This window comes from Polypterus senegalus, chromosome 4, assembly GCF_016835505.1.
Source record: "Polypterus senegalus isolate Bchr_013 chromosome 4, ASM1683550v1, whole genome shotgun sequence".
Lineage (NCBI taxonomy): Eukaryota > Metazoa > Chordata > Cladistia > Polypteriformes > Polypteridae > Polypterus > Polypterus senegalus.
The window spans coordinates 173,990,955-174,063,043 of record NC_053157.1 but is presented as its reverse complement, the minus strand read 5'-3'; the positions used below and the strand labels follow the sequence as shown (position 1 = coordinate 174,063,043).

The 72,089-nt window shown below is 36.6% G+C and overlaps 1 protein-coding gene and 1 pseudogene across 1 annotated transcript; both read left to right on the top strand.

The window, feature by feature from the left end:
• The first annotated feature begins 49,471 nt into the window (after nt 1–49,471).
• LOC120528771 lies at nt 49,472–51,880 on the top strand (annotated as a pseudogene).
• A 31-nt stretch (nt 51,881–51,911) lies between these two features.
• On the top strand, nt 51,912–52,751 carry LOC120528770 (ATP-dependent DNA helicase pif1-like). Its single transcript, XM_039752906.1, has one exon. It carries the CDS (start codon nt 51,912–51,914, stop codon nt 52,749–52,751), a length of 840 nt encoding a protein of 279 aa, XP_039608840.1.
• The last annotated feature ends 19,338 nt before the right edge of the window (nt 52,752–72,089 follow it).

Sequence of the window (72,089 nt, the reverse complement as noted above, 5' to 3'; positions counted from 1 at the left end):
CGCCCCTGGCATTCCTGACACTATCTATCTATCTATCTATCTATCTATCTATCTATCTATCTATCTATCTATCTATCTATCTATCTATCTTCTGCTAGATGCAGTATATACACAATGTGAACAATGGACTTTAATTCAGTATAAGACACTATTATATCAGTTAATGCCTTCTACTAACATTCCCAATGCTTTTCTATAAATCATCTAGGACACTAAAAAACTGTATGTGTATTATTAGTAGTTTTATATTTATGCGTTGTGCTTGAAGCACAATCAAAACAAGTTTTTTGAGGTTTTTTCCCTCTTGCTTTCTCTTTGAAAGGAGCTACATCATTTGGCTATGCCTTATGTAAATCTGTGTATATTATATGACATAAAAAATGTTGCTACAGCATGACCACAAGTATCATACTACCTTTTTTAAATGATATTTAATCTGACGAGTATCTCTGGCTTCTGCAAGTCAGCATAGACAATGCAACAGTGTTTAATGTTTGAGCTTGTTAAGTGTTTCCAAAGCACTCTTTATATAGATAATAGGGATGGTAGCTGCCTGAAATAGCTCACACAGTTTTCACAGGGCTCTGAACCAGGTCATAACAAAGAAAGCAGGTCAGGAAATTGGTTGGTGTTGGCACTCTTTAGATGAATTTACTTTATTTTGTTCTAGAAGAAATAATCTTAACTAGTGAAATTAGTCACACAGTTACTGCTTTCTGGTACAGGCAAAGTAGTGTTTAATTTTGATACTGGATAGTTTCATTTTCTAATAGAAATTCATATTTGTTTACTTATTTATTTCAAAGAAATGTCCATAAGTTAAGCTTGAAAATGCACAGTCTTCAAGTGACAGCTAAATAATGAAGCTTCTACAAAATCTAAGGTGGGCTGAAATAAGTACAGCTTGGTCACATACTGAAAACAACTTTTACTGAACAAAGTTATATTCACATAACTTTGGCGATGTGTATGCAGATGATAGCGGGCTCTAAGAACCACCCTTATTCAGTAAATAATTGGACCAGTGCTGCAGCAACCTCTGACCAGTACAACCTGACCATAGAAGCACCTTCATTTGAGCTTTGGATGTCAAAGATGTTGGATGGATGTAGAACCTAAATCTGTGATCATTTTGGTTGACACTAAATCCTCAGGCACATTGCCATATTTTTTGATGCCATTATTACAGCCTTCAAGCTTTCCTGTTATAATTTATGTGAAAATCTTTTCATTTTTGCCTTTGCCCACACCTACCTTCTAAAGTATGAAATAGGAGTAATGCATAGACATAACTGCACAAACATAAAGAAGAAACATTCTGCATTGTATGTGGAGTGCAATTTGCATACCCCAATAAAGAAAAAAATCACAAAAAAGAACCTGGACTTTAAAAATCACATATTCATCACATTAGTTTTTTTGAAGCCTCTTCAATCCTAGTGAAAAGTTCATTGTGCCCATCATGTAATGGGCACCTGTGTTACCTGATGTGTAACAATTGTGTCCTATTTAGTTATATTTTTAAACATGCAATGATGAGTACTAATGATTGTGAACTGCATGTTTTACTTATTTATATTTTTGAACAAAGTAGTTGATGCATTAAAGACAGAAACAATATTGCATATGGATAGCAGAAAAACAATTTAGTAAATATTAAGCAGCTGTTTCTTCTTCGGCTTGGATAGAGAATTGCTTCTTCATTTCAGAAGCTGTCTGATTTCCACTCACATTTCAAATAGCTTACTTTCAACATTTGATGACATTTCACAAAAAGATCTGGCTAATTTCATATGACATTGTCTGAGTATCTCATGCTTTATTCACTCACATGAAAGTCAGAACATCATAAGCACAGATGGCATGATATTTTGTGTGCTTTGTTAACACATACACTGAAACAGGAAATGTTTTGTGTCTGTTGGGTCAGCTTTGATGGGATTCTTGAGCTGGACTTTATCAACAGCATCTTTTGGCTTAGAATTGTACAGTGTATGATTGGGATATTGTGCATATGTGACAGGATCTTATAGAATTCATTATGAGGCATATACTGTAGATTTCATTAAAGATCAATTAAAATAAACTTTGCAATCAGTATAAGTAATACTACACAACCTTAATAAAGCAGGACTAGACTTAGGATATCCGTACCTATCTAATATACAACTATGCTTGGATTTCTTCAAAATGGAAAATTTTATAATTTGTATACATTATGCATGGTTGGGCAAACAGTGAATATAGTTTTCAAATAAATTTTATAGGTTTTAATAAACGTGTTCTCAAATACAAAATGTCCTGCTTCTTTACATTATTTCCTTCTCCTTAGGATTGAAATGATATGTTTTCAAATACATCCAAGCAGTGGTGTTTATTTCTCTTAGTGTTCTGTATAATCTGGGTGAAATACTCACATGAGAAAGAGAGACGAGGACTGAATGCAATAACACAGTAAAGAATAAAGATGACCAGGAAATTCCATATTGAAACAGGCAGAATTAATGTCTGAACAAGCCAAGTAATGATGCAGTTAGTTCAGCAGCATATTTAATATTCTTCCCTAACTAAATTGCAAACTAAGACTTTTTTTGAGTTATTATCCATAAACATGAACATTGGTTGTTCCTTTCCTTCATCCTATGCAGGTAAACCACGATGAAGAACTATGTCACATGTCCTCTGTGTTAGTAACAATAAACAATATAGCCATGACCATTAACATGGCCCTAAAATGGCAGTAAACTGCAGAGAAACAAATATACAAAATGGCATAGTGGTGACATTAAAATATGATTAAACTTAACCAATTTATATACAATACAAAAATAAACCAGAATAATCCCAAAACAAATTATATGTTAAAAACATGAGAATCATGACAGTGGGTGCCATCAGTCCATAGAGCCTTTAGGTGGGCACCATTTCTGCTTGTAGCAAATACAACTATGGGCCCATAAACATGCTGCATTTATAACATTAGAAACCCCTTAACCATCATTCTTACTTATAAAATAGTAAATTTGCAATGAATAACTTATTATTTATAGCTTGCTACCAAAACTAAACTTTAATGCTTAAGACATGTTGAAATCACATAATTTTTATTGTACCTACAAGCTCCACAAATATAGGAAACAAACTCCATTACTAAAGATGTTAAATGCAAGTCAGAGGAGCAGGAGCTACAGCCAGTCCTGGTAGTACTAGGCAAAATGTTGGACCTTCTCCAAGCAGGGTAAGAGTCCACTGAAAAACTAACTATTTAACTCTTTGATATTACTTGACTGAATATTGATAGATGTATCATATACGTACTAGGCTGGCAAGCATATTAAGAGGTCCATGGTGAAGCATGATTTTACATATACAGTATAATTCATGTCCCTGAGCATACAGGCTCCGAAGTTGTGTGGGTGTTTACACACCGGGGTTGCTCCAGGGTTGACTGGGATGCTTGGCTGATCACACATACACATACAAACATGAGCAGATCAGTCAGGTGCCTCATTCATACCTCAAAGTGGCAGAAGGATAGCACCTTCACCCAATCGGGCAGGGTAAAAAGGAGCATGCTTGGCAGAGAGGGGGATCAAGGAATAGAACAAGATCAACTGAGAAGAAAATGAGTGAGAAGTATCAGGTGCCTGAGCAGAGCCAACAAGCAAGAGAGGCAGAGTAGTCGCTAGCCTCGTGGACGAACCAAGGATCGGCACTCCAGTGTATACCTTCCCCAATGAGTTTTCAGAGGAATGGGTTTGATGGTTGTGGAGTCTACCTCAGGGATTTGAGAACGAAGATGGAAGAACAGCCATCTCCGAGCGGTCTGGAAGATTACAATGGATGCAGGCAATACGAGAGTCGGTAAGGAGGACTGTAGCTGCTGGAGTTTTCGCCGTCTGAGCAAGTTATGGGTGAGCTGGACAGACAGATAGGGAGTTGCACTGAGCTCAGTTTTAAAAGAATGGTGAAATATTAAGGACCTGATGACTGTTGTTTTATACTGATTTTATATCTGGATTTATTTGGATTTTAACTCACAGGACTATTCACTTTTTTATGGATTATTTACACTGTGTGCACAATTATTAGGCAAGTGAGTATTTTGACCATATCATCATTTTTAATGCGTATATTCCAACTCCAAGCTGTATTAACTTGAATGCTTATTGGTTTTAAGCATGTCAGGTGATGTGTATTTGTGTAATGAGGGAGGGTGTGGCCTAAGGAGATCAACACCCTATATCAAGGTGTGCAGAATTGTTAGGCAGCTAGTTTTCCTCGGGCAAAACGGGCCAAAAAAGAGATTTAACTGACTCTGAAAAGTCAAAAATTGTAAAAAGTCTTTCAGAGGGATGCAGCACTTTTGGAATTGCTAAGATATTGGTGTGTGATCACAGAACCATCAAACATTTTGTTGCAAATAGTCAACAGGGTCGCAAGAAACGTGTTGAGAACAAAAGATGCAAATTAGCTGCCAAAGATTTGAGAAGAATCAAACGTGAAGCTAACAGGAACCCATTATCCTCCAGTACTTTCATATTCCAGAGCTGCAACCTACCTGGAGTGCCCAGAAGTACAAGGTGTTCAGTGCTCAAAGACATGGCCAAGGTAAGGAGGGCTGAAACCCAACCACCACTGAACAAGAAACATAAGTTGAAACGTCAAAACTGGGCCAAGAAATATCTGAAGACAGATTTTTTTCAAAGGTTTTATGGACCGATGAGATGAGAGTGACTCTTGATGGACCAGATGGATGGACCTGTGGATCAGTAATGGGCACAGAGCTCCACTCCAACGTGGAGGTGGGGTACTGGTATGAGCTGGTATTTTTAAAGATGAGCTAGTTGGACCTTTTTGCATTGAAGATGAACTCAAAATCAACTCCCAAACCTACTGCCAGTTTTTTGAAGACACTTTCTTCAAACAGTGATACAGGAAAAAGACCATGATTTTTATGCAGGCCAATGCTCCATCACTTGCATCGAAGTTCTCCACTGCGTGGCCAGCCAGTAAAGGCCTTAAAGATGAAGGAATAATGACATGGCCCCCCTTCCTCATCTGACCTAAAGCCTATCGAGAACTTGTGGGCACTTCTTAAACGCTAGATTTACGGGGGAGAAAAACAATACACCTCTCTGAAGAGTGTCTGGGAGGCTGTAGTCACTGCTCCACAAAAAGCTGATCGTCAACAGATCAAGAAACTGACAGACTACATGAATGGAAAGGCTTATGACTGTTATTGGAAAGAAGGGTGGCTATATTGGTCATTGATTGATTGATTAATTTTTTTTTTAAATGTTTATTTGTAAATTTTGAGGTGTTTATTATTCTCACTATAACAGATGAAAATAAACAAGTGAGATGGGAAAATTTTCATTTTTCCTTTAGTTGCATAATAAATCTGCACACTAATAGTTGCCTAATAATTATGCACATATGTATTCCCCTGATGATGTTCACACTCACATTTCCGTTGTGAAACATTCAGGTTTCAGGTTTATTAACATTTTGGATTGACTGATAGCACAGTGTTTGTTCCATATTAAAATTAATCCTCAAAAATACAACTTGCCTAATAATTGTGCACACAGTGTATTTATGGAAGACTTTCATTTACAGCACAATAAGACACTCTGTGCTTGTGGATTTTAATAGAAGCACTTGGCATTTTTGAATTTATCCCTTTGCTGAATGCATTTGTCTTCATTTGCCCAGCTCAATTTGGTTAATGACTATCAATGGTTACAAGTTCAAGAGGCTCCAAGAAGCAACTAGGGAGTATAGAGCCAACCCAGACCTTCACAACACTATCTTCAAAATAAAACACATAAAAGTGTTAACAAATCAAAGCATCTTATTAAAGAGCAGAATACTTACTCAACAAAGAACAATTTTTTTTTTTTCGGTATGCTACAAAGAGAAGGTTGTCTCACCTGTTAATAGCTTTTGCCCACTTTTAATGAATACAGTCCAGATGCTGTCACACACATGCATTTAGACAACCTTAGGGCTCATGTAGCACTCTGAACCAGAGTGTGGTGCTATTACCCAACACATTTTTTCTTCCTTCCTCTGCAGAATGGATGATTGACACTCCTTCCACCTCTAATGTCAATTCCAGTTTATTGGCTCTTGAGCCCTCCCCTTCTGGTTCGCAACATTCTTTTGAAAACTTTGTTTTCTGGTCATCACAATATAAAGGGTTCACCTTGGTGCCCCAAACCTTTTGAAGTGTCTCTTTGTTTTCATTACAATGCAAAGGTAAATAAAATAGTTTACAAGGTTAAATACCAGTAGACAAACTGCTAAAGTTTAAAATTGACTTAGAAAAATAATTTTTAAAAGTAATTTATGTGAATTAGTCATTTTCTTGGCTACCTTTCACATAGCAATACGATACCAAGTATTAGTAGAAGTGGAATCAATGCCATGTACAGAGCACTGTGAAATTCTTTCTTGCATGTATGACCATGCAACATGACACCATTCTACAATAGCATGATAAACAAAAATGTATCAAGTGCACTCTTCAAAACATTTTTTTGATTTATGTAAACTATTTTCCATTTTTACATATATAACTTCTATCTGTTTACTGACCCAAAACTACAACCGTAAATGACTACTTAAAATGGCTCAGGAGAAATGGCAATCCTGCTATGCCAAAGACAAAATGAGCAGGGCATAGTAAATTATGTAAATTACATAATACATTTACAAAAAAAAAAAACAAAAAAACAAAACTGAGTAGCTCTGCAGAACTAAAAACAAACTCCATATTTAACCCATTCAAATTATAACAGTTGGAAGTGATTCATACCTTTGGTGAGATAAAGACTATAAAAACCCTTTTATAAATAATGCTAATAGAAATTAAATACATAATAGCTGGAGAAAACAGTAACCAATAATTGCAGACTAATAAGGGTAACCTTTGTCCAAAGAAATATTATAGAAACTGCACTTGTTAAAGTAGTAAATGACTTGTGGGTAAATGTAGACAGAGGCCGTTTATCTGTTCTCATCCTCTTAGATCTGAGTGCCGCATTTGATACCACTGATCACAGTATTGTTAGAAATCACCTTAGTCAATGGGTGGGACTATCTGGCAGTGTCTTAAATTGGTTTGTATTCTTTGTTAGTTGTGGTAATTATACTTCAAAGATACATGATATTCTATATGGTGTTCCACAAGGCTCTATTCTGGGTTTGCTGCTCTTTCCAATTTACATGCTTCCATTAGGTCAGATTATCTTGGGGCATAACGTGACCTAGCTATGCCAATGACACACAGCTGTATTTATCAATAGCACCTGACAACCCCAACACTCTTGATTCACTGACACAACGTCTCCATTGTGTTCCCGAATGGATGAGTAGTAATTTTCTCAAACTAAATAAAGAGAAATCAGAAATTTTAGTGTTTGGTAATAATGAATACAATGAGGTTATTAGAAATAAACTTAATGCATTAGGATTAAAAGTCAAGACAGAGGTAAAGAATTTAGGGGTAACTATTGACTCTGACCTGAATTTTAAATCACATATTAATCAGATTACTAGGACAGCATTTTTTCACTTAACAAATATAGCAAAAGTTAGACCTCTTATAACATTGCAAGATGCTGAAAAATTAATTCACGCTTTTGTTTTCAGTTCGCTAGATTACTGTAATGCACTCCTCTCAGTACTACCCAAAAAAGACATAAATTGATTGCAACTAGTGCAGAATGCAGCTGCTAGAATCTTAACTCGGAAACAAAAATCTGAGCACATCACTCCAGTTTTGATGTCACTACATTGGTTACCTGTGTCATTTAGAATTGACTTTAAAATACTGCTTATGGTTTACAAAGCCTTAAATAATCTCGCTCCATCTTATATTTTGGAATGTCTTACACTTCACACTCCAAATTGTAACCTTAGATCTTCAAATGAGTGTCTACTTAGAATTCCAAGAGCTAAACTTAAAAGAAGTAGTGAGGTGGCCTTCTGCTGTTATGGACCTAAAATCTGGAATGGCTTCATCTTAGGTAAATCCTGATGCTTTGTATGTTCAATTAATTATCATTATCATTCATGGTGGCTCCAAAATCCATACTAACCCCTACTTTCTCTTCTGTTCTTTTTCTGGTTTTCTGTAGTGGCAATCTGCACCACCACCACCTAATCAAAGCACCATGATGTCCTTATATTGATGGAGTAAACGTCAGAAGTCCACATGACCATCACCATTAAATTCTTCCATAAGAACCCTGAATACAATGAGGACTCATTGAGGTCATTTATGCTAGGTAGAATGACTAGAGGGGGCTGGACGGTCTCGTGGCCTGGAAACCCTGCAGATTTTATTTTTATCTCAAGCTGTCTGGAGTTTTTTTTTTTTCTGTCCATTGGACCTTACTTTTATTCTATGTTAATTAGTGTTCCCTAATTTTAATTATTTATTTTGTCTTTTCTGTTTCTTCATCATGTAAAGCACTTTGAGCTACATTGTTTGTATGAAAATATGCTATATAAATAAATGTTCTTGTTGTTGTCAGAAGTAAACCAAAGTGCCACATACATAAAAATATTATGCCAAATGACAGCCAAGATGGTTACAGATGAAGACATTTCCACGAAGACAGTTTGTAGACTACACATTTTGAAGTCTTTCAAAAAGATTTGATATTGTTCCACACTGGTTAAGTAAGTAAAGAGAGTGCTCCATATAGCATATATTAAGTTTGCAGATGACAATAAAACTGTTTAGGAGCAGAAAAACACTCCCAACAGGCCTGATCATAATTCAAAGCTAGGCAGTTACTTGAAAGATTTGCCTTCATATTGAAAAATGCAAGGCAACCCGGGCATCAAAAATGGATAGATTTCTAAGCGTACAGGTAACTGATTTTTGTATAAAGTCTGTCATATTTTTTAGTCTCTGTGATTGTTTAATCAGCAGAAGCTGGGCAACAATGTTTATATCTGAGCCCTAACCAAGTAAATAATTTTCAGTATCTCTTTACACCCTGACATAGTCTCTAGTTTGCCAAATGCTGAGAAATTATTAGACATAATCACTCACAAAACAAAATGATTGTATAATTTTACAACCTACAGTAGAAGATCTTTATAAATGGAGAATTCAAATAAAAATTGCTGATGGACAGTACAATAGATGTGCCCAAAGAACAGTTAAGGAAGTGTGAAGTAATTTGTATGTAAAAAAGAAGATGAAAAAGTTACTTTTTTCATTAATAAACATACATATATGATACATTACAAAACCTTTCTGTCATTTATATACTTAGTGGCAGAAATTTTAAGGAACAATGTCATGGTATGACATTTTTAGGAGCATATGCTTAATAATTTTGTAATTTTTTTGGTAGGTAAATTAAGTATGGATCAAAGAATTCAACCTCATGTTCCCACTTCATGTCCATTATTTAATTTATATTATAGTATTACAATGAGGTGCAGTACAATTCTGCCATGGATGGAACGGGAGGAAAACACGCCCATAGAGGTCGGCACAGGCCCTCTCTTCTTTTTGAAGTTCCAATTTAGAGAGATGCCGGCTTCTTTTAGAAGGTAGCAATGGAATGATGACTTCCTGACGTTTGCTAAAAATGCAGTGGTCCTTGTCAATGGCCAGCACACTAACTATTTAATGCCACAGGGCCCTCACCTTGTGTTAGACAATGACCTTCTATATTGAGTAGCAATGCATGATAGGCAGGAGACGGCTATTGCTACGCTCACCTCCAAGGGGGCCACTTGGGCACCGAGAAAACCCTGGAGCGGATCAAGCTCCATTTCTACTGGCCGGGGATAATTGAGGAGGTTCGTTGTTTTTGCACTTCCTGCCCGGAGTGTCAATTACGACAAATTCCTAGAAGGGACCATGCTCCTCTCGTTCCTATACCCCTAATTGATATTCCTTTCCACAGAAATTGACCTCTAGAGCCCTCAGCCCGAGGACACAAGTACATTTTAGTCCTCGTGGATTATGCTACCAAATACCCAGAAGCTGTTCTGTTGCGCTCAGCCACTTCTAAAGCCATCGCATGGGAATTACTAGGGGTCTTTGTGCGCGTTGGTATCCCCATGGAAGTCTTGACGGACCAGGGCACACCTTTCACCTCGGAGACGTTCAAGGAGACTGCCAAGTTACTGAAAATAAAGCATTTAAAAACCGTGGTGTATCATCCTCAAACCGACGGTTTAGTAGAGAGGTTTAATCAAACTCTCAAACAAATGCTGCGTAAGGTGGTCAGCGAGGATGGAAGGAACTGGGATCAGCTCCTTCCCCTCGTCCTTTTTGCCTATCGGGAAGTCCCACAAGCCTCCACGGGGTTCTCCCCTTGTGAATTGACGTAAGGGCCTGCTTTTCCTGTAGACCATTCACGGGAGATCCAACCTGGCTCTCTTGACGTCACTTCTGGGACCGAGCCTATGGAAGAAGACCTTGCCAGCCCCGGCCCCTGTGATGTCACGTCCGGACTCGAACCTATGGCTGAAGACCATGAGCCCGATCCTTATGATCTCACTTCCCGTCTTCCCCTTTAAAAACCTACACCTTTTCCCTAGTCCCTCAGTTCTGTTTTGGACTCGGTTTTGTGCACAGCAGTGCTATATTCATTTGATCGACTTTGCAGCCAAGAACTCAATTATACGGGTGGCTGCCCCAAACCTTTTTCATGGCTCATATGTCTCATTATTGTGACTATATATATATATATATATATATATATATATATATATATATATATATATATATACAGTATATATATATATATATATGTATATAGTGGTCTTTGGCCGGCTTATCATCCCGGCCAATACCCCCAGGCCACTAGATGGAGCCCTCCCTGCAGTATGGAGGTGCCCCGAAGACCAGTAGGGAGTCATGGTCTATGTAGTTTTTATACACGACCATGCTGGATACCACAGGGGCCGCAAGAGGGAGCTGCAGGGAGGACCGAAGACTCATTTGTGCCCTTTAACCTGGAAGTGCATCAAAGGAAGAGCGACATGCTTCCGGGGTGAGAAGAAGACTCGTACCTGATTGGGAACACTTCCGGGTCAGGAAGGATAAAAGGACTGTGGGAGCTCCCAGACAGCGAACTGAGCTGGGTGGTAGGAGGGCAACGCATCTGGGAGTGGAGGAATTGTTTATTATGATTATTGTTATTGTATTTAGGAGTATAATGGAGGAGAGGGTGCTTTGTGCACTGTGGCTTATGAATAAAGTCAACATTTGGTCTTTTATCTGGTGTCTGGCATATTGGACAAGGGTTCAAGGGAGAGATAGCGCCCCCTATCTGTCACTATATATATATATACATATATATATATATATATATATATATATAAACTCTATCCAATGATAAGTCAGGGCTGAGTTCTAAAAGGTCATTATAAATGGCATGTTTTTCTTCTATCAAAAGGTTCTTCAAACAAAAATGAATCTATTCCAAAGCTTACTGATGTAGAAAACAAATAGTGTTTTTTCCCTTTTAACCAACTGACCATTGTCAGTTCAACAATTCAACAACAGTCATAATGTGTGTGCTGTACTTAAGAAACTTCCATTTTCTCTAAGAAACGAATGGATGAGATATGCTTTCAAGCTTCGAGAAAATATAATGAGACCTGGCATATCTGAACTAATTGATATTTTGCTAAGCTGAAATGTTTTTAGACCCTGTAAATAGTGCCGTTTCACAAGACTACACTTGTATAGAGAAAAAAGAAAAAACTGAGAAAGCCAGGCCCCCTCAGAAGTATGGTCAGAGATCAGGACGTATTTTCACCACAGATATTCCTGATGCTACCGAAAAGGAGAATCAAGAAATCTTTGTCAAAAAGACTGTTAGTGATACCTGTGCATTCAAAAAGCCTTGTGAATTCTGCAATGGTCAGCATATTCTTGTAGAATGTAGTAAAATCACAGAACTGACACATAAAGAAAGAATTGACTTTTTAAAATCTAAAGGTTTATGTTTTTGCTGTCTCAAACAGGAACACCTTGGTAAGAACTGTAAAGAAAGAATGAAATGTCAGACATGTTCCTTATAGCACCCAGATATCCTGCACATTAAAAAAGACAGTGGAGCAGCATCTAAAGCTACAGCTAGTGCGGCAACATCTACTGAAAGGGAAACCGAAATTGGAACTTGTGCCTTTACTGGGGCCGGAAAAGAATGTGCACTACAAGTAGTTCCTGTTAAGGTAAAATCTAAGAAAAGTGAAAGGTATGTAGAAACATATGCCTTTATAGACCTCGGCAGTACAGTAACAATTTGCACTGAAAGGCTCCAGAGACAATTGAGCCTTCAAGGGAGAAGAACACAAGTATTCCTCAAAACTATGAGTAATTATGATGACAATTCAAAGATGCTAACCCAATGTTCTGATTTACAAGTCTGTGGTCTCAATGATGTTGAATATATTGATTTGTCAAAGGTCTTCACACAGGTCTCCATTCCAGGGAACAGAGAAAGTATTCTACTACAAGAAGATATCGATAAGTGGGCATATCATAAACAGGTACGTCTATCTCATATTGACTCTGAAGTTGAACTTTTAATAAGAATCAACTACCCAGAAATCTGCGAACATTCATGAATCATACCTAGCCAAGAAGGTGGACCTCATGCCATGAAGACTGCACTTGGATGGGTAGTTGGTGGACCATACAAAGAGATAGATGACCTCACAAAACAAAATGGTAAGATGCCTAAACATTCAATCAATTGTGAGTCAATAACAGAGATTGAAGATATGTTGCTGCAACGGTATAACACAAATTTTCCAGAGCGCAGCTGTGAAGAAAAAGAGGAAATGTCACAGGAAGACATCAAGTTCATTCGCATAGCTCCAGAATCTGCAAGACTGGTAGGTGGCCACTATTGTTTAAATTTGCCTTTGAAGGATGAAACACTTAAAATGCCAAATAACCGCTGTATTGGTGAACAACATGCTATTGGACTCAAAAAAAAATTGAGCAAAAATTCAGGTTTCCACAAAGACTATAAAGCCTTCATGAGAGACATTATAAACAATGGTTATGCTGTTAAGGTACCCAAAGAAAGCCTAAATTGCAATGAAGGCAGAGTGTGGTATATCCCACATCAGGGTGTGTATCATCCAAAGAAAAATAAGATTGGAGTGGTCTTTGACTGCACTGCCACCTACCAGGGGATTTCACTTAATGAACAATTACTAAAAGGCCCTGACCTAACTAACACACTCATTGGTGTCCTTACAAGATTCAGAAAGGAGCCAGTAGCCTTAATGGCAGACATTAAGTCAATGTTCTACCAAGTTAAAATACCAGACAAAGACACAGATCTTTTACATTTTCTATGGTGGCCTGAAGGTAATCTCAGTAAAGACCTCGAAGAATTCAAAATGACAGTACATCTTTTGGTGCTACTTCTTCACCCAGTTGTGCTTCTTATGCTTTACGTAGAACAGCCGAAGATGCCAGAGATACATTTCCTGAGGAAGCTGTTAACACCGTTCTCAACAACTTCTACGTGGATGACTGTTTAAGGTCAGTGACAACAGAAGAACAAGCAATAAAGCTGGCAAAGGACCTCCAAGCTCTATGCCTCAAAGGGGGATTCCATTTGACTAAGTGGGTGAGTAACAACAGAGCAGTTTTATTGTCCATACCTGAAGAAGACAGAGCTCATGAACAAAAGGACTTAGATTTGAGCCACAGTCTCCTTCCCACAGAGCGTGCCCTGGGCATCCAGTGGTGCACAGAAACTGACAGTTTCAAATTTCAGATTAAGTTACAAAACAAGCCGCTACAAGGCGTGGTATCCTGTCTGTTGTTAGCTCAGTTTATGATCCACTTGGTTTTCTAGCACCTGCCTTACTGCCAGCAAAGCTTATTCTAAGAGACTTATGCAAAGAGAAATTTGGGTGGGATGAAGAAGTAGAAGTCAAACACATTCAGAAATGGAAAAATAGATGGATGATTTGAAGTTACTTACAGACTATAAAGTGAACAGATGCTTCAAACCTACGGGTTTGGAACCATAAAGACAGCACAAATGCACCATTTTGCAGATGCTAGTGAAGATGGATATGGCACTGTCACTTACCTTGTCTTAACCAATGAAGAGGGCAAAAGCATTGTTCATTCCTGATGGGCAAGTCAAGAGTTGCACCATCGAAGCAGGTCACATTCCAAGAATGGAGCTGACAGCAGCGTTGTGGCAGTAAAATGGACAAAATGCTTAAAGGTGAGCTTCAAATGCCCTTACAAGAATCTACATTTTGGACTGACAGCACCACGGTGCTAAAATACATCTCAAATGAAAGCACTCGATTCAAGACCTTTGTTGCCAACAGAATCTCCGTGATCAGAGATCATTCACAACCTTCACAGTGGAGGTATGTCACATCTGTCCTTAATCCGCTGATCAAGCTTCTAGAGGGCTAAGCATAGAAAACTTTCTCAAGAGCACCACATGGTCACAAGATCCAAGTTTCTTATCGAAGTCAGAACGTGAGTGGCCAAAAAGACCAGATCAACTGAACGATTCACTTTTGAAGATGATCCAGAAGTTAAAATTTGTAGTTAACATGACAAAAATAGAAAAGGCAACTGAACCCATCAACAAACTAATCACTTACTTTTCAGATTGGCATCGCATGAAGAAAGCAGTGGCTTGGTTCCTCAAGATTAAAGACATAATGTTGCACTTAAGAAATGAAAGAAAAACATTTCAACTAGAAGCCAGTCAGACTAAAGGTAATCCAGAAGAACAAAAATCACTCATCACAAAGCAAATGAAAAAGTATAAACTGACTTTAAAACCAAGTCCAATTTCTCTAGATGACTTAGTTAAAGCTGAAACAGAGCTTATCCGTCTAAGTCAACAGCAAAATTTCCAGAAGAATTAAAAGCTCTAAAGAAAAGACTTGTGTTAAAAAACAGTCAAATCTATAAACTTGACCCGATCATACAAGATGGAATACTGAGAGTTGGAGGAAGACTCTGCAAAGCTGCAATGCCCGCAGAAGAAAAACATCCAGCAATTCTTCACAAGCATTCACATGTTGCTTCTCTCATATTGCAGCACATCCATAAACAAATCAGACATGTGCTCGCACAGTTATGCCAGAAATACTGGATACCTCAAGTGAATTCAGCTATCAGAAAAATAATTTCGAAGTGCACAACGTGCAGAAGATACAATGCGAAAGCAGGTGAGCAAAAATGGCTAGATTTGCCAGAAGATCGCTAGCATCAAACCAACCACCGTTCACTAATGTTGGAGTTGATTATTTTGGCCCCTTTCTAGTCAAAAGAGGAAGAAGTCTAGTCAAGAGGTGCGGAGTAATCTTCACATGTTTAACAACCAGAGCTCCGCACATAGAGATTGCACATAGCTTAGACACTGATTCTTGCATCCAAGCCATACTCCGATTTATGGATAGAAGAGGAAAAGTTAAAATCATGCACTCAGACAATAAAACAAATTTTGTTGGAGCAGAAAGAGAGCTACGAGAAGCTATTAAAACATTGGAACACAAAAAAATCAGCGACGCTATGATGCAAGAACAAATCAAATGGATTTTAATCCACCATCAGCCTCTCACCAAGGTGGAGTGTGGGAAAGACAAATCAGAAGCATAAGAAAGATCTTAAATTCAACACTAAACCAACAAACACTCGATGATGAAAACCTTCCTACAATGATGTGTAGAGTGGAATCAATACTCAATAACAGACCTGTTACAAAGACATCAGATGACCCAAATGATTTGGAACCACTCACACCCAATCACTTGTTATTAAAACCTGAAATACCACCTGAACTCATTTCAGAAAATGAACCATACCCAAGAAGTCGCAGGAAACAAATTCAATACATGGCTGATTTGTTTTGGAAAAGATTGACAAAGGAGTATTTGCCAATACTTCAAAACGTCAAAATGGCTTGCACCAAGAAGAAATTTTGAACCAGGGGACGTTGTTCTAATTGTAGATAAAGCTACACCTCGCAATTCCTGGGTAATGGGTCGAGTCATCAAGACAATGCCAGATGCCAAAGGTGCAGTCAGAAGAGTTTGTGTGCAGACCAAAACCAGCACACTGGACAGGCCCATGAATAAACTGTGCCTGCTTCAAGAAACAGTCAATGTTTGAGATATGACATTTTTTAAATGTTTGTTTGCAGTGTTATTACAAGTGATTTGAAAAGAATAGTTAATATAAAAGTAATTGGCTCATATTGAAGTAAAGTAAAGTAATTGTCTCCACTCCTGCATAGCCAATTGGGGCCGGAAATGTAAGAGCCAATCTTAGAAAGTTAAAGTTTTGAGTTAAACTCATATTAATGTTTGCTTAATTTGAATAGAATATAAATTTCTTTCATAGTCATAACTTATGGTATAGTCTTTTCCCCTATAAGTTAGCAAGAGATAGAACCTTCTTACTATAACTGAGAAACAGTGTGATAATAAGCTTAGTTGTGGTAAGAACAAGTCCCAGTAAAGAGGGACTTGAAAGACCCATTTTCAAGTTAGAAATGGGATAAGCATACAGTTTTCTGACCATTTTGAAATGGTTCAGAAATGTTAAATAAATGGTAACGATTTGAGATATAAAAAGATTAAGCCTAGAACTGAACTTTTCTTAACATTAATTTTTCCTTTTTTTGCTATTTTAATTTTCTTTTTTGTGTGAACTGTTTTACTTTGAAACTTACTTAAACTTTTAAAAACGAAGATATTTTGCAGAACTTTGGTAATTTTCGGATAACACAGCTACAATATATATATATATATATACAGGTAAAATTACATTACAACAAATATCTTTACAATGAAATTTTCATTAAAACAGTATTTTTATGGTTCCGACAATTTCCCCATATGACATAAATCTATAGAAATCTTGTTACTATGAAATACATGCAGCAGATACTTTCATTACAACAAAGTGCCAAAACAGACCTTGAAATGCCAGAATGAATAATCCACAGAGCAGTTAGTTCTGTGGTCGCAGCTCAGTTGTGCGCAACAAACCCCAAACAGAAACATTTTTTTTCTTTCTTTGAACTTTCCTCTTACTGTTTTTTTGCTGTTTTTGTTTTCACTGGTTTTCAATGATATACCTTTTGCTTATTGCTTGTCAACATTTGAAAAAATCTGTTGGACTTTAACTCATTGTCACCCTCCTATAGAAATGGCAGACGCGAAAAAACAATAACAGTTAATATTAGAAAAAAAAAAAACTTTAAATGTTTGCGGCACTCGATTCCAGCAAAAAGAAAAAAGACATTGCCAGTGAATTTGGAATTTCACCATCGACACTGTGAACTTTCTTGACAGACCAAGCAAGAAAAGAAGAAAAATCTCGGGTTGCAAACGTATATGAACTTTTGAATTTGAAGACGTTGAAAAAGCAGTTTTTATGTGGTTCAGTGATGCTTATTCAAGAAACATTCCTATTAATGCGGCACTCATTCAACAAAATGTGAGGTTTCTAAACTCTCTTGGGACCTCCCCCAAGAGGACAACACACCGAAGAGTGTCCTGAAGTGCAACCACTACATCTATGGAAGACTGTTTATCCATTGCCAGGGCAACAACAGCGTTATTTAGCATGAAATAGGAACAGCGTGGTTATTTATTGTAGCGGGATATTCCACTCTCCTATACACAGACACAACAATCAGGCAGAGTTGTGGCCAGGTTAGTGGGCAAGTAATACTGTTCCCTGCATTTATAATTTTCCTTGCATCACCCATCGATGACAGCAGTTATAGTGTGAATGCGGTTGGCTCGGATTTGCTTTCGCAATGAGCTGCTGCAGCGCTGGGAGCCTGCAGTTGCCCTGGCGACAGATCACCTGTCTTCCACAGACATGATGATTGTGCTCCAAGATGCACTTCGGTATGTCATCCTGTTGTGGGGAATCCCAAAAGAGTTTAGAAACCTTACTATATATATATGTGTATATATATATATATATATATATATATATATATATTGTGGAAAAATAAAATATGACAAAGTTTTTGGGGAACTGCCCTGTATAACGTCCAGTGGACAGGTCAAAATAATAGTTGAAACAAGCAGGTTCAACGAAAACATTTGACAACCCATTAAGTACAACTGGGGGTATTTATACAGAAACAGAAATGGATACAGGAAATTAAAGGGGGGAAATGACGTCTTGTTTCTGACTTCTGAGTGACGTCATCATTAAGGGCCAGAAAATACTCTTCAGACATTTTGGCTCTGCAACACGTTGTTTATTTTTCTTCCTTGCTTCTGCGGAGAAAGAAAGAGAAAGGTCAGTACCCTTTTTTAACCCTTCATCTCTCGACAGTCTAGATCGCCGTGGGTTTTGTTGACTGTCTCCTAATCGCACGTGCGTGACTAATTAGTTTTCACTTTTATTTCTATGTTTTTAAGTTCATTGGAAATTTGGGAATAACTTTAGGGCTTTTATAATATTTCTAAACGTGGCAAAAAATGTATGCCCATGATTATGTCTTATTATCAAAAATAACACATTTAAACAAGATGAAAGAGCAAATTAAATATTTAGTTACATGGACATTAACAGCAACTGTTCACATCATTTCACATCAAATCAAAGATTATTTTCCTCCAAAATTGTACTATTTTTGGTTAGACATTGAGGCAGCCACCAGAACTGATCATCTAGTACCACATATAACTAATATCTTTTGTGCATTAGACATATAGTAAGAAATTATTACAATGTGTTCTAGAACCCTGAAGAACAATGTACTGTACATTATTGTACAGTATATGTGCTGTATGTCTTAAAATCATGCAGAAACAAAAGACAAATAATAATACCTTTTTCATTCTAGGTGTTTTTCAGCTTTGGGGATTTATAGTGAAAACTATTTTTTAGTTTCTGGCTCCTGTCTCATGCATGTTTGTATTGGAAGAAACTGGTTAATATAAAGAAACGAGAAACAAATATAAAAACAATGACATTTTCATTCATTCTCCAGAACCATTAATATACAAAGCAAATAAAATTGTCCAGAAATACATCCCTAATTTATTGTTTAAGTGTGGTAATAGTGCCTTGTAAATACGAGGTGTAGCAGAAAAGTAATGATACTGATTTTTTATTTACCAAAGTTTTTATTTTTTTCAAACATCAATGTTATCCCCTTCAAAGTAGTTCCTTGGGCAGCTACACACCGATGGAGACGTTGTTCCCACTGTTGGTAGCAGCGCTGGAAGTCTTCAACCGGTATGGTCTTCAGCATGTCCGTTACACTCTTTTGGAAGTTTTCTAAAGTCCTGAAATGACGTCCTTTGAGGACATTTTTCAGTTTAGGAAAAAGTCACACGGACTGAGGTCAGGTGAATAAGGGGGCTGGGGAACCACAGGAATGCCTTTTGAGGTCAAAAATTCTGTTATGGAGAGGGCAGTTTTTCAGCACCATTTTGGCACAGACCTTTCGTGCAAATGTTCAGTCAAAATTTGATGAACGGTAAATCTGTTCAAATTTAATTGTTCACTCAACATTCTTAATGTTAAACGACGGTCTGATCTCACAAGAGTGTTCACACGTTCGATGTTTTCATTGGTTTTCGAAGTTGAAGTCCTCCCTGAACGGTGTTCATCTTCAACGTGTTTTCTGCCTTCCAAAAATGATTTGTGCCAACGAAAAACTTGAGCTCGGGATAAAGAATGTTCCCCATAGGCCTGTTTTAACTTTTCAAACGTCACACTTGCAGTTTAATGGCACAACGTTGCTCCAAATTCCACTGTTCCATTTTGCGTGACGCACAACCAAAAACACAACTTCGCTAATTGCAGTCACAAAAATCACGTAGTTAATGGAAGGAGTTGAAATTCGCACTGAGCTATGGGAGGGTACTGATACACGTGCTCTATCAAGGACAACAGCGCAGCGTTGCCAGATCGCTTGCAGTGTTGCCAGTCTCATTACTTTTCTGCCACACCTTGTATACATTCAGTGTCACTCTGCATTTCTTTGAACATCAGCATTTTATTTGAGTGTTACATTTTATGAAATGTATTGTTGCATCTTTCTATTACATTTACTGTTAATACAGAAAGACTATTACTGTTATCTATAAGAGATGCTTCCTTGCTCTTTTATTGATTTCTTTAATTAAAATTATTTCTTGGGGCGGCACGGTGGCGCAGCTGCCTTGCAGTTAGGAGACCCGGGTTCGCTTCCCAGGTCCTCCCTGCGTGGAGTTTGTATGTTCTCCCCGTGTCTGCGTGGGTTTCCTCTGGGTACTCCGGTTTCCTCCCACAGTCCAAAGACATGCAGGTTAGGTGCACTGGCAGTTCTAAATTGTCCCTGGTGTGTGTGTGTGCCCTGTGGTGGGCTGGCACCCTGCCCAGTGTTTGTTTCCTGCCTTGCACCCTGTGTTGGCTGGGATTGGCTCCAGCAGTCCCCCGTGACCCTGTAGTTAGGATAAAGTGGGTTGGATAATGGATGAATGAAAATTATTTATCAAAATTATTTTTTAAAAAAGAAAACATGAGCCCACCTACTACTTCATTCTGTCTCTTTACTAGAGCCTATGCCAACAGCTACATTTACAAGAGTCCTATTTCGGCGCAGTTCCTGACGGCCCACTGTCCCCTTCACACACACACACCCATCTATAGAATCATCTGAAGGAAACACTTTGCTTTTGAACTGTGGGAATACATTTGAATCAAAATATAACAATCAAATACAATGGAACCTCTGTTCACGACCATAATTCATTCCAAAACTGTGGTCGTAAACCGATTCGGTCGTGAACCGAAGCAATTTCCACCATAGCATTGTATGTAAATACAATTAATCCATTCCAGACTGTATGAACTGTATGTAAATATATTTTTTTTAGTTTTTAAGCACAAATATAGTTAATTATACCATAGAATGCACAGCGTAATAGTAAACTAAATGTAAAAACATTGAATAACACTGAGAAAACCTTGAACAACAGAGAAAACTAACATTGCAATAGTTCGCACTATAGTGCTAGGAAGCCATTTTTACCTTATGCGTCCAACCTTTCCTCTCTCGCTTGCTCTCTCTCTCTCTGTCTGTGTCTTTTCCACGAGTGGAGTGTGTCTTTTCCACGAGCCTGGAGCGCCTGTGTGTGTGCCTCTGTCTTGCGCACCTGTGTGTGTGTGTGCCTCTGTCTCACTTACCTGTGTGTGTGTGCCTCTGTCTCACTTACCTGTGTGTGTATGTGTGCCTCTGTCTTGCGTGCCTTTGTGTGTGTGCCTCTGTCTCCCGCGCCTGTGTGTGTGTGTGTGTGTGTGCCTCTGTCTTGCGAGCCTCTGTGTGTGTGTGTCTCTCTCGTGTGTGTATGTGTGTCGCGCTCTGTCTCTCTTGCTCGCTCGCTGCACAGGAAATGCACAGGGAGAGACTGAACATGTACAAACCTAAAGGGAAACTGGCTTGTTCGTATACCGAATGTGTGGTTGTGAACCGAGGCAAAAGTTTGGCGAACTTTTTGGTCGTAAACCGAGTTGTACGTGTACTGAGACGTTCATGAACCGAGGTTCCACTGTACCAGAGAAAAATGCATTCATTAATGCTTTTGTTATAAAGAAATGAAAAAAACACTATTTCAAAACATTTGATTGAACTGTGCAGCATCACTTGTGTTTGTACATTAGCTTTTACTTAAAAACAGCATTCATAGGTAACAATACTGAAGAGCGTGAGTCCACCAGGAAACTTTTGAATGCACAAGACCCCACTGCCACAAGTTTAGCTATGTCAGCTTGAATTCTGCTACTCCAAATGAAGGGCACAGCAATCGCTACTATCAGTAGTTAGTTTCTCAAAAGTGAGTGTGTTCCCAGTTTCCAAGCAATTATCCTGTCAAAAAAAAGGCATCTTATTAGTGCCATGATCTGAAAGCAACAAACTTATCACGAGTGATTCATTCACCACTGAAGATGAAGTGTTGGATGCCAGTGGTAAAAATACACAAAATATATTTGGTACATGTTTGGCGTCTGACAAAATTCTGACCGGTGTTTTGCAGAAGATGGCACACAGTGATTATAATGTATCTTTGCCCGTGCCTTACAATTTTCACTTTAAAAGTGTTACATAGCAAACACTCAACAAAGCAAGTTAAAACAATATCCAGCATAATACAAACAAAAATATTTACACACCTTATTAGACATTTTGCCCTGTTTTTTCTCAAATGGAGGGTAGAAGCTTTTCATAATATCAGCTCCTTCACATTCACGTCAGCGTTAAAGTAGCACTAAGCTACAGTCATGGATCTGAAAAGATCGAAGTCTTGCAATCTCATGAGAACTTGATTGCAAGCATTTTACACAACAGCGGTAGATAAATATGGTCATTTGTAGATTGTTTTTATTTAAAGATACATAAAGATGACACTTTCCACCATTATAGTTTGCTAGTTACCCCAATTTTATTACTGTGGGTGTAAAGCAATGCTTTTACTTGCTCCAGCTTGTACATTGAAACAGCACTTATGGAAAATTCTCTGTCTATTTGGATTCAGCTGAAGGACATAAAATGCTGTACACCGTGAAAAACAGTTAATTAATAAAACTCAAATAGTGAAGAGTGGCTGGAAACCCTAAGAAGCAAAGAAGCGTTATAATCAAAATCAATACGTGCTGCTTGAGCCAAGGCAAACCATGGCATCATACAAAAAAGCACAACTAGCACACTAATACATTTATTATAGATTTGTTTTGTGGGTTTAATAGCAATAATTATCATAGACCTTATTGGTATTACCTTATCGGACAGTAAATAGTAGCTTATCTAGGTTTAACATATTTTGGTTATTGTTGCCTTTTCTCCATTTCCTTCAACAAAAAGATGGTGTTCTCTTGTACATAGGCCTTAACAGGAGAAAGGACACATTGTGCAAATCCCTGTTGCACTTAACATGCTGCATTCTGTATGAAGGTTGAAGTTGATGACATCTTTCAGCAAATTGTGGGCCTAGGGTTGCTATGCTGTCATTATCACATGCATGCTGTTGCTGACATGTTACATCACGGAAACCATTTTGTCTTCAATCATAAATATGGTAAATCTTGCTATAGTACAAAACAAGAGTCTACAAGTTTGTAGCCAAAACTGCTTTAAAAAAGTATATTTTCTTTTATTACAAAGGGATTTAGTCAGTCAAACAGTGGGCCCTATCTGTCTGGGCAGACAGATTGGAGGCTGGGATCTCCAAACCCCATTTAGTAAAGTTTATGGTTTTGTTAAAGATTTCAGGATATGATTTGGGTTGGGTTTTTTGATTTTGAGTCTGTTTACTGGGCAGACTTTGTAAACTCTGTCACTCATTAAATTACCTGCAATTTTGCAACCATAAATATTGATTTTTATTTTTATGGTCTGCCACATCATGACAGAAATAATGTTCTACAAAACTCTTGTGCACAATAAAGGCGTCCATTTTTATCAGAGCCTCTTTTTAGCTAATAGTGTTGAATAGTGTTAAAACTCGAATAGTAAACACTTATGTGGCCCTTCAAATGAAGCATTCCCAAAAATGTATAAACACTCTCTTAATGTGTTAATAATTTTAGACAGCAGGTATACCTACGATCAAAGAAATGAAAACTCAACAATGATCAATTGTATTAATTACTAAGAATTTCTTCACCACAATACAACCTACCACTGAATTTTGGCAAACAGATTTAGGTTCATACATCTATACTGAAAATTAATGTTACATTTGCAGGGTTAATCTTAGTTGTTTAATTGATGTAATTTTATCATTATAGTATGGCTGAAATATTAATCTGTTCTATTTTTGAAAAGTGTTAGATTCACATGCCTGTGTTCTATAACTGGTTATTTCTTTAAAGTTCAAAGTAAATGGTAAAAAAAAGTGTACATAAAAATATACTAAGTAATGAAAATTTTTTAAATTAATTACCTACTAAAATATAATCAAAATAATACAAATGGAGTATTTTGTTGTTCTGGCCTCAGATAAAAGCTGGTTTATCAATACTGTAATCCATTCCGTGTGGTCTGTTATTTTATATTACAGATTCATACCAGTGACAGCAATTTACTGGCCTGCAGACTGGCCTTGAAGACTTTTTTTATTCAAGATAACCCAGTAATTCTGAAAGTCCCTTTTCTGCCCCATACCAGTTTGATTTCCCTTGAGCCACGACAGCCCCATTGCTATACAGACAATTTATTAGTGAGGAAATAATAATAATAATGGAGTTATGCGTAAAGAATCATGGCAAAAAAACCTGGTAATGCTATACAAAAGTAACGTAACTTAGATCTCTGAACTGTGTCTTTCTTCTACCAGAAAGCCTCTGGGTACCTAAAAACTAGCAAGTTGAGATGCTTGTTCCGGATTATGTATCATCCTTTTGTCATATTTGTTTTTTTTAGTGATTTTTTTGCTATTATAGCAAATTCTACTAGACGTCACATGAAATTCTTAAATAACTATATGCAACACAACTTTAAAAAGTAGCTATTAAATAGTAGTTTTATCAGATAAACTAGGTGCCTAAATAAACTGCTGCTTTTGTTTTACAAACTGAACTGGCTTGATTAGTTTCTCCTTTGTTCCCAGTGCTGTGAAGAAAGGCTGTCACGTCTTATGTCTTTTAAATAGGCAAAGCACACTCTTAAAACATGCTAGAGGGGTACTTCAGAGCGATGCCATAGAGGAGTGATTTTTGATTCCGAAAAGACTCATCCACATGATGGTTTCAGAAAGTCCCTTTTTTATTCAGTTTCATAACTGACTCCATGCATCCATACATCAAATAATCATGAATAGATGGTAACAGATTTGTAAAATACCGATGGCTAATAATTTTAAAAGGACTCTTGCTGCATACAACAACACAGGCTAAGTCCAGGTTTTCTGTTAGTGTTGTTCTAGGTAGCCTACCATACATTAAAGATTTCAGGTTTTTCCCTACATATTATGAAATGTTTTGGGTGTTGTACTGTGTTATCCATCATGAATGTAGTGAGAAGTCAAGCAAAATTACACCTTTTATTAGCTAACTAAAAAGATTACAATATGGAAGCTTTCAAGGCATCTCAGACTCCTTCTTCAGGCAAGATATAATGTGAAGGTGTCATTTCTCAGAATGAAACTATTCTTTGTCAAGCATTGGATCTACGAGGAACCACACAACTCAGTAAAGAACTATGTAGTGCCATTAAATAACTTATTTTTAAGATTGCAGATTCAAAAAGAGAACAGATAAAAGGGTAGTAAATTATATATTCTCACATCATCCATCGCAGCAATTTCAACAGCTGTCTAACATCTCTATTTGTTCATGCTTCTACTTACTGCCTTTTCTTGGCTATATGCTGGAAACTAAGTTCGAACAATTGCTCTGCATTTGTGTTTACTCTCCTTCCAATCTCAAATGAGCTTTACTGCCTAAAACATTTTCTGGCAATCTAACATCATTTGCAATGGCAATCTGCCATGAATATTATAATGCACTTTGCAAAGTTAATGATATCCTTAAGAGAGATGCTTAATTGCATTCTTTGCTTATTCACCTTGTTCTTCAGCTGCTTTTGGTCTACAACAGCCTCCTGAAAGAAAAAAACTACATTGTAACGATTTTAACTTTACTGCTGGACATATGCATGCCACTTATGGCACAGGTCCTAAAAGCAGGACCTTTAAATGTTTTGTGCATGCACAATTAGAAACCTACATCTACTCAAAGAAGCTTCAAGAAATATAGGACCTAATTTATGAGACTGACCATAGTCACAAAGTAGGATCAGCACCCAAAAGTTGGAAGAATTCATTTGAGAAGCTGAGAAAGAACCTGCATCCTTCTAAATAATTCCCAGATAATTCTTACCTCTTTATCAATTTCTCATTAAACAGGTGTTTTACTTTGCTTTATGTAATAATAAAGAGCTGTGTCACAGCTTCTTTTTAGTCTTGCTTGCAGCCACGTACATTCACAGGCATAATCTTTCTAGAACTTAAGAAAGACATCAGCTAGCATCAGGATGGAATGACCAGACACAAATAAGTTCATATTGAAATGAAGATGAGAGGTGCACAGTAGATTTCAAATACTATAATGTGCAGGGTGTGTGTGCTAAGAAATTACTCAGTATGATACAGGCATTCAGTTATTACATGACTGTTTTCATTGTTCTAAATATATATTTATTTGCACATTAATTGCAGTGGAGGCAAAAGAAAAAAAACTCTGAATTGCTGAAAACTAATAAACATGTGTAGTATAACATACTGTTATAAAACGGAAGGTCTGCTCGAGCCAGCATGTGGCAGGTTACTTTATGTATCATTTAGCATAAACAGTAAATATCTTAACATGCATGAATGATGTTAAAAATCTGCCAGGCATGGAACATTTTGCATGCTTTTATCACCTAGGGAAAGATGCAGCACTAGATTATCATATTAAGATTAAATACAACTGTTTGTGAGCAAAAAAAATAGACAGGAAAGTTGAAGTACAAAGAAATAATTAAACAAAACATGTGCATTATTCATTCAGAATGTATTTCCTAATCAGCTGGCTTACAACATTGTTATTGATTTTACACTAATGCATTTCTAAAATTCAGACTTTTCTAGTTAGTGCACTGCAATGTACTTTGTAATGTTAATCAAGCATAGCATTTAATTCACTGTATCATGTTTAAGTGTTGCCTGTTGTAATTTGTTACACTTTACTTGATATGTGGCTGTGCGGCTGTTTATTTAATAAAAATAAAATACACTCTATATGGGTCAACCAAGTGTAATACTGAAGAGCAGTGAAGTGCACCAAATGGATTATGGAAAGATAAAGTGTGCATATTGCCTAAAGTAGGGTGATTTTCTTGTTGCCTTTGTCTTTTTTGGGATCTGCTTGCATTATATTCAGACATGAAGTAACTTGATACACAATAGCGCACTGTTAACTGATTAGCTATGCAAATTAATACACCATAAATATGTTTTGTGGACTTTCAGTAAAAAAATGCTCAGAGGTAATAAGCAAAGAAGCAAACGTATTAAAAGAATGAACCAGAATCATACCATAAATTGATACTTTTTGGGTTGGCTCCGACTATAAAGTGATCTTGGCTGAAACCCAGCACTACTTTACTGCTTGATAACCTGCCAAGAACATTCTGAACAAGCTTTAGTCACTTACAGTGACATAAAAGCCATGTAAGTCAAAGGCCTTTTTTCAGTGTAACAGCAACAGTCATGCAAAATTTCGCAAGCAGCAAAAGCTGTATTCATTCAGTTAATTTTCATATTAGCATATTACTCAAATAAAAAATGGAGTATGAAGGCTTTTGTTTTGCTTCTAGTCAGATTTCCACTGCTAGTGACCCACAGGTCTTTAAGGAGGGCAAGTGCTTCTAGGGAAGTTCAAAACATGTTAGCATTAATGAATTCATGATCCACATAGTGAACCCTGATTCAGTTTTAGGACAATGGTGAAGTGAAGACTTTTGCAAAATAACTGGTGCCGGGCACGAAAGCCCTGTGTGTGATAGACTAATTCAATGCAAGATACAGTGATCCCTCGCTATATTCGACTTTCGCGGCTTCACTCCATCGTGGATTTTAAATATAAGCATATCTAAATATATATCACGGATTTTTCGCTGGTTCGCGGATTTCTGCAGACAATGGGTCTTTTAATTTATGGTACATGCTTCCTCAGTTTGTTTGCCCAGTTGATTTCATACAAGGGACGCTATTGGCGGATGGCTTAGAAGCTACCCAATCAGAGCAAGTATTGCATATTAACTAAAACTCCTCAATGATATATGATATGCTTCCCGCGCGGTGCTTTATTGTTTGCTTTTCTCTGTCTCTCTCACCCTCTCTGACATTCTCTGCGCCTGACATGGGTGTGAGCAGAGGGGTTGTTTGCACAGTGGCTGTTTGCCTAGAGGATACGGATGCTCCTCTAAAAAATGCAGCTTTATCGTGGTGCTTCGGCATACATATAAGCCCAAAAAACTTATTGATTTTTTGATTGTTTGCTTTTCTCTCGCGCTCTCTCTGACATTCTCTGCTCCTAACACACATTCCATTGAAGAGAAGATATGTTTGTATTCTTTTAATTGTGAGAGAGAACTGTCATCTCTGTCTTGGAGCACAGTTTAAACTTTTGACTAAAGAGTGTTATTTCATGTCTACAGGGCTCTAATAATGTTAACAGTGTGGGAGAGTTTATAAGGGCTTAAAATATATAAAAATAACCATACAAACATATGGTTTCTACTTCATGGATTTTCATTTGTCGCGGGGGGTTCTGAAACGAAACCCCCGCGATCGAGGAGGGATTAAAATACTACAGTACTTTATATTAAAAATAATCTTTAAAATCTCTCTATAAATAACTGCAAGTTTAGATATTAATGTTCTTCCCATTTACAACCCGTAATCAAATTGGTTTACTTACAGTTCAATTACAATGCATTTTGTTTTTTTATTAAGAACAATGTATGTTTTTAATATTGCAAAAGAAATTCAACAATTGCATTAGTTAATTTTATTCTGTCACTGTGACATACTAAAGAAAGTCCACCATTCTTGAAAGGTTGTCCATTTCAACTAGAAAATATAGCAGATGGCAAGTAGTTCACATGCTGGGTGATGTGATCCACTCTTTGCTGTTTGAATCTGATTACTTTATACGCTGAATTTCTGCAATTGAAAGGTTATAAACAACCATAGGGCAAAGCTATCATATACCATATTCTGTGGTTCAGCATTGTAACTTAAGCCAGTGTTACTTGACTTTATGTCTTGGAGTATGTCAGATTTGCCGATTGTTGTTGATCTCATTTGTTCACCATGTCAAATTACATGACTGAAAATCACAACCCATGTTATACTTACTGACTGAGTTCTGATCGTCAAATGCAGTTGTGCTTGCCTCTTTCACTGATAGTGTGCTGCCTGACTGACTGGGTGCTATACAAATTGTTAACAGCTGCAGCGAGTTCAGCAGCAATCTCTGCCATTTTTTCCACTCTGCTATGGTATGTATAATATGAGACATCAAACAGAGTTGTTTCTCTCCTGTTTGTGAGCTCCACAGCCCCCGTGCTGCCTGACAGTGCTTTGTGATGGTTTAATAGTTGTGATGCCTTCAACCTTAGTCTCTGCCCATGTTTCTTTTTTCGATTGTGTTTTAGTACATTAAATATGAGGACAGATGAGCTTCTCTTTTATTTGTAAGATTTAAAACAGTCATGTTCCTTATTCCTTGTCGCTACATTCTATGCATTGTACTGCCAGTTGAACGCTTATTGATTCTTGACTCTTGTACGTAGAGTCTGCCTCTATGACCAAAGTGTTACGTAAAACTGTTTGAGTTTATCCTAGGTAGTCACAGACTAGTTGGTCTCAGTCATCAGGTATGTCACATTAAACAATCCAATCGGCTTCACACAAGCGTGCCGCTGACTGCGTCTGACCCGCTAAAATTATGCAAATGAAGGCTAAAATCTTTCAAAAAGTCATTTAATGTGACAACTGGCTTTAGTTTCTAAGAAGAAAAAACTGTAACTTTAAAGTGGTCTAATCTTCTATCAGAGTCCACAAAATTGAAAGTCAATGTTTCTTTTTTATACATGAAAACATTTTCTAGACCATCAGTGGAGTTTTACAATGTATTAATTGCTTATTTCACATTTGTGGACTTTTTTTTAATGTGGCGAACAATTTCTCTTTCTGTCCAAAAGTGAGTCTTGGTTTCTGTCATGAGCTGAAACTTCTGAATGCACTATTATAGGGACATACTACCACATATCATACTTTTAAAATCTATCCTTGTGTTATATTTCTCCTGTTGGATTGTAAGCACACAGAAAACTTTATGTGTAATAAAAAAACAGGAAAAGTCTTTATACATTTTAAAAAACAAGTCATGTCATTTTCTAACCCCTTTAAAGGTCTGTGCACGTGCTGGAGCTTATTCCAGCTAGCACAGTGCACAAGGCAGGAACAAACTATTGATAGGGTGCCAGTGCAGCCAACCACATACTAGGACTGATTTAGAATCACCAGTCCATCTAACCTCTGGAGCACCCAGAGGAAATGCATGTAGACTCCATGCAGGGAGGGCACAGGACATGAATCCTGGTCTCCTTACTGCAAGGCAGCAGTGCAACCACTGTACCACTGGGCTGAGCAATAAGTTTTGTTTATAAATATAATGAACAGCTTATTTTCCTAAGCAATTATTGCTGAGTCAGTGTTGGAAAAAAAGCTGCACTTTTGTTGCTGCTTTAGTGGTGGTAAATTAAAAGCTCCATAGATGAGAGTGAAACATTGCTACTGAAGTCACAAGTAGTAAATGGTTGCAGGACCACATACCTTTAAAAATTAGTAGTCTGTGCATCAGACCATCACCTAAATAGAAATCAAATGGTTTAGCGTTTACTTACAACTTAGTACCAATAAAGGAAACATTTAAATGGTGAGGTTACCGTCAACTAGTTTTAGTATACACAACATAACTGTCTGTGATTAACATTTCATTGACTATTAAAATGAATTTTAAGTTTAAAACTACATCTAATGCTCTATCTGTGTGTTTCATGTCAAGTATTTAATAAGTCACATATAGCAAATATATTAAAAAACTTGAAAGAATCTAAAGATTCTGCAGTATTCTGTATTCTTGTGACTGTGCAGCCACATTCAGCTCCAATTCCATAATAAAGTTTGCTGATGACACTGTGGTGCTAAGTTCTCACCTCAAATAATGATGAGGCAGTGTACATGAAGGAAGTAGAGAACTTGACTTCATGTTGTCAAGCAAATAACCCACAGCTATATATTAGTAAAACCAAGGAACTGGTTATGGACTTCAGCAGGAAGAAGCAGCACCAGTCCTACACCCCACTAACTATCAACGGGATCCCAGTGGAGAGGGAAAACACGTTCAAATACCTTGGAGTTAAAATCTCAGAGGATTTAAGATGGACTTTACACGCACAAGCACTGATCACGAAGGTAAGACTGCAGTTGTATCATTTGAGGCAGATGAGGAAATTTACGGTATCCCCAGTAATACTTAATACTTTCTAAAACTGGGCTATAGAAAGCATACTAACCCACAGCATCACATCCTAGTATGGCGGCTACTCAGCGCAAGAGAATAAAGCCCTGCAAAGGGTGATTAAAACAACAAAGTGTCTCACCAGTTGTGCTCTGCCCTGGCTACGGGACATTTACAATAGGAGCTGTAGAACCAGAGATAATCAAAATTATTAAAGATCCTTCGCACACCATGAACTAAGTGTTCAGCCTACTGAAATCAGGCAGACATTTCTGTATTCTTATGGCCCAAACTGAGAGACTTAAAAGGAACCTTCAGGCCATAAGACATCTTAATCAGGACATGCCACTGCTGCTCACCCCTTATTTATCTAATTTTTTTTCACCTATTATATTATCTTTTTATGTATCTGTATCTATTCCTTATATTATTTCTATAATGCACAGTCTGTTAAGCTAATCAGGCTTACATTTCATTGCACATTGCACATGCTGTGGCGGAGGCCACCGCCAGGGGGCGAATAGACATATTCAGGGCCCGATTTGGCGACACTTCCTCCACACCTAGAAGTATGGATGGAAGAACCCCATTGGGCAACTGGAGTCCTTCCGGGTGCCCTATAAATGGAGCCAATCACCACCACTCAATGGCCAGAGTCGGAAGGAAGAGGACAAAGTCGGAGGAGTAGTGGAAGCAGAGGGACTGGTGGCAGAAAAGGGACTGTGTTGTGCTGCATTGGTGATTCGTGTGCTGAACAGAAAATACACCGGGTGTTGTGTGCTTAACCTGTGATCTGCCTGTCTGTATTGGGGTTAGGGCGGCTGTATTTGCCCAGGGCTTCACAATGTATTGTAGTGTATCTTGAATAAATGGCAGATAAATAAATACAGATCAAATATTATTAATTTATACGATTATAGCTAATTTACCGTGTTTATTCTATATTACAGTATATTGGCATCTGCCAAATGGAGTGAGGTAATGTTAATACAGTATAAAAACAGGTTAGTTGAAACTGTTAACCTACTAGTAAGAACGTAACAAACGTATGTTGGTACAGTAATTATAAAGGAATTCCACAAGAATAAATGTATAGCCTTTAAACCGTTTTGAGCCTTTTGTTGTGTAATTCTTTTCAACAATATTTCTTACATTGCTAAAATTGATTTTTAGAAGTGAAGGGAGAAACCTGTAAAAAATGGGATGCCGGCTAACTATGAAAAGAGCTAATTGCACTCTTACAAGACAGTTACTGCATATATTTCCACCATCCTCATATTACACAATATTTAATGTATGCAATAAACTAGGCACTGGGACATTTAGAGGTATGTGTATTGACAATATATCTGCACTCTTTAAACTATTGTGATTCGAATATACAGTCATTTTCCATCAAAAAAAATTCTTTTGCTATACACAAGATAAACACTGAAAAAAAGAAACATTACCAATTTTCCTAACCTTCTCTCAGTATCCACTGTAGTTAAGTATACTTTCTAGCTTCAGTAAAACTAAAAGTGGTATCTTCAAACTATATAAGAGATTTTCAAAGAGTGCACAACTAGTTAAATGGAAATAACATTAGGGAAAAACGCTCACAGGGGAGCATAAACCAAAAGGCTCACCCCTCATAAATCAATTATTATTTTTGGGTAAACATAATCTACAAATTCACATGGACCTTTATTAATGTCTTTTAAGTTGTGATCTGATGAGAGAGGAGAAGATGCCAACTCTCAGGCATTTGGTGCACAGAAACATCTCTGGAGGTTTCCTTATGTTCATGGAAGTCCTAATAGAAGCAGGTGGAGTGAACGGTGATACCATCCATTGACCATGACCTAGTTGTTGTTAAAGCAGACCTGACAAGCTTTTGGCACCACACATCTTCTGTGCTCAAGTGGCTTCTGAAAGTTATAATAGTATTATTGAGTGCAAAAAAATATATATATTTTCATCTCGGGTTTGGATAGCTAGCCTCTTAACTTTAAAGATTTCATTTTCCCCAAGTATGATTTTTCTAATTTTGGAACCATTAGGTAGCTTTGTATTAATGAAACTACTCAAGACTAGAGACTAGAGGGCTGCTGTACAGGATTCTAGCCACCCTAGACAGTCCTCTACCCTATAGTTTGGTAGAAACAGCTCACAGGTTTAAAATTAGTTTAAATAGTTAAAAGGACATTGATTCCTAGATGGATGTTAAACTGATTATCAAAAATGCACATTGTTGAATTGCTGTATTGTACATCGGCTATTCTTTAATTTATTTTGCATGATTATGTAAATCATGCCTCTTCGCACATTTTATTAAATTAGATAAACTTTATTAATCGCACGGGGAAATTCAGTTGCATTCAGCAACAGAAACATAAAAACTCACAGGACAGATAATGCAGCCAATCAATCAAACAACTGATAAATAAATAAATACAAATAAACTTAATGAGTAAATCAGGTTGAAGCATTGAATTTCCTGATAGTAGTGGGCAGAAAAGACCCTCAGAGGTGCTTCTTAGCACACCATGGTGGAATGAGCCTTTGCCTAAAAGTGTTCCAAGACAGTGCCTCCGGGAGGGGATGTTTTTCGATGGCATCCAATTTTGCCATCATTCTCTTTTCCACAACAGCTCCCAGCATTTTCCCTTTGATGGAGAAGGAGAGTGACTTTAATTCAGTTTTTAATTAATAATACATTTACTTTCAATCACAGGAAGAACAAATGTGAAAATGGCACTAACTGAGGCAGGTAAAAATGATTTTGAAATGTTATTTCATTCATAGGAAATATCTAATCAAATGCATTGCTTTAAAAAAAAAATCTATCACAAGAAATAATTAATAAATAGACCAAATAAACTTTATTATGCTTTGATCCATAGTGTTATCTTGAATGTCAACATACTAAATCTCAGAAATGTTTCAACATACTGAACGAATGCCCGGCATTTGAGCATACTATGCTATTTGCACTATGCTTCTTTGAATTTTTCTCCTCTTCTCATTATGCTGCTTCATAGCAATCTTTTTATTTAAGTCACCCTTGGATTTCTGATAGTGGCAGCAATCTAATCAGTGCATCCAAATAAAATTGGGCATGTAATAGCATGTCACTGGTTTGTGCTGCATTTTCGAAATATACTGTATAAATCTAGTTTATCAGTTTATCTGGTAATTCATTTCTTATCAGAGCTACTACTTTAGCAGACAAATAAGAAGTTGCAGAACACACAATAAAACAGCAAGGATGTTTCGTCTCCAAAACCTATGAAGTCTTAACAAATGTACCACATTAAAAACTGCTTATAGTATGAAAATTCTGCATTTTGGTATGAAGCGTGAAAAAAAGATTTGGGGACAATAAAGCATTATCCTACATCCAGGTCATCCACTTTACCAAGAATGTATTAGTCTGACATCATCAAACATTATTCATCATCTTATTCTACTTGGCCATTAGTCATGGATCAAATCAAGAATGTTTGCCCCAACTGATGCTTCAATAGAAAAGAAAAGCTCCTCATTATGGTCTGAAATATTCAGCATTTGCTTGTGTTGTCTGTATTTTTTTCTTCTTCCCTGTTTCATGTACTCATTGTTGGAAAGCCTAGTCCTACATTCATCGCTTTGACATTGATATAACATTGGTTGTCTACTTTCTTTTGAACTGTTTGTTAAAAGTGTCACAGCTGCACTGCCTCTGCTGTGTGGCATCCATGGTGGGAGCATTAGGAAAACCTCGAAAGCCGGTTCTCTTTTTTTAGGAGGCAAGGACTACAATTTATAATAATATGCGGACACCCTATACCATAGACACAACCAATAATGTCGAATACAGGAGTGCACAGAATAACAATTTTTGACAACATGACCTGGACAATGTCAGTAAAGGGGACAAGCACAGGGGGATAGGCAGTTGACTTTTTGCGGCTAGTGCATGTAGGGTTCTCTTTAATGTGTAAGATTGGCAATAGCCCTTGAAATCTCTGGGAAGACTTGGGAGTGTCATTGCTGGAGCTCTGCTAAAAACAAATACTGATATACAAAGAGCCTTATAAATTATTTAAAATAATGTCTTATTGTTGAACTAGAAAGAATTCCTATTTGTTTTATTTTAATGACTTAGCTGCTGCAGGAGTTCTCTTCTCTGTGGTAGTATCGTCCACTAGAGGCTTCAACACATAACACCTGTCTGTTGGTTTCCTGAATCCATTTTATCCAATAAAATGAAACCTGCAAAATTAATTAGAAAGAAAGAACCATTCTTGACAGGAAACCATTCCATCACAGGACAACAGAACAAACTCATGCACATATAAAGAGGATTATAGTCAGCAAGCAACCTGCTATTGGAGGTCCTTAAATGTTGAACATGTGAAATATACAGTTCCTGTGATATAGACAGTAACACAAACAAGAGGGGCCAAGTACCAGGGTACAAGTAACCCTCATTCAGGAAAGAACCTAAGAGATTAGTTGGCACCTTTCTCATTTTTTGATCTGATAACACAACAAAAAAGTATCAACACCTATGCAATTGCACTACCCTTAATCAATAACCGTTTCATGAAAACATACCTGTCATTGAGCTACAATGCAACACAAGAACAAAGTAATTTGGTCACAATAATATGATTTTTACATTGTCATGTTTTCAACTTTTTTTATTTATTTATTTTAATTTTGATCTTCACTTAAAAGTCAAGTGTTGTGGTGTGTTACCCCTTTCAGCTCTATACAGCTGAGACTGTTAGGTAGCCTACAAGACACATTGGGCAAGGATGCACATTACATCCAGAAGACTATAGCTTTCAGTCAGTGATTTTACAAAACACTGTAATTTACATGTGTGACTAAAAAACATATTATGTCCTGAAGATGATGGGATTGATCTTCTTTTTAAGAAATCTAAATTTGCAACATTAGAGAAGACAGACTGGACCAAAGTTGCTTTTCTAAATTGTGCATGATGGAACAGTCCTGGTCAAATGTTAAGAATTTTAACAGAAACTAGTTGAAAGTCTTGTATTTTGTTTTTAAAGATAAGATCAAAGAGTGACTTTCTGGATATGGATGGGGCACAGTCAGAGCTATTTCCTGAGCACATTCTATGCATAAAGAAAGCACTGCTGCCTGCTAGAATATTTCAAGCTGACTGAACATATGGTTGTTTATAAACTTCAGCTTCCACCAGTGCCCTATATTCATTTGATGTGAATATCTCTTTTGACGGACGTATCTCACCTGAGATCTGGGTTTCCTGGGAATATGGAGTCAAATCTGAAATGAATCTGTGATATCACAGAATCTGAAATTTCTGTACAAAGAAACTAATATTAGATTTTTATGCTGTAATGGTCTATAAAATCCATTATTTTTTTGGAATATGCTCCCCTAAGTCACAAACACAGACTACCAAGTTTGTGGAAGCTGTTGGAAAGCTGGCATAATAGTGCTCTTGGACATCACCTTATGCTAATGAGTCACATTAAATTTCTACTGATTCATGCAGTAGTAGTCTGACACACTAAAGCAGCTTTTTATTGGTCTCTACTGTGTGTGTGTCATCCGTTCAGTCGTTTCCGACCTTCGACGATTCTATAAGTTAGCTCTCTCCACGCTTTTCGATCTTGCGCAGCTTCTTTGAGCTGTGTTATGCTCATGCCCGTGTCTGCTTTGATGGTGTTAAGCCAACGAGTCCGCTGGCGGCCGGGTCTTCTTTTGCCGCTTACCATCCCTAGCATGACCGATTTTTCTAGCGAATTTGACGCATTATATGGCCGAAATAGGTCAGTTTAAATCTAGTGATTTTCCCGTCTAATAAGATGGTCCGGCTTTATGTGCTCTAGCACTTCTTTGTTCTTTACTCTTGCTATCCATGTAATGCGGAGTAGCTTTCTCCAGCACCAAAGTTCAAAACTGTTGATCTTCCTTCTGTCGGCTTTTTTTAGGGTCCAACTTTCACATCCATACATGGTTATTGGAAAAATAATTGCACGGACTAGCCTGCATTTAGTGGCGAGGCTGATATGTCTTCTTTTCCAAATTTTTTCCATGTTTAGCATTGTACTTCGGCCGCGCGCTATCCTTCTCTTTACCTCTGAGCAAAGTCCTCCGCCCCGATCGATGCTTGAGCCTAGGAAAGTAAATTCTGAACACATTCTATTTCCTCATCAACGATTTTTACTTTGATGTTGTTGACTGCGGTCGTCATTATTTTTGTCTTTTTTAAGTTCAATTGCAAACCCATTTTTTCGCTTTCATGCTTGATTTTCATTATCAAATCCTCAAGTACATTTTTAGTTTCAGCCAACAAAGTAGTGTCGTCAGCGTATCGGAAATTATTGATGTTTCTTCTGTCGATTTTTACTCCAATTTCTGACTCCTCCAGTCCTGCCTTCCGCGTGATGACTTCCGTGTACAGATTAAACAGAAAGGGGGAGAGGATGCAACCTTGTCTACAATGGAACCATTCAGTGTCTCCATATTGTGTCCGAACTGTGGCTTCTGCTCAGAATATAACGATCTGATCAACTTAACCAGATGCGGTGGTACACCCAACTCTTCTAAGGCTTTCCAGAGTTTCATATGATCAACGCAATCAAATGCCTTCGTGTAGTCTATGAAGCACAGGTAGATCTTCTTTTGATATTCCCAACATTTTTCAATGATCCAACGCAGGTTTGTGATGTAGTCGTGAGTGCCACATCCCCACCAGAAACCTGCTTGTACATCTTATAAGTCTGCCTCGATTGTTGACCTCAGCCGCTCCTGTATGATCTTTAGGAGCACTTTGCTCGCATGCGGGATCAAAGGTATCTACAGAAAATGGTTTATTTTGACTTTGGAAATTTATATAGCATAAGAGTTCACAAAAAGAAACTGAATGAATAAACACAGTATGTGTACAAATCTTTTGTTATGCCGTAAATTATGATGACTGTCAAAAGGATTGAATACTTTTTCACGCCACTGTATAAAAAAGGATATTGGATTCAGATGTTATTATTTATCTCTATATCTATAAATCACAATCTGTTTTCTTCTGCACATTTTTTATCAAGCATTAGAAATGAAATTTGACACACAGGCACATATTATCATAAGTGAAGATTCTGACATATAATTTTGGCCTTCTACCTAATATTAAAAGGAAAATTAAAAAATCAAATATTCAGTGCCAATTAAAAAGTATTTACTCCCTTTGGAAGTTTTCAAATTTCATTGTTATACAATATAGAATCCCACTGAATTTAATTTGTTTTGTTTTTTTGACAGAAAAAGGGTCTTTATTGTCAAAGTGAAAATAGATCTCTGCAAAGTGGCCTAATTTAATTACAAATATAAAATACAAAATAATTGACCACATAAGTGTTCAACCCCTTTAATATGACACCCCCACATCATCACTGGTGCTGCAAATTGGTTTAAGAAGTCACATAATTTGTTCAATGGCGGTCACCTGTCTGTAATGAAGACGTTTCAGTTGTTTAAATACACCTGTATGAGGAAGGTCTTGTAATGAGTCAGTATGGTGGAATGAAGGCAAAAAGAACATCCCAACCAACTCCATGAAAATGGGAATAAGTCAGAGGATGAATACAAGAAAAAATCCAAGTCACTGAATATTCCTTGGAGTCCAGTCAATCATTAGGAAACGGAAAGAGTATGGCACACATATAAATCTGCCTAGTGCAGGGGTCCTCAATCCCAGTCCTGGAGAGCCGCAGTGGCTGCAGGTTTTTGTTCTGACCTGGTTGCTTAATTAGAAAGTAATTCTTGCCAATAAAGCACTAACAAGCTATGGAATTAAATTAACTCTGCTATGTCAGGTCATTCTCATATCCTAGATTTTCTTTCCCTTTCTATCATGCAAATGATTTGAAGGCTAAAATGGACGAGTAATTCTCAGTCCTTCTTTTCTCTTCATTTTTCTTCCAAGTATTTAATTAAACCCAATAGTGCAGATAAATACACACAGGTGTAAATGTAAATAAGCTAAATGGAGAAATGCTGCTCTCTCTTGTCATTTGCATGTTATTGATAATAAGGAGCAATTAAAATAGCTGTTTAAGAAAAAATTAAGCAATAAGGGCTCAAAATCACTAAAGTGAAGCAGAAGTGTTACTTTAGCAATAAGTGCTTTTTATTAAGCAACTTGGGTTGGAGCAAAAACCTGCCGCCACTGCGGCTCTCCAGGACCGTGATTGAGGACCCCTGGCCTAGTGCAATCCGTCCATAAAAAGTGACTGAGCAAGAAAAAAACTACTAAGGAAGGCCAACAATAGACCTATGATAACTCGAAAGGAGAGACAAGCTACAGTGGATAAGATTGTGGGGATTGTGCATAGAACAACTTTTGTCTCTGTGATTCACCAGTCACAGCTTTACAAGAGAATGGCACTGAAAAAGCCACTATTAAAAAAGGCACATGACATCTTGGCTAGAGAAGAGCACTAGAGAGGTTCTGTAGTCATCTGGAAGACATTTCTGATTCTAGTCTAATAAGACTAAAATTGAGCATTTTGGCCATCAGACTGAACACCGTGTTGGAACACTACGCAAAAACACACCATTCCCACTGTGAAGCATGGCAGTGGCGGCATCAGGCCTGTGAGAAAAGAGGCAAATAATTGCAGACAAATACAGGGACATCCAGGAGGAAAATCTGATGTAACCTGCAAGGAGCTTGTGCTGAACGTTCCTGAAAGACATCGACACAAAGCATAAAGCCAAAGCTACACACGAATTAGCGAAGTCTGAATTCAGATCTCAGATTAACTGAGAATTTGTGGCTGGGCCTTGAAAAGTGCAGTTTACTCACAATCCCCATGCAACATGTCAGAGCCTGAGCAGTTTTGTACAAAAGAATGACAAAAAATTGCAGACATGTCTGCCCAGACTCAAGGCTGCCAAAGCTTCATCTATTTAATGCAGACTTGAAGCGGGTGAATACTTAAGTGAGAAATGATTTTGTGTTTTATATTTTTAATTAATTAAAACTAATTTTCAGAGATCTGTTTTAACTTTTTCATTAAAGGGTCATTTTCTATTGATCAGTGTCAAAAAAGAAAAATTAAGTCCACTGTGATTCAATATTATATAGCAATCAAATGTGAAAACTTAAAAGGGGGGTGAATACATTTTATAGTCTTTATACAAGAAGATTCTCCATTACTAACAAACGTTTTGTAATAGATCATACCAAATTAATGGTTCTATAGTTTGGTAATCTGTCATTTGTAATTACTTTTATCCTTTCCACTTTCTGACACCAGATAACTCAGCTAATAACTTTATAAATTACCATGGATCATTTTTTATGATATTTGAATGTAATAATAAAATGTTTTCAACAATTGTGACCTAGAAGGTCACATAGAAGTCTATGGATATATTTTGATTACACTGATAAGTATATTACTGTTCATGACATTTTATATGTATTTTTGATAACAAAAAAAAAAAAAAAGTAAAATATTTAAATTATTTACTATAATGGTTTATATACTTCAGTAGGAAATATCATAGGCATGTATGAAATAGAAATACAGGAATTTCATGTAAATCGTTATGAAATATCAATACAGAATGAATTTTATTAATATTCCTTGACAAATAACATGATTAGTTTATTTAGTTCTATACATATAGAGTAGGGCTCTGTGATTATTTGTTTTCAAAGTGGAAATTTAAATTTGCACAGAACTGTAGGACACACTACAAGAGATGCCGTGTAACGTGCTGCATGCTGATGTGCCGGTAGATGTATTATGGAACAGTCAGTACACCATGCAGCGTTCCTTGCAGGGTTCCTAAACACTGTTTAAGTGGTATTTAAAATTCTAAGCTTTTCATTAAGAAGTTTGCTTCAGTACTCAATTAGATGTTAATTATATTGTCATGTAACAATATGGGAGTCTCAACTTGTTTTGCTCAATCAGCATGGATACCGGAACTCAGTTTGTTCACATGGTAAAAATACAAAAACATCATTTGTAACTACTAGGAGACTCACACAAGAGTAAAACTATATTGCACATCATGTGTGCTTGGTGTGTGTGTATGTGTGTGTGCGTGCCCTGTGGTGGGCTGGCACCCTGCCCGGGGTTTGTTTCCTGCCTTGTGCCCTGTGTTGGCTAGGATTGGCTCCAGCAGACCCCCGTGACCCTGTAGTTAGGATATAGCGGGCTGGATAATGGATGGATTTTTCACAAAACTATTTCTTACAAGGAATCAGCTGAAAGAAGTGAACAACTTGGAGTTCATTTCATATGTTTACAAAAGCAACATGTGTCAGAGATGGGCCACACAAATCTAATTAGTTTCCACAGCCACTACTGTGTCCCATCACAAAACAATCAGCAACTCGTACTAAATATTAATTGCTCATTTTTGTCCATTTAATTAATTACATCTTTAAATTTACTTCACCATATATCATTACTATTAAAATCATGTAAATGATTGCTACAGTAAAAAAATTAAGCACTACTAAAAACTACAAACATTTTTGACAAAAAATATAAAAAGCAATTGACTTATTAATAAAGCATAAATAACTAAGAACAAAATCTACACAAACGATATAAGGAATCACAGTGAAAAAGATGCAGGAGACAATTTACTTTAGCAAGACAAACTAAAGTTTAGTGATGGTGAAGACACTAGGGGAAAAAAAACTTAAGCTGTAGAAAGCAATGTACTGTAACAATGACACAGTACTGTTTTTTGTTAAATGCAATAGTAAGTAAGATCAAGTGATAGCACAGTTACTCAAGCCACATACATTATTCTGGAAAATTACACATCATTTACACAATTGTCCAGCCATTATTCCTACCACCAACATCAAGTAACACTAACTTTAAATATACTATGATATATGACCAACCAATAGTAAGGGCATCATTTTTATTATTGTTTTGATTTGCTCCTACAAGATGCCTGACCATGGGTCACCATCAGAACTAAAGAGACTGGGGTAAAAGTTCACTTACACATCATTGTTTACAGCTCAGACTGATCAGGGGTTTTAGCCTCAACTAAAGGAGTGACTCTTGACATTTGTTGCCAACCAGACTGAACTATCAAAGGAAGGGGTCAGCAAACCAAAACAGTGTTATTTCCATTACATTATTTAATTAACTGCAATAGATCATGTGGCATCATACAATCACTTGTTTGTAGACCTTTGATCAACATTTCAGGGTACTGCCAAAAATGTCTGAGTGAAATAAGAGGGTTTTGAAAATGAGTTTGTAGGTAGAATATTTTACACAGAGATGCTATTTTATGTTACATTATGATCATTTTTTGTGACTTTATAAATAGCCTTCAGTTTAAATATGGTTCCAGCCCTTGGGGGCAAAACATCATTCTTGGATTTAGTAGTATTTTTCTATTCACTCATGCCTTTTTTATGACTTTTAAGAATTTTGAACATACCTGTATTTCCACTTTATTTGTAAAATTTCTGTAATTTATTACCCTTTTTTGTTTTGTATTAGTTGTTTATTTTCTTTGCTTTATTTATGTTTTTCCATTTTAGCTGTTGCTCTTTAATGACATTTTCCAGGGGTATACATTGCCATACTGTGAGTGTTATTTATGCACACATACAATATATGTGCATACATAACATCATAGATGTTCTTGTTTGTGCTTTGTGTTACGTATTAACTTGGGTTTGTGTATTTTATGTTTCCTTGTTATTTTTGTTAAATCTGAAGTATCATTTTCCATTTCTTTCTGTTAGTTTTGTTTATTATTCTATAAATGCATCCTGTTGTTTTAACACTGGAATCCCTGAAGCTTACGAAAAAAGTTGTAATGTCAGGCTACCTTAAATTCCTTCACACTTCTTTTTCAGCATCTTTGTTTTGCAAATTTGTCAATCAGACCTTGGAGCAGGCAGTGCCATCCCCCACCAACAAAGCTGAAGTAAGACACAAAATTCTCAGAGCACAAGTCTGTTTATCTGGGTGTAAGGGTGTGAAGTGTCTGGAACTGTATATGGTAAATAATATATCATTTTTTGGGATAAATACATTTCATGTGTGTTCCATGTCTACAATGATTTATGTAAATGTAGGATGAAGAAATGTTGAACACATACCTAAAACAGAAACTTTTTTCAAGATATAGTAATAGTGACAAAATTCAAACATTAAGTGCATATTGTGTAAAGGCTAAGGAACAAAACAAAGGCGCTGATGACAAGGTGCAAAGAAACTTAAGGTGGTCTGGCATTACAACTTTTTTCATAAGCTTCAGGGATTTTAGTGTTAAATATGAATTTATTCCTTCTGTTCTGTGAATGGTACCACAAGTGTTGGGGTCACCTTGACATCACTGCTTCTGAGCCCTCTTACTGGCTATTTGAAGCTGAAGCAGTATTTCCTTGTACATGGTTGGAGTCTCTTTGTGAGTATTGTTATTTATTTGAGTTTCCTGTTTTAAAAATTAAAGCAGATCTCAATGAATTAAAAATTCAAACGGAAAATCTTTACTGAGTAATACTGTGTAATTTGTGGAGAGCAAAATAATGTAATAACGGTCAATGAAAATCAAAATCACCAAACCATTGAGGGCTGGATTCAAAATCACACTGAAAAACAAAATTTAAAAGTTGAAATCACAGGCTGATCTAACTTTCATGACTATTACCATAGTAGTGTGTATGGCCCCCACATAGCTGTATGCTCCTGAAGAGACAGCAGATAGTGTCCTGAGGGATCCCCTCCCAGCATATGGAGATCGATGTGACCCTCCAAGGATATGCCTTTCCAAACCATCACTGAGCAACCACCAAACCGGCTATGCTGGATGATGTTGCAGGCTGCATAATGTTTACCAAGGGGTTTCCAGACTATTTCACATCTGTCATATGTGCTCTGTGTGAGCCTGCACTCATCTGTGAAGACAACAGACAGCCAATAGTGGAACAGGCACAGGTTCTTAATTGGACCGATTGATATCTCTTAAGTTTAACTCACTTGGTATTAGACTGTGATGATTAAGTGTTTCCATAGTTTTTTGATCAGTTTATATAAGAGGTAATAGTTTATTCTACCAGCAAACCTTGAGTGAAAACGCATAGATAAGTCATAGTTATTTGGATGTTGGTAGGGCAGTAATGTTTTCCAATGTTTTCTGCTTTCTTTATTAAGTCTGTTTGTGATGGTGCGGGTTAGCTCCATGCTCCGGTTGCATCCTGGAGCCTCATGAATCTGCTACCACCGATAATGTACCAGAGGGATGAACTTAGCAAATAAAAATACATACAGTATGCAGCAGCAAGGGGTAGGTGCATGAAAGTGCTCTCGATCCGCCAAAATGTGCCTGTTAGAAATTTTAATATGAATTTGTGTGAGAGAATGGAGTGTGAGATGGATTGGCTCTTTCTTTCCAAATTCTCTTTAGGTTTCAATTGGTTTTCTTTGTGAACTTCCATTTCTTCCTATACCCCAAAATATGCATGTTAGTTTACTGTAAATTGGTACTCTAAACTTGCCCAGTATGACTAAGTACTGGTGAACATTCAGGATGGGTATCTGCCTCACTCCCAATTCCCTGGAGACATGGTTCTTCTACATAAAACCTTGTAATACGTACAATGCAGAATGTGAAGAAAAAGAAGGTCCATTCTGAAAGAGAAAAAATTAGTTTAATGAGGAATAAAATTGCATTTCTTTATAGTCATGATTCTTGTGAATAATAAATGCATTAAATTTCTAAAGTCTTTGAGAGAAATTTAAGAGTATCTGCAGTGAGATTTAGGGCTCCTATCCAAAAGCCCATGATATAAAGTATTGATAGTAGGCTGAGTTTTGGTTTTGACATTTATGTCTTTTTTTCATTAAATACTTGGGAGATTTAAGTTACAGGTTTGTTTTTATACTTTTACTAGTTCTTTGTTTTTCTGTAGTCTGATTAATATGGGACATGACCTTCAGCTTTAAAATTTATTATAAGAATATTTTATTAATGCTCCAAGGGTGCTGATGTGGCATGGGGTAAACCAATGAGGTGACAGTTTAACATCTTAACTTGCTGTCACTTTTCACAAGGAGATTAATCCTAACTCTCAAAACACATGACAAAGAAGAACTGATTTTTATTGATGTCAACTTGTCACTTTTTCAAATAAATAATATTAAAGGAAAAAGATAAATGTGCAACGCAAAGCATAACATATTTAGCTTTAAGTACTAAAGAAAATACATCAACATTAATTTAAAATGCAAATAACTAAGAACTAATGAACAGATATGCAGTATGAAGGGAACTATTAAGTCAAGTCGGGGAGCATGCACTGGTATTGTGCGTTACTGCACCCACTACATGACGAAACAACTCAGGATCCCGGTTTGCAATTCCCCAAGCAGACGCACGGTCCAGTCCCACCCTCCAGAAATGACCCTCTATCTGCTGCAGCCAGGTGTTACGTGGGCGACCCCTTGGCCTGGTCCAGCCACTCGGGTCTCCAACAATGAGGATTTTATAAGCCGGATCACCCTTGGGGGAAAGCACCACATGGCATTAGTGCCATAATTGATGCTCCCTCACAATGCAGGTAATGTGCCTCATTCGAGATTCCATGAGCAACCAATCATTCGACACAAAGTCAAACCAACGTACCCAAGGTACCAAAGGAGTTCAGTCTTCGTCTCAGGTCATCGGATACCGTCAATGTCTCGCAACCATATAGCAAGACAGGAAGCAACAGGTCTCTAAAGACTTGGACCTTTGTCCTTTTGCATAGATATTGGGAGTGCCACACACCCCTGTCTTATCAAAGAACGCTGAGCTTAAGTGCTATTTATATTGATTTGCATATTCAAAGTGACGAAATTCTGGGAGGAGTTTGGGGAGTGGCAGCAGGATCATGCACATGTGTTACTTTTCTCACTAACCGGGATTTATGAAGTGGAAGAACGTGGAAGTTGACGAACGCACAGATTTATGCATCTGAATTTTTTTGTGCATACGAACATTTCTGCTTTTGTCTGTATGCCATGTTTTAGTGTGAATTATAGTTTTACCCTAAAATAGGCTTGACCCTAAACTCAACAGGCAGGCTTCAAGGCCCAAAATGTGCCTTAGTTTTTTAAAATTAAATAATACACTTTAAATGTCCTAAGTCCACAAAAATACACTTCAAGGGAAAGAAAACCATACAACCTATGGCTCAAGATGACAGGGCCAATGATGAATCTTTATAAATAAAATAAAAGAATAAATTCAAAGAATAATTAAAAAGGAAAAAGACAAAGAAAAGGCAGGAAATAAGCAAAGAATGTCATCCAAGAACAAAGCAAAACAAACCATAAAACAGAAAGATCCAAAAAATACTTACAGAAATAAACTTGCATTCCAAGACTCACTGAACCACTGTTGGAGTCCTCTACTCCACCAGAATATAAAGCCAGAGGATGGTGACGTCATGGTGGCCATGCCCCCTGAAGCTCTATTTTAAGGGGATAGGGCACATAACTAAACATTTACCAACCACAACACAGCTGATTCCATGTGATCAATTTGCTGTAGCTGCTACTTGATATGAGACAGTTAACTGGACAGCAAACAAGCAAATTTTATTTTCACTGGGAATTGTATTCAATCTAGAATTCTAGGTCCCTAACATAAACATGAAAAAATATTTTTTCCCCAAAACAAAAACTGTTTTTCTTTATTAGTTTAAACTTTTATGTTATGAGCCACCTTCTTCTAACAAAGCACCAGAAGACATACTGTGTTTACCATAATAATGTACTGTAGAGTAAAGTCATCCATTAGACTTTTTATTTAAAACTCCCCTTAGCTATTTGTTGTTAAGTGTGCACCTATATAGGTATTTAAGCAATTTAGAAAGTCATATTGTTCCATTCATCTTAAATTATTGCCATCAGTGTATTTCTTTGAGAACTCCCTGCAGTGCGTAGACACTAACAAAGCTATAGTGGACCTCTTATATTAGCAAGAAAAACACAATTACTCACTTTATAAGCTAATTAAACAATATCTAGATGTGGGGCATTTTTAGATTCCTACTTAAAGTGTTACAAATGTGCTAAACTATTGAAAGATATTGAAAGCACTTAGTTGCAGGCTCACATTTAAAAACTAAAATAAATTCATGTTTAAAACATTTACTACAGAATCTGTCAAGTTTCTTCACAGTTTGAAGGCAATTTAAAAGAAAATTCTCACTTGGATAGAAAGGCACTTAAAATAGTAGGAAGTCAGACCTGCTGAGCATAATGGGCATGAAATTCCTGAAAGAATATATTTGGAGTGAAACATGTTCTAGTAAAAGATGGACTGAATGTCGTTACAACTATCAACATTTTGTTCTATATGTTATGTGTTTTTTAAAATATGAACACACTGCATATATATATATATATATATATATATGTGGCTGTGGACAATCTGAAAACAGTAATAAAAAAATCTAACTGCTAATTATTTATCCAGACATTAGCCAATTTGGACAGAAGAAACTACTTAATTAGGCTTACAGGAAAAGCAAGAGTTTGTTTCAGATATTTTCCTTTGTTACTCTGCATTCTCTTTATGTTGACCCTACCCTTTTGCATGCATATGTTTTTTCTGATGAATATGTATTTTTTGCTGTATCCTGTATATTGAATCTCACTTCACACCACCTTTTGTGTTTTCATTCCTGGATTAACTAATGGAAAATTAAAGTAAATGCAAGGCTATACTGAATTCCACTAAGGTCTGGTGGCAATCAATACAGGATAACCACATTATCCTTCTATATAAAAGCCGTCGGGATTGTCCTTCCGTCCCGTGAGTGCTACGCGGGCGCAGAGTTTCACACGCCCCGTCCATTTTGCTATGCACGATGGGATTTGTAGTTTCGTTTTTCCCGGTAAAAGATGATTTTCTACTTCAGACTGTGCGATATCTTCTTCTTTCTTTCTTACTATATAAACCGGTCGGGATTGTCCTTCCGTCCCTTGAGTGGAAAGCGTAGCGGTATTCTGCTTATCACAGACTTACTACTTGCAGCTTGCGGTACGAAGCGACATGATGTGAGCAGAGTTCTGGTGCTCCCATCGTTCCCTTGGTTTTGTGCGCGATACGCTGGAAAAATAGACAAAATGATGTCTCTAGAAATAATTAATGTTGATGGTGTACAAATGCCTCACTGTGTAGTAAATATCAGGGGGGTTCAAAAGGGCGACCTCAATTGGGCGCGGGAAGTAAAGGCACGCGTAAATAAAGGCGAGCTTCAAAAGGGCGACTTCAATTGAGCGCGGTGAATAAAGCCGTTCGATTAATTAGATTGATAATAATGGTAGATAATAATAAAATATCTACGTGGCATTGCACATAATCTACAGCTTCAAGTGTAAAACAACAATAAGTAAGAGCAGAAAACAACAAAATATAGACAGCTTTAGAAATAGTTTGTTAGAAGTTCATGCATTAATTAATTGGATGTTTTAATATTCTTACTTTCGCCTTTTTATACGTTCAATCATTGCCTTTATCTAATACATTTTCTGTAATAATTTTGTTGTGTTTGCCTTTATTCGCCGCGCCCAATTGAGGTCGCCCTTTTGAAGCTCGCCTTTATTTACACGCGCCCTTATTGAAGGATACCACCGTGGTTAATGGACACTTTGATGTTCTCATTCCCAACACTTACATGCCTGATGTACACATGGAGCGCACACAAATTGAGGATTGTCTCGAACAACAATCTGCTCTTACGGTTGAAAGAAAGCGTGCTGCAGAACGTCAACGCAAGCAAAAGTGGTGTAAAAGTTTAACACAAGAACGTCGCAAAGAAACTCGCCGTGCTGATCGTAAAAGGAAACAAAATTGGTGTCAAAACCTAACTCAAGAAGCTCGAGAGGAAACACGGCATGCTGAACGTGAAAGCAAACAAAACTATAGGCGAAACCTAAGTCAAGAAGCTCGGGAGAAAACGCATGTAAGAAATGAAAAACGTTCACAGGATCAACGCAACGAAATTAATGTTGCGAATAGAGTTTGTAACAGGCCTGGACAAAAAAATTGCTTTGGAGGACATGTCCAAAGATGACATTCTTCAACATAGTTATGGTATTTTTAATGAAAAATGTGTACATTGTGGCGCAAAATTCTTCTCATTAGAAAAAAATACTAGGAACGAATATACTATGTGTTGTAAAAACGGAAATGTTAAACTTCAGCCTCACAGGGAATGTCATTTATTCCAAAACCTGCTGACACGCATGCATTTACACTCCAATAATTTTATGGCCAATATTCGATCTTATAATAGTTCAATTGCATTTGCATCTGTTGGCGCGAAATTGGCTACCCCTCCTGGACGTGGTCCATATTGTTTTAGAATTCATGGATCCATATACCATTGTGTGGGAACATTACATCCTGAAAGTGATGAAAACTGAGTATGCAGAATTGTATGTACTAGATCCAAGTACGGCAGCAGATGCAAGGGTTACTAATAGAGAAAATCAAAATTGTCTTCCTGATTTGATGCGAGAACTGAGCGAGTTTATGGCTAATAATAATGATTTAGTGAAACAATACAAACTTCTTTATCAAGTTGAACAAGAAGCTTTACTTGACGCTCAAAATCGAAGCGAGGCACCTCCTGATATAAAAATGACAATCAGGTATGATAAGAAATCTGATATAAGAAGGTACAATCCACAAATAGTTAACGAAGTGGCTATGATTTTCCAAAATACAGATGGAGAACCACCTCACAATTGGGACATTTTGGTACATTTAAAATCAAATCAGGACAATCAGATTGTGCCCAAAACTCAAAGAATCAGTATATGTCACAGATTTTTAGAAGCAATGACATATCCGGTATTTTTTCCTTATGGTCAGGAAGGATGGCATCTTGATTTGAAAACTACTAATAATAAAACACTCACACAAATGATGTACTTCGCTTACCAATTGCAAGTACGTGACACGTTTAATCCGTTGCTTCATGGAGGTAAACTAACGCAACAATATACTGTATCGTGGACTCATATGTTAAGATGGAAGCCAATAGGCTTGAGTTCAATAGAAAACACCAAGAACAATTAAGGTTGTCCTCATATCAAAATTTGAGGCAGGAACTTAATTCAGACTACTTACAAGGCGATTTGTCTATCGGGCAAATGATCATATTACCATCAACGTTCCAAGGAAGCCTGAGAAATATGCAGCAAAGTTATCAGGATGCTATGGCTATTGTACAAAAGTATGGCAAACCAGATCTATTTATTACCATGACTTGCAATCCGAAATGGCCAGAAATTACAGAAAATCTTAAAGGAACTTCAGTCCAATTTAGACCAGACTTGGTTGCACGTGTTTTCAATATAAAACTTTAAGAACTCCTAAGCGATTTATACAAAAAACATGTTTTAGGAAAAGTTATTGCAAACGTTCATACAATCGAATTTCAGAAAAGGGGACTGCTACATGCTCATATTTTATTAATATTAGATAGAGCTTCGAGATTCGAAACTAGAAACTCCTGAGCTTATTAATAAAGCAGTATGTGCAGAATTACCTCACTTAATTGAGAAACCCAGGTTATATAAAATCGTGAATAAAAACATGATTCATGGTCCCTGTGGAGCAGAATTTCCCAACGCTTCCTGCATGGATAATATCAAAGGGTGCACAAAAAGTTTTCCAAAAGAGTTTCAACTACAAACGGACCCAGATAAAAATGGCTACCCACTTTATAGGCGGTGTGAAGGAGTATGCGCTGTTATAAAGGGCAGGACAGTTAACAATCAATGGATTGTTCCATATAATCCTTACTTACTGCTCAAGTATAACTGTCACATAAATGTTGAAGTGTGTGCATCTATTCAAAGCGTAAAATATCTCTTCAAATACATTTACAAAGGACATGATTGCGCAAATGTAGACCTAACTGAGCGAATTGCCCGTGATGAGATCAAAACGTATCTGGACTCAAGATATGTCAGTTCTCCTGAAGCAGCATGGAGAATATTTGGATTCCACATGCATGAACGCAGTCATGCTATTGTCCACCTCCAAGTGCATTTACCAGAACAACAATCTGTCGTTATTAGACAAGGCAATGCTGCAGAGGCATTCGAAAGGGCTAAAACCAAGGACGCAACCTTAACTACATGGTTTAAACTAAACCAAACAGAGCCAAATGCAAATCAATATTTCTATTATGAAATACCTGAAAATTATGTGCTTAAAACGAAAAATGGTCAGGATACGTGGGAGCCACGTCAGAAAGGACACGATTCTGTTATTGGCCGAATGTACTCCGTCAATATGAAAGACACGGAAAGGTATTTCCTATGGCTGCTCCTTTTACATGTATCAGGAGCCAAAAGTTTCGAAGGCCTTAATATTTCAGGAGACCAAGTGTATGCAACTTTTCAAGAAACTGCAAAAATCAGAGGCTTGACAGAAAATGCTGAAATCTGGAACGAAACTCTTACTGATGCAAGCTTGGTATGTATGCCTAAGCATCTTTGTGAGATATTTACATATATATTAGTTTTCTGTTCTCCTGCAAATGCTACTGATTTATGGGTATTACATAAGGCAGCTCTAACTGAGGATTACACAAGACAACAAGGTCAGCAAAATGACCACCAAGATTGCCAAAATTGCAGGCCCTGTCTTTTTGCACTCCGAGATATTGCGAAGATTCTCGATTCCTCAGGGAAAAAATTAACACATTACGGTTTGCCAATTCCTCCTGCTAATCTTTCTGGAATCCGATATTCAACAATATGATCCTGACGTAGAAAGACAAAAGGCCGAAGCGATGGCCGCAATGTTAAATTCCGAGCAAAGAGCTGCTTTTAATGTCATCATGAAGGCACTAGATGAAGGAGCAAATCCAAGATTATTTTTCATTGATGGCCCAGGTGGGAGTGGGAAAACATACTTATACACAACTTTAATAAGTACCTTACGAGGAAGATCTGAAACTGCGCGCGCCTGTGCTTCTACTGGCATTGATGCTAATTTGCTTCCAAGTGGACGAACATATTCAATGTTTCACTTAGGAATAAATATTTTAGACACAACAGTTTCCGCTATTACGCCTCGCTCAAAAGTGGCAAAATCCCTCAGAGAATCTAAATTAGTTGTGTGGGATGAATCCACTATGGCATCTTCACACGCATTAAATTCAGTGGATAGATTGATTCGGGATATAAATTCCAGTACGCCCTTTCCTTTTGGCGGTAAAGTGTTTGTCCTTGGAGGAGACTTCAGGCAAACATTGCCGATTGTACCTCATGGCACCAGAACAGCCATTGTTGAAGCCTGTATAAAGTATAGCAAAACCTGGAAGAACTTCCATACTTTGAAATTGATCAAGAACAACCGATCAGTTGAAAGAGAATTCAGTGATTGGTTATTAAAACTTGGAGAAGGAACGCTAACTAATGATATTGGCCTAGATGAAGAACTAATAGAAATACCACCAAGCATGCTGTGCAAAGGTGACATAGTAAAGGAGATCTTTGAGGATAAACTTCATGTAGCAGATATCCCCAACTTTGTGAATAAGTTTATACTAACTCCAATCAACAAAGTTTGTAATGAACTAAATGAGAAGATACTGAATTTATTAGATGGTGAATGTGTTACATACTAAAGCCATGACTCAATATTAGATGGCACGGATGAAGATTGTTCCAATTAACCAATAGAGTTTTTAAACAGTTTGAATCTTTCTGGAATTTTACCACAGAAATTGAAATTGAAGAAAGGTACCATTGTAATTCTCATTCGAAATCTGAGGAACGGTCTGTGTAATGGAACACGACTAATTATTCGAGATTTACTGCCTAATATTTTAAAGGCAGAAGTGTTGACTGGCACTGCTAAAGGGGAAGTAGTATTTCTTCCTAGAATTATACTGGATACTACTGACAGATTGCCTGTTGTTCTTCGAAGAAGACAATTTCCAGTAAAGGTGGCATTTGCAATGACAATAAATAAATCGAAAGGACAAACTGCTCAATCAATCAATCAATCAACATTTATTTATATAGCACATTTTCATATAGAAAAAGAGAAGACACAATAATAAATAAACATAAGTCAACATTAATTAACAGTAAGTAAGGTCCTATGGCCAGGGTGGACAGAAAAAAAAAAAACTCCAAAGGCTGGAGAAAAAAAAAAAAGGGATTCCAGACCAAGAGACCACCCAGTCCCCTCTGCTGATAAAGTTGGAATATATCTTCCATGACTAGTATTCGGCCATGGTCAGCTCTATGTAACATTTTCAAGAGCAAAGCGCTCTGAGGACGTATTTGTCCATGTAGTGGACACTCCACAACAAGGAAAACTGATAACAGGCAGTAATAGAGTTTTCACACCAAATATAGTATTCAAGGAAGTTTTTGAAATTGTATAGAAAAAAAGGTTAAATTTAATCACAAAAATAACAGAAACTACGAGTATTAAAGTAATACCGCTCAAATGCAATATAACCAAATTAATGAGTTTGTATAAAATATCAAATTGATCTACAATACATATTGAATTGCCTTAAGAAGTGGTCAACTTAAAAGTCGGTCGCCTTAAAAGGCGGGTGAGCCTAGTAAATTGAGAAAATAAATAAAAGTTTTATGTAACAGTCAAATGGTTACTTTTTGTCAACAGCATTTGAAAGAAAAACCATATCTACTTATATAAAGGATACATTATAAGTAGCATTACACAGAGAATTTCACAGAAGTGCTTTTCATAGTGAACTTGCTGAGTTCGCTGGTGACCTTGTTCGGCAAATTATTTCCTGAAAATTTACAGTGTGGATGGCAGAGGAAACTTTTTTACCATTGGCCCACGATACTTTGCAAGGCAATTGTAATATCACAGATCTGCAGCAGGCAAAATTGGTTGATACAACCCCCCAGGTATATACCACTGATCCCTGGCACATCAATGTGTATGTCAGCGCTTAGTTTTACTGCTATTCTGAACAAAGTGTGCCAAGTACCCGATACAGCAGTAAAGCTCTCAGCATATAATATGCAAAGCCAGCATCATTTTTATGTGGGGAATGGAGAACAGTATATTGTGGATAGAGCGATCCATGAGTAAATGCAGCTCACTTGCAATGTTTTGACAGACACGGCAGACATGACAAGGTATGCAAATATGAAAATAAACAGTGGATATGTTTTTCAATATGTGCACCAGCATTTAAATACTCAAATCCCCTGAAATGTGCCTCATTTACTGTTAAGGACTATGTTGCATCAATGCTTCTATTTTCATAAAGAAAGCTCACCAGTTATTCTTACATTTGCATTCATTATCAAACCTGCCATGTCTTTGAAAACTTTGTAAGTGAGCTGTGCACTGTTGTGCTCTACATTTGTGGCTAATTCCCTCCATCCACTATGTGCCACTTGTTATGTTCTTCCTTCCCCACATCAAATTCAGAATTTCTGTGTATTTCATATTCCATGGTGTGTGTGAAAAACAGTGTGATGACTTTTCAAGTTTTTTTCTTCATCATGCGAAGTGAAACAATGTGAGTATTATAAGTATGACATTTTTTCATTGATTATTTCATTGTTGTCTGCTGAAGACAGAAATTCATATCTGGGAAACAATGTTCAATTTTCATTTGTAGGAGAGGATTTGTTGAGAAAAAAGAATGTGTGAAAATAGTCAAGTGCAAGTTGAAGGGAAAAAGACATTGATCTGCACTTGAGCACCAATGTTCAATTGTGTTGCCTAAGGCAGTAATAGGGTGTCTTTTGTGTAGAAAAATAAAAAAATATATTGTCAATTATGTTTTCTGAATAAAACTGCGGAGTTGCAACAAAATGCACTTAAAGCGCAGTAATTTAGAAAAAGTCAAAGAAGGACAATAGTGTAACATGCTCACTGGTGAAATAAAAGCACAATGGCCGTAATACGTCTAGTGTTAAACATTTAATAACAATGTTATTGCTCTACATCTTGTGGTGCCCCTTTCAAGCAGCCTGGCTCTGCAGATGGGTTGGGCTGAATGAGGGAAGCATCTCAGACATGTTAAGCTAATTACATCACATAATTCAACCACTTATAAAGGGTTTTATTACTGTGAGCTATGACATTTGTGTGTGATCCAAAGTTTCCATGAGTTTTGTCCATGTGGCACAGTGATTAACACTGCTGTCTCAAACTTCAGGTCACAGTTTTGCACATAATAATCATTCCTGAATACTTGGCAGATAGTTCCTTAACCCTAAGGTACACTTAAAAGACCACTGCACCATTATACTGTACTCAAAACTAATTCAGATTTTCCTTCCCTATTAACTTAAACACATTTTGCTGAGTTTGTCAAAATTCTCCTATTCTTCTCTGCCATTTTTCTGAACTCAAGGAGATGCAAATCCAATGGGTTTTACTCATCACTATGTATAAGTACAACCACCCAGCACAAGAGTATGACCCAATTTTGCTAATAAAACATTCTGTATCTTTTCAACAAGGTGCTGAAAACATTTTTGGGGATTAAGGTTCATGGTGACTTAATAGCAGAATGCACATCTTGCAGATTTTTCCATTCACCAACTATGATCCAAATGTCAACCTTCACCTCATTCCAAAGGAGTTATATTGGATTGAAGGCTGGAGACTGGAGAAAGTTGTGTGGGCCATTAGAGTAAACTGAAGTTACCATTATGTTTGTGGAACCAGCATGAGTTATGGAATGGTATTATCTTGCTAACTTAAGAGGTGAACTGAGGTTATAAAATACTGATACTACAAGTGGAATTGTTCTGTGTATTAAGATTCCCACACTTCTAACTTTTCTTTGTATAGATGGAGTAAAAAATGAGGCCAGTCCAATCTCTTTGCAACCAGAACTGGAGCTTACTTATTAAGTGAGCCACCTGTAAAAATACTATCTTGGCATTTAGACTTGTTAGGTGAGAGAATACTTTTTTCTCTTTAATTCAAAGTTCAGAGTTTGGTCATAGTGATACTGCTTCTGAACTTTTGTTGATATTGTGTAGTCTTAATTTAAGATAGTTCACTGTTGCAAAAGATAGCATTGACCTTAATTTCATATTATTGGGGCCTATTGTTATGTTGGCACTTACAGTTATTGGGGTACTAGGGTGTTGTACCGTGTTAGCCATTATGAATGTAGTGATTACATGTAGTGATTACATCTTGCCTGAAGAAGGGACCTGAGTTGCCTGGAAAGCTTGCATATTGTAACAGTTATTGGGGTAGAAAGGATAAATAAGAAATAGCATTGTTCTCTTTCTCTCCCTGCCCAACCCCCCATTTTGCCTCCCCATGTGGGGCTAGGCCACACTTGACGAAGTCCAGGCGGGTGTTTTCTGTACGTCGCTTAAATCATCCGAGATCAGATGCCTGATCTTGGTTGAGTTGATGCCGGTGAAACTCATCTGGGATAAGTTGGTTTTTCAAACGCAGCTGTGTAGTAGATTAGTCTAGCTGGATCTAATCATCCGAGATGATTGCGCGCGCCCGAACTTATTGAAAAGACCATATATATTGAGTCTAGAAAACATGATCAGCAAGTCTTTGATAGGCTGTAACAAAATGACAAAAGAATGGGCGCATTTTTTCACACAAGTGGAGCAGGACCTTTTATTCAAAGGATATGAAGAATTTCAAGATTTAATATGCACAAAGGGTAACACTACAAAAGCAGCCCAAACTAGAAAAGATGGCTGGCAAAAAGTGGCCAACAAATTAAACACGTAAGTAGTTGTGCATTGTACTTACTGAATGCAGTGTTTCACTTCCTATGTGTCAGATTAATTATTATTCAATATGTCATAATTTCAAGATCAAACGTGAGCACAAGGAGAACATGGGAACAGGTTAAAGTGAAGTACAGTACAATAATATACTTCAAACTGGTAAATATTGGTATATAACTATTTAAAGAATTGTTGACATAAAATATATATAATATAAAACATTAATTTTAAAGCTAATAAGAAGGCAGACATGCAAAAAGCAGGTGGAGGTCCACGCAGTCCAGACCTAACCCCTGCAGAAGAGTTGGCACTCCAGCAAAATGCCCATCCCCTGTTTCTGAGAGCATTCCACGGGGAAGCTCCTCCTCAGAACCAGTGAAAGGATGCAGTGGTCACTTCATTTCAGATAAAGGATGGTCATTTCATATATTTGTCCCAATGTGTGCCATAGGTATGTTCCATATTGCCCTCTTTTTTTTTTGTTGGGTCAGTTTCAGGGAATGTCATATCCCTAGAACCTGTGTCTGACCAACGAGATATTAAAAAAGGTCAAATATTTGATGAAGACACTGTGTCTGATTATTTATTAGGAGAAGTAAATTTTCCAAATAATGTTGGAACAAACTCCACTCTGATCAGTCCCATGTGCCCCAATCACATTTGGAAATCCTGGCTAATGAGAATGTTAGGCTGATTGTGAGATTCTTTATGGAACTGTGGGTGTTTTTGCCTTTGTATTACCTACGTGCAATGGCATGAAACACCTCTTTTATTGTCTGCACATGCAGGTGTCCAGGAAACACTATGAAAACCCGAAGGAAATATTTCAGAGCCAATCAGACTTTACGAATTGCATGGCAAACTGCACTTTTAGACTGATTTTCCGCATCGCCTACAGTATACAAAAAAAGTGCTACTTGCAAAAAACCTCAAAGCAATGCATACTGTCGGTGTGTTTGTGAGAGCCCGACTTCTCCTAGTTTGACATCGCATATAAGGTGCTAATAAATCTTTCAGGTACAATATCCCCACCTCCCCCCTACACCAACGGCTACTTTCGAAAAGAATTTCCTTCGGGAGAAACAAAGGATCTTGTCGATCGTGCAAAACCCTCTCTATATGAAATTCTTTTCTTATAATTTGCACACCGATATTAATTGGTCGCTCATTCATGAACGGCGAAGCCATGACTGAATGAATTCCATGCACCGACACTGATTAAGTGTGTGAGCTAATCCTTGTTTACATAGAAAAAACGTTTGAGGATTTGTATGTGCTGCTATGACAACACATCCAGCAACAGTTTCAAAAAACCGACAGATCCAGGATCATGCCAAATCGTCAACAATTACATCCGGCTAAACGAGTAATCCACATACGAAAAATACCCCCCTGGTCCTCTGACATGCCAAGACACAGAATACATCCAAAACTAAAGAAACCCCCAGCAGTATTTGCATATTGTTGTCTTGCTTTTTTCCTTAAATGAGTCTGTCTGTTCTCTGCCGATCTCTCTTATTAAGTGTTTTTACCCACAGAACTGATGCATACTGTACCTTTTTTTTTTTTTTTTTTTACATTTTCAGTAAACTTTAGAGAAGACAGGGCATGACTGTATTTCTTTAGATGATAGAACCATCACTTCTGGCACTTTGACCATGGTCACAGTCAATTAGATCATGCATGCTGCACAGTCTTATTTTTGATTGAACAAAAACTAAACCTCTTTACTATGTTTTCATGCTATTTGAGGTGCAGCTACACAACTGTTTCTTTAATGCATTTCTGAATTAATGAACAGATGTAACTAGTAAAGTGACCATTAGAATATTTATACTGCAGTGGCTAGTAATCTTGCAGCCACAAAACAGTTTTTGGAGGAGATAAATATATAAAGTCAAGTTTTATTATTAAAAAAATGTATTCAGATTATGAGCTTAAAATGCAAAATGTAGTTTCTGTTGATATGTACTAATTTAAGATGTGCATTTTAAAAAGTAAAAATGATAAATTTCAGATGTTTACTAATAACCCCCATTTCAATAAAGACAAATGTTTTACGATTTACTTAATCAATACATTTCACTGGTTTTTATATTTAATGCAAAAGATTTACAATCACATTAAAATCTTCTTTTCCAGTTACTAAAGTATTAAATTCTATTACAGTTAAACTATCAAATGCATTTAGTGGAGCATATTACTATAGTTGTTAGTGCTGAGGCCCTACAATTCCTCCCACATCTCAAAGATGAGTGTATTAAGTGAAATGTTAAAGCTAATCTGGGTCCCTGTGAATGCATGGGGATATTTGTGCCTTAGCGTGCCCTGTAATGTGTTGTTTAAAATAATAATTAGGGATATCAAAGTTAAAGTGTTAATGTATGCAATGAATTTAAAATATATATATATACTGTACAAGTACAGTAATCCCTCCTCGATCGTGGGGGTTGCGTTCCAGAACTCCCCGCGATAGGTGAAAATTCACGAAGTAGAAACCATATGTTTGTATGGTTATTTTTATATATTTTAAGCCCTTCAAAACTCTCCCACACTGTTAACATTATTAGAGCCCTCTAGACATGAAATAACACCTTTTAGTCAAAAGTTTAAACTGTGCTCCATGACAAGACATAGATGACAGTTCTTTCTCACAATTAAAAGTATACAAATATATCTTCTCTTCAAAGGAGTGCGTGCATCAGGAGCAGAGAATTTCAGAGAGAGAGAGCGCTCGCTAAGAAAAGCAAACAATCAAAAAATCAATACGTGCTTTTGTGCTTTTAAGTATGTCAAAGCACCGCGATAAAGCAGCATTTTTTAGAGGAGCATCCGTATCCTCTAGGCAAACAGCCCCTCTGCTCACACCCCCTCCGTCAGGCAGAGAGAGTGAGAGAGACATAGAAAAGCAAACAATCAAGCACCGCGCGGGAAGCATATCGTATATCATTGAGGAGTTTTAGTTAATACGTAATACGTGCTCTGATTGGGTAGCTTCTAAGCCATCCGCCAATAGCGTCCCTTGTATGATATCAACTGGGCAAACAAACTGAGGAAGCATGTACCATAAATTAAAGACCCATTGTCCGCAGAAATCCGAACCAGCGAAAAATCCATGATATATATTTAGATATGCTTACATTTAAAATCTGCGATGGAGTGAAGCCGCTAAAGTCGAAGCGCGATATAGAGGGGAATCACTGTATAACACATTATATCTCCTTGATCAAATTTTATGCATGTGTTGTTTAAAAACCCCTTGCTATCTAAACCAATGGTTTTCAAACCAAGCAAGGTTGACATTTTAAAAAAAAACACAATTACAATTGTATTATTGTGAAATTTCCCGCTACTTGCCCTTTTCCTAGGGGTAAGTGTACTCACAAGATTTGTTACCGGGTTGGTCTACCGTTGCACTTTAAGATTAATACACACATACATACTGTAGATATACGCATACACACAGAAACTCAACAGTGCCTTATGAATGACATACACACAGCTGATTACTCTCTAGCACTTTAAACCACACAAGTGCGTTATGAATAACACAACTTGTCACACTCAGGAATTCATGAGGCTTACTTATTATCGGCACAAACAACATAAAATGTTTTAAAAATATCTCAGACCTAAATATTACTTTTGGTCTACAAGAATACATTTAAACATACAAAGGCTCAGCATCCTTGACTACAGGCCATTTATCAGCCAAGAATGCTTTACTTTACATACTGTTCCCTACTGGGGTGGAGCTCTCACCCGCAGCCTTAATAAACCTCGCAACACAGAGGTAATGGCAAACCTCCAGCTGCATAAGGTGCTCAAAGAAATTTACCCTTATTACTTCGATCACTCTAGAGATTAAGACAAAGCTTACAAAGTTAAAAGCAGCATGGTATTTATTACAGGAATAATAATAACACCAGTAGAGAAAAGCATAAAAGAAAATGTGGAAAGCAAAGTCTGAATATATATACTCTTTAGAAAAAGTAAAGATGACAAGGATGAATGTCGCAGGCAGCTTATAATCTAGCACTCGTAGTTGTTCACTAGATGCTTTTCTGATGATCAGATGTAGACGGCCGCATGTTGCCGGTGCCCTCTTCTGACGTCGTTGTCCCTTCTTCTTCCTCCCTCCTATGTTGCTCTTCAGACGAGGCATGTTTATTATTAAATTCTACCGGGGGGTTTTGTAAGATGTGATTGTTAGATATTCTGACTGGATGGCTGTCAATATGATGAATGAATCCTCTGTCCGTTTTCCCAAACAATAAAACTTTTTTTGATGTTGCTTAGTATCTACTAGCACATCTTCCTTTCCCAGGCTGTAACTCATTTAGCAACTTCTTGTCCCAGATGTCCATGCTTTCTCAGGTTATAAAGTAATTGATAGCCTGAGGCATCATGAATCCACGATGAATTCTATGTATCAGAAGGTCTTCATGTGAGACCCTTTTGCTTGAACAGCTGTTTTAAAAGTGAGGTACAACTGGGAAGAATATATTCTTTGATGTGTCCTGAATTTAATGTTTTGTACCCAACAGCAACAATTTTAAAAGTTGACTTTAAAATTAAGTTTATGAGTTTTTAAACAAACATATAAGTAACTGAAAATGTTCTCCAATTGTTACAGAAAAGTAGTTGTGTATCAATATACTTATCCACAACAGCAGTGGTCCTCAGCCTGTGTGGTACACAAGTAGCTGTCAGGTGGTATGTGAAAAAGCAAAATAAAATAAACAAACAAAATGTGTAAAAAGTAAGATTTAAAAGGACATTTCTCACACATAGCACCCAAACCCGAGTCTCACAGCTCAGTCTCACGGTGCTCCTGCTGCAAGACTCCAGTCCTGTCTTAGCCCCATTCTCTTCTTTTATGTCCACTGCCCTGCGCCAAATCAAAAACTCCCAATACATTGGCACAGAGGAAACAGCTTCATCTCACTCCAAACCTTATTGAGCCGATCCTTGCCAAGATAGAACCTGAAATGTAGGGGGGCAGGTCTATTGGGATGAGAGAAAATTTTGAGAGTGTTTGAGGTAATGGCAGTGAGACTGTATTTGAGTGTTATGTGTTCAGAGTTGCAATAAAGCAAAATCTGAGTCAGACGTACTTACTTACTTATATTGGCTATTCTAATTAAGAAGACCAAAAAGATATCTTTGTGCTCAGTTTTCCCATGACAGGATCTGGTTTGCCATGACTTTGAATTAAAAAAAAATATGGTGGGTAAATGCACTTAAGACATTAAGAATATTGCTTATTTTCTTAGTAGTACCGAATATTTTATTCTATTGATTTTATAATTTTAAACAATTAGATTTAGAAATTAGAATATGGTTGATTTTTTGGAGTACATTGGAAAATACTACTTTATACAATTATTATGTTTTAAACTACTATATAGTCCTCCAGAAGTCTTTAAAAATGTTGGTTTTATTTAATTGTAAAATGAAGACAGATTTCTGACATTATTCTCACATAATTGTAATTTTATTGACCTTGGGCTTGTTATTTAAGTGAGTTCATGCAAGATTAAAAACAGTTAAGTTATTTGCTAATAGTTTTGCTTCAATTTTTTAATATGAAACTGTGTATATTTATGTATCCATCATTCTTTATGAGCTGTACATATTTCTTATACTGTAATATGTAAAACATTGGAAATTGTCCTATCTGTAAATAAATGTATAGTATAAAGATTAATACTTATACTTTTACAGCATTATTATTGTTTTCATTAAGTATGAAAAAGTACATTGGAAGATATAATCAAGTGGAAATGCAACAATTTTAAAGAGGTATTGCTTCGGGGTCTCTGTTTAACATAACCAAGACTTATATTTAGTGTTCCACGCCAGAGAAATATGTGCATAGTTATATTACATTTAAAATGTGACATCATTATAGGGCATACTGTATGTGTACAATTTTTTTTTGCGGAAGTCTCTACACCCTCTGGTCAAGAAGTACATTCCACTGATCTGTAATTGTAAAGAAGTTATAAATAACACAACCAGAAAAGAAAGCAAATTTAAACAAATCATTTAAATATGCAGTCACTGTGTATTATGTTAATTTAACAAAGTGAAAAAATAAACAAAAAATGTAGAAGGTGATAAAGTATGGACACCGTTCAGTTTATTAATTATCTGTTTTTGTCTCAAACCTTGTCACTCTTTGGTCCTTAAATTAAGGAAGGTGAACACAAATCGAGAGTTAGCTAAAGAGCTTTCAAATCTCTCTGTGACTTCTCCCAGTTACTATGTGGTAGACTACAAAAAGACAAGACAGTGTCTTAGATTTTCCATAGTCAGAAACTTAAGAAATTAAATAAAGGTGAACTGTTGAAGGGAATGTAAGATCTGGAATACACAGGGAAAATCTAGTGATACTATTATTCTAAAGCAGCTGTTAACCATGGGGTGGTTCACAAGTCCACATTGCAGTGTTATTTACATTTAAATTATCCAGGATAGAAGAGTTGTCAGGTCATAGGGATCCAATTTCTTATTTATCACAACATGAGAACTAACACATTTTTACATACACCCATTCGTGGGAAAATTAGCTGTAACTTAGCCTAACTTGCATGTCTTTAGGAAAGAAATCAGAGTACCTATGATGGATAGAACCCATGCAAACAAAAGAATGGGCAGACTCCACACAGGAAGTGCATGGGCTAGCGTTTGAATTTATTGGCTTAAGAGCTGTCAGCCAGCGGTTCAAACTCTTATACTTTTATGCTACCAGATTGATTGAAATGATAAGAAATTTGATTTGTATTTTATTATTTCCTGCAAGCAGGTTTTAAATGTGGAAAAAGTATAATTTGACAAAATCATAATTTATATATATATATATATATATATATATATATATATATATATATATATATATATATATATATATATATATATATATATATATATATATATATATATATATATATATATATATATATATATAATCAGATGTTTGCTAACTTTTAAACATTATAACAATTTTTATAGGTGTTGTTTAAAAAAAAAACTACAGAAGCATGTTAATGTTTTTGAGATATCATCATACTTGATGACCAAGTCATTGTCATGTTAATGAATAATATTGAGTTCTAAATGTCAAATGGTCCATCACATACAACTCTCTCCAAGGTAGAAATATTAAAAATTAGATCATTAGCCTAAATAGGCTGCTTGAGGCACTTATTTCCATATTCGAATATTGCTTTATGCTTTTTGAAAATTTCAGAAAGATATCTGTTGCTTATTCTAAAAATTTGACAAATGACAAGTTTATGATGTATACAAAAAAGTATATTTAAAAAAAACAAAAATCAAGTATTCTAAATGTATTCAACCAAAAAGTAATTTTTTTATAAATATAAAAGATGTAAAATGTATTAATATTTGCTTTCTAGTAATCGATTCAGATAAAAAACTGCCACTTAGAATGGTCATATATTTTAAATACTCCAGAAGATAAGATTTGGATTGCACAGCACTCTAAATTACAGGGTGTAAAACATGTAAGTATATACACAATACGGAGCACTTTAAATTCTGTAGCTATAGTGTTGGTGGGAAGAACGTCCATCCATTTGTCTTGGAAAGGAATACAGAGGAAAGTAAGTTTGACAGAACAGAACATACTTTTGAAGAATTCCCAGATGCTCGTAGGCCAGCTAAGACATATAGTCCCTTCAATGAGTGTGGGTTCTTTTCATGGGGCTGTGCCTGGTAAATGTTGGGTGAAAAGTTTTCAGAGGCATCCTCGGTATTTAACCAAACGACTTCAACTGACCCTTCTCGTGTCACTGAACATTTCACCTATACAGGAACCTAATATTATTTGTATTTTTCATTATCACATACTTTTGTAGCAGCACCCAGACCGTGTTAATTTAGGTGATAATTAGAATGTATATCAAGAAGTGCATTGAAAGCTAAGGCCTTAGTTCAGGCCACAACATGGGCACAACTAATGTTCCTCGAATGCTTTTTGGTCAGTCTTACATCAGCACATTGCATAAACAAGTCACAAAGATGCAGGCCAGTCCCAAAGATGTAAAATGTGTGAAATACAGACTTTATGGCACAAAGAAGCATCTACAAAACACAAAATGGAAAATAAAAAGTTTGAAATTATAAAAAACTTTAAGAAGTCGCAAAAAAAAATCCCGATCCAGGCCCAAAATAAGTATATTCTAAAAAGCAATAAAATGTAAAGGCCAAAGAAATATCCAAAATGGTGGAAAAAGAGCATCCTAAAAATGCAGAAAAAGATTATTGTATAAATAAAATTTAAACCAGCCAAAAACATTAAGAATTGGAGGAATACATACACTAAAGCAAAGAATAAAAAAGAGAAACCAAAAAAAGAATTCCTATTGAAGGCTCAAGTAAAAGGACACAAAGATATTTGTGAAGAAAACAGCAAATAAACTAAATATTTTGTACAAATATTTACAAAAGACTGCTCTGAATTTACAGATTTTAAAAGAGAAAAAGTCAGACATGTTTCAGGTTCACAATGTGTTGAAGACTAAAAAACCCCTGAGATTTTGACGGTATTGTTGAAGAATTTAAAGATATTATTTATAAATATTTATTTATATTGCATATTCTGGCAGTTACTCCAGATGTGAAAAGATGCTGATGTAATTGAAATCCACAGGAAAGAAGACAAAATTGATTCTAGTACTTACAGTTCACTATGTCTTAGTTTTTTTCCATGATAATTATGGAAATATAACCAGAACTAAATTAGAGGACTATTTATATTAAACTAATTGACAAATAACAGTCAGCATGGGTTCAAGGGAGGACGACAATGCCAAATGAATCTGTTACACTTTTGTTTAACACAAATTGGAATAGCAAAGCAGAAAATATAATTTCTTTAGATTTTCCAAAAGTCCTTGATGCAGTTCAAAATCAAAAGATTAATTTTGAAAGTTGATTAGCATCAGATGTAACTTGCAAAATTGGATTTCAGTGTGGTTACTTGGCTATAGACAAAGAGAGACCTTAGTTGACTAATGATGAACCCACTGTATTCTGTCCTTTGGTCTTTGCTTTTTATAACTTATATTAATGCCATTGATTCTGATAAAGTAAGTATTTATAATTAGGCAAACATAGAAAATATGTAGAAGTGTGAAATGTGCTAGAAGTAAGCAAAATAATGCAAAATATAAATATACATTTTTGTGAGTTTCTTATTAGAAAAAAAGGCATACATATATTCATTCTCAACCCCACTTAATCTAATTCAGATTTGCGTGGTAACTGATACTATCATGACAGCACCGGGTAAAAGTCCAACCGTGGGCACACACATGCTGACCTCCCAATTTACCATTACCATACTATATACAACATCAGGAATGTGTGAGAAAAATCAGCATATTTGTAGGAAAACCCGTGCAAATCAGGGTGGAGTAGAAACCACTAGTATCTGGTCATGAACTTCCAATCATCTATCCTGGATGCATAAGGTAGTATCACTTAAAACTATGCCAAAATATCATCTCCAGAAAAAATATTATATGCTTCTAACATATATCTTGCAATATACAGTACTATAATATAACTTAAAATAGTTTATCTGTAGCCATACAGCTGTATTTATCGATAACACCTAATAACACTGATGCTCTTTGCTCTCTGATCCTGTATCTTACTTGTATTTCTGAATGGATCAGCAGTAACTTTCTCAAACTAGATAAGGGAAAAACAGAAACCTTAGTTATTGGTAAAAATGGACATAATGACATAGTCAACTAGTTTACTGTAATGCACTCTTTACAGGACTACGTAAGGAAGGCATCAACATTACAGTTAGTGCAAAATGCAGCAGCAAGAATCTTAACAAAAAAAGTAACTCTGAGCACATTACATCAGTTTTAGAATTGTTACATTGGTTACTTGTGTCACTTTGACTTTAAAATATTAATAATGGCTTAAAAAGCCTTAAATAATCTCACCCCATCCTATATTTTTGGATGCCTCTCCCCTTATACTCCAAATCATAACCTCGGATCTTCAAATCAAGCTCTGCTTATAATTCCAAGAACCCTACATGAAAAGCATTGGTTAAGCTGCTTTTTGCTGTTATGCACCTACAATTTAGAACACTTTACCAATAGAAATAAGCCAGGCAAATACTGTAGAACAAATTAAAAAACTGGTAAAACCCATTATTTTAAAATGGCCTTTTCATAGTTACATTTTAGTTGTATCCCTATTAGTCTATATGGGTACTGAGTTATCATTTTTCTCAGGGTTCTGCAATTCCAGTTCTTCTGTGGTGGTAGGTAGAATGTCCAGTGAGGGCTGGTGGTCTTTTGGCCTTGGAAACCTTGCAGATTTTGTTTTTTTTCCCTCTGGTCTACCTGGAGTTTTTTTGTTGTTTCTGTCATCCTGTCCATCCTACCTTGCCTTTTTCTTTGTTATATACTGTATAATATTATTGCCTAATCTAGTTTGTTTATGTTTTATATATTGACTTCCTTTTTATTACATCTTGTAAAGCACTTTGAGCAACATTGCTAGTATGAAAATGAGCTATATAATTAAATGTTGTAGTTATTGTTGTAAGTTCAGTTCATTCAATGTGGATATTGGACTCTTCCAAGGGTGTTTCTTACATTTTGTCCTGTTTATTAATTTCATTGATAGATTATCAAAGATTGGAAAGTATCCAGTATAGTGACATAAACACTGATCTTTGCTGTTTGTAAATGATGTTGTACTCTTGGCTTCATCTACCTGTGATTTCCACTACATACCAGAATGCTTCATAGGACAGCTTTAATTAGAAATACCACTTCCAAATCTGAACTCATCAGAATTACTTTTTCTTTCCAGGTAAGGGATAACAGTTGTCCTAAGCAACTTTTTCAATACTGAGCGAATAAGCGATCATGCGATTGATAAATGAATATCAGCAGTTGTACCAGAAATACAAAATTGTACTTGGTTGAGGTATTGAAGTGGAAGTTAAGTCCTTAGACTAACCTCTTGACTGAATAGTCTATCTACATGCCCAAACTCATTCATGGTCATGAGCTCTGAGTGTTGAACAAAAGAATTGGATCACATGTATAAGAAGTCAAAATGAAGTTCCATTGTAGGGTTGCTGAGTTCACTCTTCATGGTAGTGTCAGGAGTTCAACAATGTGACAGGAGCTTGGAGAAAAAACACTGCTTCTCTAGATCGAGAGGAGCCGATTAAGGTGTACAAGACATGACCCACAGTGAGGACAGCCAAGGGTAGACACAGAGCATGAATTATACCTCTCAGCTGGCATGGGAGTATCTGAAAATTTCTTCAAGAGATATTGGAAGAAGTTGCCAAGGACAGTGTGTTGGAATGTGATCTTCTTCAAGAAAATGGGGTAAAAATGATTATGAAATGATGTTCATATAATATAATATGCTGCAGCACTTTTATTTTCCATATGGGTTTGTTGCATTTTTAATAATCTGGAACACTAACAGAAAAAACCAGTGAATATAATATATCAAACTAATATTAAAATAAACAATAATAAAGATCAAAATATCACAGAAAAAAGTAATAAAGGGCTTATGTTTTATCTAAAAAACTTTCTTTTCTTGATACTACTGTTGCTCATAGATAGCTTAATGGGTAGTAATTCTATCAAAGCATTAAGAGAAGATCTATCTGGTGTTTTCCTAATTTCTTGCTAATTAAGACTCAAGGGGAGACACAGCTCCTGATTTAAATTTATACTACACTTTAATTACCTGGCTTATGCATACCATGCTTCTTGTTAAATATATCTATCCAGGGCCCTAAGGTATTTCCATCCCAGTGTTTTACGTACCCCCCTTGTCTACCACTGGTAACCTTTTACATTTGTAGGTATAAGCAGTTATGTAAGGTGTACATTTTTTCCACTGCTGTTGTTGTGATTTAGGTGATTTTGAGTGTGCTTTTTTGCTAATTTTCAGTCATTGTACCTACTTCCCCATTTTAAAATGTTTTGCTGCTTTTCACAGTTTCTTGCTGCATGTAGTAGTTACCGCAAAATGTAATCCAACCAATAACAACTTATACAAAGAAAGTGAAAGAGAGGATATTGTAACTTTACCAGTATTAAGTTAATGAAGATACTGCTCATATAACATATTTTTGAAACAAAATAAATAACACTGATTTGATTTGTTTTATGAGGTGCAAAACAGAGAATCATCGTATTATTGCAACAAGAGTGAGACATAAAAGTAGCAAAATCTTATTAAATATTTTTCTCAAGACCCAAGTCTAAAGAAGGTTGCTTCATCCATCTGACCATCTGTGGTCAGCATGAGTAATGCTTGTGGTAGTTAAACTGATAATAAGCAATAGAGGGTTATGGTGCCAGAACAAAGAACTATTTATAGTTTCCTCTGTGTCTGTTTTAAGCTTTAAAATACTATATGCAAAAGCATGTCATTTTAGGTGAACAAATGGCTAGTGTTATAATGAGGAAAATAACCACTGTGGTGTCATATGCTGGCTCAAATGGACATGTCAATTGTGTCACATGAGCCAACTCCTATGATGCCACAACAACCCATCAATAAAATGCATAAAAAGTCTACGGGGATGTGGGTGATGTACCATACATAGGTAGCTTCTACATATGCCCACTGTTGCCATGAAATGTACGAGTGGATTCGAAAAAGGGTAGATGGACGGACTTGATGGTGGAACTCTCATTATTTTGAGAGTAATTGGAGCTAATAATACTTTAGTTATTTTAGAGAATGAAAAGAATAAAGATAATCTTTTGTGTATACTAGGAAAAACAAAAGAAAAAATTAGTGTTTAGCAGAAAATGGAACCAAATAACATTTACAGTTAATAGAAAAGATCACAAAGTAAAACTTTAATGTTTTAGTAGACACAAAAATAAAATTGAACATATTTGATTACTTGAAGAACACTTCACTGTTTGGGGAAAGAAAAATTTATACGGACATGCTAGTGCTGAACACTGTAGAGCACTAAATGCATAGGTATTGAGCAGTAAAGATAATTAAATCCAAGGGTTTTCTAGGGTATTAAGATAGAGAAATGAGAGAAGCAAACTTTGATTAAAGGTTTGGAATGATTCATTTGTAAAACAATACAGTTAATTTTTAAATGGCCAGGTTTGTTGTTAGCCTCTTTCCCTTAAAGAGTTTTTAGTTTATTTTTATGCTGACATATTTGTAAACACCAATCTCAAAAAGTTAATGTTAATATTAAAATTCATATAAATATTTGCTAAACTACAATAAAATGTTATGTTCTTAAAGTTACATAGTTAATGGAAGGTCCTTTTTATCCCATATCTGAAATGTAACTGAACATTATCTGTTATCTGTAAAGTGTCTATTGAAGAATACAGCTAGAAAAATGGACTGTTAAGATAGTGTCACACTTACAGTTAGGTCCATAAATATTTGGACAGAGACAACTTTTTTCTAATTTTGGTTCTGTACATTACCACAATGAATTTTAAATGAAACAACTGATACAGTTGTAGTGCAGACTTTTAGCTTTAATTTAGTGGGATGAACAAAAAGATTGCATAAAAATGTGAGGCAATTAAAACATTTTTTTAACACAATCCCAATACAATTATTTCAGGGGCTCAAAAGTAATTGGACAAATTAAATAACTGGAAATAAAATGTTCATTTCTAATACTTGGTTGAAAACCCTTTGCTAGCAATGACAGCCTGAAGTCTTGAACTCATGGACATCACCAGATGCTGGGTTTCCTCATTTTAATGCTCTGCCAGGCCTTTACTGCAGCGGCTTTCAGTTGCTGTTTGTTTGTGGGCCTTTCTGTCCGAAGTTAAGTCTTCAACAAGTGAAATGCATGCTCAGTTGTTAAGATCAGGTGACTGACATTCAAGAATTTTCCACTTCTTTGCTTTAATAAAATCCTGGGTTGCTTTGGCTGTATGTTTTGGGTCATTGTCCATCTGTATGATGAAACGCCGCCCAATCAATTTGACTGCATTTAGCTGGATTTTAGGAGACAGTATGTCTCTGAACACCTCAGAAGTCATTCGGCTGCTTCTGTCCTGTGTCACATCATCAATAAACACTAGTGTCCCAGTGCCACTGGCAGCCATGCACGCCCAAGCCATCTCACTACCTCCACCGTGTTTTACAGATGATGTGGTATGCTTTGGATAATGAGCTGTTCCACACCTTCTCCATACTTTTTTCTTGCCATCATTCTGGTAGAGGTTGATCTTGGTTTCATCTGTCCAAAGAATGTTTTTCCAGAACTGTGCTGGCTTTTTTAGATGTTCTTTAGCAAAGTCCAATCTAGCCTTTCTATTCTTGAGACTTATGAGTGGCTTGCACCTTACAGTGCCCCCTCTGTATTTAGTTCAGTCTTCTCTTTATGGTAGACTTGGATATCGATACGCCTACCCCCTGGAGAGTGTTGTTCACTTGGTTGGCTGTTGTGAAGGGGTTTCTCTTCACCATGGAAATGATTCTGCGATCATCCAACACTGTTGTCTTCCGTGGATGTCCAGGTCTTTTTGCATTGCCGAGTTCAACAGTGCTTGCTTTCTTTCTTTCTCAGGATGTACCAAACTGTAGATTTTGCCACTCGTAATAATGTAGCAATTTCTCGGATGGGTTTTTTCCATTTTCGCAGCTTAAGAATGGCTTCTTTCACCTGCATGGAGAGCTCCTTTGACCGCATGTTGTCTGTTCACAGCAAAATCTTCCACATGTAAGCACCACACCTCAAATCAACTCCAGACCTTTTATCTGCTTAATTGATAATGACATAACGATGGTCTTGCCCACACCTGTCCATGAAATACTGTAGCCTTTGAGTCAATTGTCCAATTGCTTTTGAGCCCCTGAAATGAAGGGATTGTGTTAAAAAATGCTTTAGTTGCCTCACATTTTTATGCAGTCTTTTAGTTCAATCCACTGAATTAAAGCTAAAAGTCTGCACTTCAACTACACCTGAGTTGTTTCATTTAAAATTTATTGTGGTAATGAACAGAATCAAAATTAGAAAAAAGTTGTCTCTGTCCAAATATTCATGGACCTAACTGTATAAAATTGGAAGAAAACCTCAGAATTCATTTGACAGCAATTATCCTTCAAACCAGGTGTTGGCACTGTCATCTAATGCCTCTCTTCTACCTCCCTCTGCAGAAACAATGATTGACAGATTAGCCTCCAGTGATGTCACTTCTGGT

Bases quoted from the DNA above. Each gene is read 5' to 3' on its own strand.
- LOC120528770 (XM_039752906.1), top strand. From the start codon at position 51,912: ATGGCCGCAATGTTAAATTCCGAGCAAAGAGCTGCTTTTAATGTCATC.